Source organism: Populus trichocarpa, chromosome 18, assembly GCF_000002775.5.
Source record: "Populus trichocarpa isolate Nisqually-1 chromosome 18, P.trichocarpa_v4.1, whole genome shotgun sequence".
Lineage (NCBI taxonomy): Eukaryota > Viridiplantae > Streptophyta > Magnoliopsida > Malpighiales > Salicaceae > Populus > Populus trichocarpa.
The window spans coordinates 12419887-12481274 of record NC_037302.2 but is presented as its reverse complement, the minus strand read 5'-3'; the positions used below and the strand labels follow the sequence as shown (position 1 = coordinate 12481274).

Below are 61388 nucleotides of genomic sequence, written 5' to 3'. Positions count from 1 at the left end.
TCACTGGACAGTCAGCATTAACAACCCTAAATCACAACCTACAGTTACAGCTAAAGTTTTGACATTTACAACAAGATTACATGCAATTAGTTCAAGGAATCTCAGCATTAACACCATGATTACACAACCTCCAATCCCAGCAAGATCATATACAATTCTAGCAATTACTTACAGTTTCAGATCCAGGAAGAAGCATTGTCATGGCAGGTTCCAGCAATATGAAGGTTGTTATCCTCCAAATTAATTACATGATATCATAACTACAACTTTAAGTAAATCACAACATCATGTCATGAATATCACTGCTATATGTGTGTGTGTGTGTGTTGAAGATTCAAAAATATTTCAAAGAAAACTTAAGGCAAGAGTGTGTTGTTTCTCTTATATTTCTATTCCATGTTCTTAAAAGAATATATTTAGAAAAACTATTAGGTTGCATTTGATTATTTTCTTAAAATTAAAGAGGCGAGGTAATATAGATAGAAGATACATGTTTTCTTGTATTTTCTATTTTGAAATGAAAATTTACTTTAAAATTATTTATAAAACAAATTTATTTTAATAATACTTTTTTAATCAAATATATTTCTAAATTTTTTATATTTATCTCTTCCATGAGTAACACTAACAAAATACATCTATGAATTACATATTAAAATACAGACTGGCCTCGAGTTTTGTTTTTTTTTTTTTGGTCCCAATTAATACCCGTTTTCTTAATAAATGAAAGATAACAAATAAGATAATAATGAGCTCTAGTTGTTCGGTGCAAGTACTGTGTACAGCTCAGACAGAGAGAGAGGGACTTGTGATGCATTAATGATCCCTCCTGTGGGTGGTTCCTAATTAACCAAGCTCTGATCTAGGTCCATCTTTCCCTTCCACACACCCACCTCTTTCTCTCTGTCTCTTTCTCTCTAAAATCTCATGAGAGAGAGAGGAGAGAGAGGTCCACTTAATTAATTAGCTCTGCAACCTGCACTACTAGTGTGGTAAAGCAGCAACATTAACTTGAAGTTCTATCAATACCTTCACTCAGTTCTATGTATAATATCTCACAGTATCTATAGTTCACAGCAACAGTATCTACTACTATTCCATAGTTTCTTGAAAGACAGAGGGAACCCTTCTGATCATTTTGTGGAGGTTGCAATGGCAGTTCAAAGCAAAACCACCCATCTCTTGATCTTGTGCCTACTTCTCATTTCGTCACTCACCACAGCCCTTCTTGCTTTGACTGAACAGCAAGAACTGGATCGAATCTCGTCTCTCCTTGGTCAACCACCAGTCACATTTTCACAGTTTTCTGGCTATGTTACTGTCAATGAGAAACATGGGCGTGCACTCTTTTACTGGTTGACAGAAGCTACAACGACTCCTGACAAGAAACCTCTTGTTCTTTGGCTCAATGGAGGTCAGTTTAGCTAAATTCTTACTATCCCTTGAAAGCACCTTGTATATTTTCTTGGCTATCATCTTGACTTGAACTATTTCAATTGAATTATACAACAAAAATTAAGCTGTGATCGTAGCTAGGAAACGAGGAAGATAATTTTCACAGGATCAAAATCAGTGGTGATTTTACTGCATTTTTTAAACATTTCGATACGCAAATGCATGGTATGGTTGACTTTAAGGTGAATCCATTGGGCCTTGGATTGGCTTCTTTTTTTCATAGAAGTGAGTTCAACAAAAATACAAAAGACGCAAAGAAGTCAAAACCATGAAGGTGGCTTCCCTTAATGATCTGTAATTAGAATCAAACATGAAGTTAGTTAATAACTTGATATATATTAGCTGATCACCATTTATAATTTGGTTTGAGCTAAGCAAAGATCATTATTAATTGTTGAAGTTACATTGTATGATGCCCTAATGATAAGCCAAAATATCTGTGCCTCTCAATAAATGAAGGGAACGTGCGTGCCTATTTATGACGTCTATGGAGCCCCAACTCATGTCTTGCCTCTTGTACATGCTCCAATTAACACATAACACACTCTCTGCCTTGGGCTTTAATGCCCTTTCTAATAGGACAGTACCCTTAAATTCTTGCAGGTGAACAAGGCAGTAAAATCCCAAATTTTCCCACTCTAAAAATTGATAAAGATTATCAAGTCAGAAAGAAAGAAAGTAAAAACGACTAGTTGTCTATTAGGCACAGCCAAAACCCAACAAAATAAGCCACATGAGCTCTCGTGATCTCTCTCTGTCTGCATCTTTTAGGGTTTTATTCCTCTTCTTCCACAAGTGACGTTTATTCCACCTTTAGAACACCTTAAAAGTGCTAAACTCCATGATTTTTCTAGTCACTTTCTTTTGCTTTTGTGATTCATAATGTATGCGAAGGAAAAGGCCACAGAAAAAGAACCAACTTTTTTTTCATGTTTGGTAGCGTGGATAGGTTGGGTGTCATAGTTTTTTGTTTTTAATATACAATTTATTTAATGCAAAGAACACCATTATCAAAAATAAATTTTACATGTTTTTTCTTGTTTTTTTAAATAGATTTCACAGAAAAAAAAACAACCACATTCCACCACACAACACCTCCAAACACACACTGTTCCCTTGGTATCCCAAGGAAAAAGATGCTTCTTTTCTCTTTTGCTCTAGCGTTTCTGTCTTGCTTCTTTGAGTTGACCTAAGAACGAGAAGGAATTAAAAGGAGTGAAAGATAGAAACTTGTGGCAACTACTAGTCTATATAACAGCAGTACAGCACTGCTCACTTCATTCCTCGAAGCACGCGCATCCAGAAGAAGAAAATGGTCATCATGATGATGATTTTTGGTGACCCAGAAATGGAGGGGGAGTTTGAACATCTTCAGATCAAAACGAAGCACAAGGAAGAACAATGATAACGTGGGTCACTCGTGTTTTGATAATGGAAGACATGCGAGAGAACAAAACATAAAATAAAGTAAAAACTAGTACATCTTCTATCAATTGCATAATTAACTAATTACAAACAGTGAAATTTACTTCATAAACAATTTCTCATATAAAAAATGTGGTTGTACTAACTATGAGTGTCCTGTTGCAGATTATTCAAAGTAAATTGAGCTTTGAAGAAAATTATAAATATATTATAATTTTCTGAAATACTGGAATTATATTAAAAAAAATGGAATTTCTCAATTTAAAATCAACACGAAGTAATATTATAATTTTTTCTTTGTAAGCTTTACATTGTTTTCAATTAAAAAAAAGACATGAACAATACAAATGTTTTCTTTTATGTACAAAGATTATTTTTGAATTAAAAGTATAACTTTTATATGATAATTTTTAATTTTAATGAAATATAATTAATATTCTATAATTACGTTATCAAAAACATAAAATATTAAGATCGATCGATGTTATAAAATAAGGTTTTGTTTTTTATAAAAAATTATTTATAATTTTGATGTATTTATTATTTTTCGGTGAAAAAGTTCACCTTTCTCTTAACAAATTAACACATTTTCTATTTTTTTATTAAACAATGAAAATTGAAAATTAAAAAAACTAAAAAGAAAAAAGAAAATTCGTTTTTTCTAAATAAGTTTTTTTTTTTTACAAATTTCTTCCACAATTCTGCGTCACTAGACTGGGGCACAACTTCATCACCTTGCTAGACAGGAAGAGAAGCATGGTAAAGTGGAACAGGTCCAGTTGGGCCTAATTTGTTGTCTTTTTGTTCCTCTTTCTTCTAGACAATTATTTTTATTTCTATTTTTATTTAATTGCTTCATCTTTTTGCTCCATATTGCGCGTAATAAATTTGAGATTGCTTCTGAATATCACTATCAAGCTTAAAATTCCAATCAAGTATTGGCAAAAATAATTAATCACAACTGGTGTAAGATTTAATCATGTGTGTGTGAGAGAGTGCAGGACCAGGTTGTTCATCGGTGGCATATGGAGCATCGGAAGAAATCGGGCCATTTCGGATAAATAGAACTGGTTCATCTCTTTATATGAACAAATATTCTTGGAATAGAGGTAATAAAAAAAAACTATCACGCAATAATTTATTTATTTTTCCCTTCTTAGAGAAAACAACTTCTTACGTACCTACATTGTTTACTTTGTTAAAGTTCTCTCTTAAATTTTTCTAATGCTGAGATTACATCTCCTTTGTATGCTCACAGAAGCAAATATTTTGTTCCTGGAATCACCAGCTGGTGTGGGATTCTCATACACAAACACAAGCTCTAATCTTAAAGATTCTGGAGACAAAAGGACAGGTTTATATATATATATATATTTGTATCATCTAACAATTACATTAATGCCATTGATGATCATGCTCGTGTAATGATAAGATATCCTCTTTTGTGAAACAGCTCAGGATGCTCTAGTTTTTGTCATTAGGTGGATGTCAAGATTTCCTCAATACAAATATAGAGAGCTCTACATTGCTGGTGAAAGTTATGCAGGTATTTAAGCAGCAATATATTAAAGAAAATAAGTAGTAAATGGCTAGTTCTTAAGGATATGGGGATGGTATGATCTTATTTTCATGTACTTATTAGGGCATTATGTCCCCCAGTTGGCAAAGAAAATCCATGATTACAATAAAGCGTATCCACGTCCCATCATCAATCTTAAAGGATTCATTGTGAGTAAAATATATTTGCAAATTTGAGAAATATTGCGAGATACTAATTAAGCTGATATTTAAGATTCAAGAAGATATTAAGTTTCGAGTGAAATATTTTTACAGGTAGGAAATGCAGTCACAGATATCTACTATGACAGCATTGGAACTATTGCATTTTGGTGGACACATTCAATGATATCGGATCAGACTTACCGAGAAATTCTTGATAATTGCAATTTCACAGATGACACAACCTCAAAAAAATGTGATGATGCTGTGAATTATGCAATATACCATGAATTTGGGAATATTGATCCATACAGCATTTATACACCATCTTGCATGCAACTTCCAAATAGTACTATGAGGCTGAAGAATACTCTGTTCCGTAGAAGGGTTTCTGGTTATGATCCATGTACTGAGAATTATGCAGAGAAATACTATAATCGACCTGAAGTGCAAGAGGCAATGCATGCTAATGTTACCGGAATTCCTTACAAATGGACTGCTTGCAGGTAACATCCTACATCTAAAAGAAGGCAAGACGTGATGCTTCCCTCCTTCTTTGATCTGATAGTGTGATAATATTTGTTATTTGGCAGTAATGTGCTGAATAAAAACTGGAAGGATTCTGAATCCTCCATGTTACCCATATACAAGGAGCTGATTGCGGCTGGTTTAAGAATCTGGGTTTTCAGGTAATTTTCTTGTGTGTTCCCGTTGACAAATCTCAGATCATTGGTTAATTATGCCGTTAATAATCACTGTTAAACAGAAATATAAGCAGGTGTTCCAGAGTGGAAAGGTGTCAAATCACATAAATAACTATTGACCGGTCCTCTAATTTCTTTGACTGCAAGCTCTGTTACTGTAAAAGACAGAGTGCTATGCTATAGAGAGGCTGAGTGTTTGACTGTCCATGCGGGAGCTTCTGCTTGGAAGTTTGACTGCTTTTGATTATGAGATTTTTACCATCATTGTTTTTCACAGCCACTTGGAAAAAGCACAGTTTAGAGCGAGCGAGTCGCATGTGTTAGTTACCCTCTCGATCTTTACGCAAATTACAGTGAAAAGAGGAGGGGAAAAAAATAAAAAAGAAAAAGAAAAAAAATCACGTAGAATGTAAAATTTTCAATATCGACACCATTACTGTTGTCATAGAGATATCGACAAAACAATTTCAATTATACCAATGTTACTAACGGTAATCATAGTAGGTGAAATGAGCCGTCATAGGTGATAGATAGCTTGTGTGTTTTTTAGCGGCTCGTGTGGCGAGATCTTTTTTTTTTTTTTTATCTCTTTTCTTTCTCTTCATAAATTATAGTTAAAAGATAGAAGAGAAAAAACAATTCCCAAACTATTGTTACTGTTAAAAATATTTTGATGGAATAAATTTAATAATACTAAAAAAATAATCATTAATAATTAATGACGAGAGTCAATTATAAAAGTTGTCAAAAATGATAAGCGACTCATTTTTTTTTTAAATTGCTCGTGTGATTCAATATAATTAATATTAATAATTTTACTTGATTCATTTCGTTAAAATCTTTTTATAATATTAATGATATTATCATCAGAGTTTAGATGTAATTTTAAGATCTTTTTCTTTATTTTTTCTTTCATCTCTCTCCTCTTTTATTTTATAATTTCTCCTTTTAATGTGTAAAATCATTTTACAATTTGAGAATAGCTAGAGACATATAATTCGTGAATTTATGAATTGTAGGTATTATTTGTGACTTTTTAAATTGTGTTGTTTTCTAAATATTTTCTAGATTATGATATTTTTCTAAATTTTTTTATGCTAAACTCAAAAAAACAAAAAACCAGCCAATTGCCATGTTAGTGTGATAGAGTTCCAGCTATAGAAGTCATCATTCATTCACCATCATGTATTCAATGCATGATTCATTTGAAAACCCCTTTTTTAAAAAATAACTGAGGTAACTTTAATGACTTTGTTTTTCTTTTGATGCAGCGGTGACACAGATTCAGTGGTTCCGGTGACTGCCACTAGGTTTTCCCTTAGTCACCTCGATCTCCCTGTTAAAACTAGGTGGTACCCTTGGTACTCAGGCGACCAGGTAAAGCGCAATGTGTTTTCAGCATGGTTTTTAACTGTTCTTCAAGTTATATTTCAGTAACAAAAGTGAGCTCGAAAAACTACTAACAGTTTAACCTATGATATAGGTTGGAGGATGGACAGAAGTTTACAAGGGGCTGACCTTTGCAACTGTGAGAGGAGCAGGCCATGAAGTTCCATTATTTCAACCAGAAAGAGCTTTCATTCTTTTCAGATCATTCTTGGGTGGGAAAGAACTACCCAAATCTTGACAAAAACTGAGACGATGGCATGAGGGAGAGTAATTGATATGTGGAGCAATCCATAAATCAGTAGAACCCCCATACAAATGATGGGTGAAGCAGCTAGGGTAGGGTCATCCATTCAGAGAAGATACTATATTTTAAGGCAACATGTTCTATTCTGTTTCATAGATGGATTCTAATTGTCATTCCAGATGGTCACTGAATCAAATGCCAAACCATCTACAAAATCTTCTGTGCAAGCAGAAGAATTTGAAGGTTTTTCTGAGAAACAAAATTGCCTATCAGGAACACTAATGCTTACGGTAGCCAAAAATGTCAGTTGACGAAAGATTTTTGCATTCATGTCACCAAATACATGATACTTCAGGCTTTTCTACCAGGTTAATGCATATCCCTTCCCGTCTACTTCATGAATGGCCCAAATGGAAATTTCACAGGTTCTAGCCAATATTGACAAGATAACTTTGAAAGGGAAAATTTCTCAGTGTAAAATAATACAACACTCCCAAAAAAAGAATGAGAAAATGCATTTAAAACATTTGGTAACTCTTACTAAACTCTTAAAAGAAGGGATAGAGAAGCAGAGTTTTACCGAAATGTATCATTACTGCACTGCCTACATTCCCCACTAATTCATGATGTTTTGCTCTTTCCTTTGTGGGGGATGATGTAGAATTTGACTGCCTAGTTGATTCAGTTTAACAACCAATTATTATTGAATGTTATAACAACAACGATCACAAATTTCAAAATACTCTTTCTTTTGAATCTAAACAGTTATTACGATAAACAGATAATAAATTTCCAGTCATGGTACCAAAAGCACTTCTAACCAGTCCAGTTACAAAATTGATGGGCGTGTTGGACACCATCATGAGAGGAATGCACCTTCACTTTAACCCCTCACCGACTCCTGGTGGCATTCCTAGGCTTTGGGCAAGGTCGTTCATCCTTTCTTTCATGGCCTGAGAAAGTTACGAGGTCCAGATTTTAGCTTAACAATAAAAAATGGAAGGGGGTTTTCACTGCTAAAAGAAGCAAAGGTTCTACCTGGACACTCTTTTGGTGAGCATCCTTGTATGCCTCGGTAACTAAAAGTGAAAGTTTCTGCACATAACCATAAACAATTGAATCATACAATGAGAACAGATACACTCATTAACTTCATTGAGAAAGAACTGATAAAATAATTATGAAAGATATCATCATTCTGTGATTTAGCAAAAGAAAATATAAAATCAAGCAACTACTGTACTCACTTCTGCACCTAATTCCATTGCAGCTTCAGTTATTTCTGTCCGTACAGGTTGCTGGTTGCCAGTTAGTGTTACCTAGATCACAGTTCAAAACTTCCATGAAAGCCAATGGAGGTGCAGTTAATGCTTACAAGATTGACAGTTATGTAGCCTTCACTCCAACCATTAAAACACAAATCGTAGGCTTTCTCAAAAGCAACAACATGGAAAGGTCACTCCTGAGATAAGAGCAACAAGCATACAACACCACATTTGGCAGTTCCTGTATCTGGCAAATGTAGAATAACTACCTTTTGTTCTCATTGAACTACATTTCTTTGTATACTTGACATTTTATATGATGAATCACCCAAGGGGGACCAAATGGTGCTTTTAAATCTCTTCATCCCACCATAACTAAAATAGTAAGACCACACACACACGCTTCAGACATGTGCGTAGAGAGAATAGCATACCTTGATTAGCTCACCTTCACAGTAACCATCAAACTCTGCTCTGCAAACAATAAAACAAAAGGAAGTTAATTGAGGATTCACAGAGGCATCAAAATTAAAGATTCAGATAAGATTGATTTAATATGTAATCCATACGAAGCAAGTTCTTTCTGCACCCGAACTGCCTCAACTTGGACAACCATTTGTGCCTTTTTTACAGTCTCGTATAAGTTCTGCATGTTTCCAAATATTCCTGCCTAAAGCCAAACAGAGAACTGGTGTCAAATAGAAGGATCACAGTCTATCTTTCCAAGCCAAAAATATCACAATAGAAAAGGTTGTTCTTGCCAAGAAAGTAGCATTGGCAATTTCACATAGCACTTTTGATTGAAAAATCAATCTGATTTATTTTCCCTTTTTCTTCCTGTTTCGATATTTGTTCTCAGAAGTCTTCATTTCCTATCCCCCAAAAAAAAAACAACTTGGAACCTAATGAGAAGAGAGTTCAGTCTAAGAACTTGTCATCTATTTTTAGGAAATGTTTGGAACAGTGAATGCACAATAATACAAGGCCATATTCATAATCCAATCTGGATAATTAGATCTTATATGTGGATTTATTTATATTTATTCTTGCGGTTTGGTTTGTAAATTTTTTTTAAAAAAAAAAGGATTTTTTTTTTTGTTTCCTAAAATTAGTGCAAATTGAACAAAAAAGAGTTTGATTACTAAATGCAAAAATTTCTTACAAGGCACTGCTATGGAATCGTTCAAGATTTTTTTCTGATTTGTTGCTTTTAAAAAGATAATTGAGAACCTAGATGATGACTGAGCACAGATGCAAAGATGCAAACTCCAAATCCCTCAGGTCAAGAAAAAACTCCTCAAGGAAGACAGAATTGCAATCCCTAACAGAAGCACCATGTATCTATTATAACATCCTGCATATTATGTGTCAAAATAATGTCTTAAATTTTAAGCCGATAATGGCAAGATTCTGACAAAATGATACCATTGGACACTTGCTTTAAGATCTTTATGCAGATACAAAGATAGCTCTCTTATATGATTGGTAATTTGGCCAAATTCTCACCTTCTCAGCTATTAGAACCAATTAACAAGCTCCCAGATATTTCTGATGGGGAGCTGCCATCAACATAAAGGATATGTATGACACAGTAAAGTACAATGTTAACTCGACTTCTCAAACACAGTATGGGTGGGCCACAAAAGAACTTAGCATTAGTACACAAGCTTTCCTTTACACATTATAATTATTTTTATATACCACCCCTAGACTTCAACAAATAAAATGTTAAACCTAGAGAACTGTAATAAAAAACAGTAAGAAGTATTTTTTTTTCTTTTTTGATAAAAAAAAATAGGGAAATATTAGAGTATAAATAAAGAGAAAATATCATCTCCATAAGCACAATGTAAGCACAGCAAACTCAGTCAGATTGGGGCAATTATCATCTAATTATATAGAAGACACTTAAGTTCAACACGACACAGACTAGAAGAAGAAGGTTCACAGGTTACCTTTGAAGGTGCATCATCGCTCTTCTCGCTATTCTCCTTTTTCCCTCCAAATAAACCAATCACACGGAAAGATCTGTAATTTCGCTCAGATTTCTGCTTGCCAGACCAAGACAACAGCTGCTTGCCAACAACATTTGCATTTAAATTCAGGTTACCTGAAAGCAGTGGTAGAAGACAGTCACAAGAAATCCAACATTAGATATAAAGCATGGACAAGCATCCAGCCAAACATTCACAGAGAAACCAGAATATGCCAAGTAAAAGGGACATAATTTTGAAAGGATGATCTCCAACCCATAATGTCTTCCTGCAACTTCAATCCGCAAGGCAGAAAATGCTATTAAGCAAGGAAGCAAGCATAAACAATCAATTAGTTACTAACCACCTAGATAAGAAAATTTGAACAATCTTAACACTTAAAATGACATGGTGGCAATAAGTTGTTGATAGTAATTTTAATTATATTCCAAAATCACCAATAGCCAACAACATTCCCAATACAACGTGTCTAGACAGCCATAAAATATGATAAATGATACACTTAAGACCTTTTTTTCTTTTTAGTTTCTCCGTAAGCAACATGGTATTAAAGACAGAAGCAGGAGAGAGTGCAATGGAGATGTATACTTGAGAAGCACATAAACATAATGACATCAACACAAAGAACTAGATAGTAAACTCCTTTAAGAGCCAACTACTACAATCATAAGCAGGTAACTCATAGTTCAAAAGGTCCATATAATTTTTACATCGAAAATTTCCATAACTATGCAATTATATATCCAATGAACTTGAAAGCCAAACAGGAGGGGAAAAGAGTAAACCCACATATTTGATGATTAGCACAAGCATAAGCAGAAGAAGTGCAAGCAAACAAAGTTTTGAAAGGAAACAAACTAACATGGATCTTTGGTTCCCGGAAAGCAACAGGCATAATAAGAAAATACTAGCAGAGTTTGATCCGTAACTCTCTGTAAAAAAAGAAATTGGTGAAGAAACCAAGACACTTGATGGCTTAAACAATAATGATGCATTAAACAAGTCCCTTTTTCATTTCCTTTTTCCTTTTCTTATCCTTCTCTTCTGGGTTATTCTGTTTCCTCTCAATCTTATTTAACAACAGTTTGAACGGCTATTTCATATCATATCCATAACCAAATCTCAACTAATAGACAGATATATTGAGTTACTTCCACCGGTTACAAATACATTTGCCTAATCATAGATTAAATCTTTTAGTAAAGTCAATTTCTGCGACAAAAAAAAGTGAATAAAAATAAAAACCTCTTTTTTCTGTTATAAGGGTTAGCTTTATCATCCCACAACAACAACAACAAAATAGCATCTCAAAAGCCACCTTTCTATAAACTATAAAGTAAAAACGAGGGCATAAACCTTAACATGTACAAGTAGCCACTCTAAAAATCCATTATAGAATTATCCAACTCTGATTCAATGCCCCATTCTTTGAGCTAATTCAATCACTTCAACAATTGCAATTAAAATTGGCAAAGTACCAACAACATTTAAAGTCAATAACACTTAAAATTTGACATATTTATCATAAATACCAAAACCCTAAATTAACAAAAAAAAAAGCTGATGAACAGTCTCACTTAGTGGAAACTAAAGAGAGGAAGGTCCAAGCTTTTCTCTTAAAAATGCTCCATTTGTTATTCAGGAACCAAACAAATGGCAATTGAAGACAGAGAGGAAGTGAAGTTACCTAAAGGAAGTGATGCAGGGAAAGGCCTTTTCCAGTCGCCTAGCCCGTTAAGGTTTGTGACCTGAGCAGTTACAGCAGTAGTCGAAGCCATCTTTACAGAGAGAGAGTGAGAGAGAGGTTTTGAGAGGATAAAGTAGGGGGGAGGGGGGGGTTTTGAGTTCTGATATTGTTTTGATGTTCTTCACAGGATTTGCTTTGCCATGGATTTTATCTTACCTGTTGGTCATATATCATTGGACACAAACCAATGATCAGAGGACACGCCTCCCATCCTATTCCATTTCAGTTTTGAATGTACCTAAAAATATCTCGAGTTTTGTTGAATGAAACATGTTTTTTTTTTTTTAGTTTAATATGGGTGTTCGAGTTAATTTACGCGCACTTTGACTAATCCCACGAGCCCTGAAGTTAACGATCATGTAAGCCTCCAGTGGCCATTATATGAGCAATTATAGGGCTCGAACCTGAGACCACAGAGGGAGCAAACCTCTTGGTTCCAAGCTCTTACCACTGGGTCACCACCTAGATGGTTCAGTTTAGTTTGAATTTAGAGTTGGTTTGTTTTTATGTTCTAAAAGGTATTTTTTAAAAAAATAATTTTTTTAATTTTTTTGTTTTAAATTAATTTTTTGATATTTTTATATTATTTTAGTGTGTTAATATTAAAAATAAATTTTAAAAAAAATATTATTTTAATATATTTATAAATAAAAAATACATTAAAAAATTATTCGCTACCAAAATAATAAAAGAGCTTTAAAAAACTTCAACATAATCAGCTTTTTAAAAAATTAAATTGAATCATCTATTCAAATCAAATAGTTTGATTTGGTAGATTTTTTTTATTTAAAATAAACCTAAATTATTTCATAGATGTTTTAGTTGGGCTTTTTTGACAGGTTTTGATGTAATAGTTTTGGGTTTTTTCAGTTTTTTATTTAAAACAAAAAAAATCCTAATTTGGTTTTATTTTTTGTTTTTTTAAACTTGAAATCTGTTCCAATGAACATCTCGATGAACAAAAGATAAAAGTAAAAAAACAAAAAACAAAAAAAAAATTGTCATTTAATTTTATAGCAACTACAAACCCTAATTGGTCTTCAAATATTGTAGATAAATGACTAGTTATATAATAAAAAAGATAAAATAAAATCATTATATGCATCATACCTAAGATTTGTATTATTGTTTGTTAGGAAAACAAAGAGAGTTGGTTATACACAAAAGTGACATGTTTTGTTTTAAAATCTAAACTAAGATAGTGGTTTTGGTTGTAGAACTCGGAACGACTTGATACCCACTTTAACAATAGTTCGGCGTTGAACCATCAAAGATGGTTAGTTATTGATAAGCGTTGTTGTACAGATTGGAATGGATCTGAAAGCAACTACTCACTCTTAATAGCTTCATGTTAGAACATGTTGATCCAACCTAACTTGCTCGCAACATCAAATAAAATATTCCCAAAACAACACACATCAACATAATTATCAACATAATTACAGACATTTGACACCTTGAACTTTTTTATACAATTCTTAACTTTCCCCATAAACATGCATGTGTAAAATAGAGTTTTCTTTTTCCTCAAACATACCATTCAATTCATAATCATGGACTATATCCATCCTCCATATATTAGCACCATTATAGATTATATTGTTTTACGAGATGAAGGCAATTAAGTTTGCACACACACGGAATGAAACCCTAAATACTTAATAAAGAGTTTTTAAGCTACATAGTTTACCTATGGTAGATGGAATTCTATAAATTTAGACTTACATTATATATAAAACCTTTTAAATGTATTTATGTTTATTTTTAAATGTACTATAAGAAAAACATAAAGGGTTGATTTCATATCAGTGGATGTTTAATAGTATGTAAAAAAAGATTATGATATGATTACACAGTGTATATATATATATATATTCACTAATTTAAATACTGGATGGTCGATATCCAAGAATAGAAAACGAGAATGAGTCATCTAATTATAAATCAAGTTTTCAAAATAAGTGACAACTCATACACCACATACTAAACAAAACAACAATGAATGCCAAAAAAATGTATTCACCAATTCTTACACCTGATAGTCAACGTCCAATGATAAGAGCTAGAAACAGATCATCTAATCTTATGTTGGGTTCTCAAATAAAAGACAACTTATGCATCACATGTAAATATAAAAGTACAAAGTGGTTGACAAAAATGTATATTTGTCAATTCAAATATTTGATAGTCAATATCCAATAATATGAGTCAATAATAGGTCATCTAATCCCGGATTGAGTTTTTGAATAAAAGATAGTTTTATACTCACATTAAGGATAAAAACAACATGGAAATAACATAATAAAATACATAAACGAGTACTAATCAATTTTATCACTAGATAGTTAACATCCAATTATAGGAGCAGACAATGGGTCATCCGATTCTAAATTGAGTTATCGAATAAAGGACAAATATAATTATGTGTGTATCAGATTTCTACACTAAGATCAGACCATTATGCCTTGGATAACCCAAATTTGAACTTAGTCCTCCCAACCCTGTAGCGGGGTATTAATATTCATCCTTATTTCACCTCAATAAATAAATCTTTGATGGCTTTATAACATGTGTCAAAATAGAAATTATTCTTGACACGACTAAATATGTGTTAAAATAATCCATACTTTATTATTATTTAAGTCCTTAGTAACAAGTTTTACTTTATATTTGCCAATGGTTCCAATAGTTTTCATCTTTCTTTTGAAGATTAACTTATGGTCTAATGGTTTATTTCCAGGTAAAAGATTTACTAATTCTCATATATGATTATTTATAATGAATTTAATTTCACTATTAATTCTCTTCTTCTAATAAAAAGTTTCAGGAAAAGACATTACCTCATAGTATGTTCTAGGTTCAATTTATAACAAGTATGTTAAAAAGTTCAAAGTAATTGTTTTGGTCTTTTTTGTCTTTTTACTCCTAAACTAAACTTCATCATCTTTTGATTGATAATGATCACTTGAACTAGTCTTATTCATTCTTTTAAATGAATTATTTACTTATGCTTCTTTAAATGGAAACACATCTCAAAGAATATAGCATCAATTGATTCCATTATAGTATTAGGATGAATATCTTTAATACTTGACTCGTGTACAAGAAATTGATATGCATTATTATTATAAATATATCTAATAAATACATAATCCATAGTTATAAGTCATATCTTGACTTTTTAGGATCAAGTATTGCATTTTAAAAAAAAACCCTTCTACTTAGAGGTAAATATATGAAGGTCTTATACCTTTCACAATTCAAATGATATCTTCTCTAGCTTTTTGTATGGTATTTTATTAAGTATATAATCGATAGTTAGGATTGTCTTCCTCTACAAATTCTTGGGAGCTCCCAAACTTGTCAACATGACATTCATCATTTCTTTTAAATTAGATTCTTATGTTCTACGTTACCATTCTATTAAGGTGAATAAAGAGCGGTAGTTTGGTAGATAATACTATTTTAGAGACAGAATTCACCAAATGGTGATTCATAATCTCTTCGTTATTACTTCTTGTTGCCTTTATTTTCTTATTGTTTTCAACTTTATTCTTATTAGCAATATGAAGCACATTGTTGAGGGTCAAAAGTTTTTCATAAGCCATCTTCGTTATGACTTTCCCAATACCTGGTACTTTGAAGGTTGATGAATTTCCAATGTATAAATATTTATTATCCGCTTCTTTATAAGTGGAGAACAATATTTTCTTGATGCATACATATCTTGATTTACTTTTATCAATTCATCATTTCTCAAGATTTTTTATCAGGTTGATTTTAAAAAAAAATAGATATGTTCATTTCTGAACCTTTGTTAGTGAGGTTAATCTTAACTTCAACAATCATTATCTATTTTGGGTTACTTTGTTGAGCTTTATTTTTGCAACCTTTAACTAGGCAACCTATTTTGTTGCAGATAAAACAATTATCATTAAACTTTTTATCAATATTTTTTCCCTTCTCATCAATCTTTTCCTTTTGATTTTTATTATGGAACTTCAACACTTATTCTGCAATGTTTGCTTTAATGGTTATACCATAAGATTTAACTTTTTTTTAGACAACTTATTGTCCTCTTCTACCTTTAGTCTAAAAAAAAGTCTTCAACTCTCATTTCCTTGCTTTTATGCTTAAGATAATTATTTAATTCTTTCCAAGATGGTGGTAATTCTTTAATAATTGCAACCATTTCTCAAGTTCAAGGTGTTCAAATAAAAAAACATGTTCTGTTATCATTTCTCAAAATTCAATCTATTAAACTTTTCAGGTTTCTTATTATGCATTATAAAAGGTGATGGTTGAGTCCTCGCAACCAAGGTAATACTTGCCAAAGAAAAATTGGTTAGAATAACCAACTCTTGAGTTGAAGGCATTATAAAATATTTTTGTAAAATAATGGCCAAAATATATATAATAAGCTTGGCTTCTCAACAAATAGAAAATATAAATACATCACAATAGTCAAAATTATACAAATAAAATTGGCTTCTTTAACAAGTATAAAAAAAAATGTAAACCAAAACTAAAATTTTAACAAACCAAAGTTTGATAATAAAAAACTATGACAAGTATAAGAAGCTAAAAAAATAAAAAAAATTCTCAACTATGAGAGATTATATTAAAATATTATCCTAATGACATGCATCATACAATATGTTTGTTTAAATAAATTAAACAATTAGCATACCTTGTTTGATTGCATTACCTTGAGTTATAATTGTTATATCAAACAAAGCAAATAACTAACAAATATTATACGATAGACATAAACAAGTTTCTATTGTTTAGTTCATAAGGACATGTTACATGCATTTAATTAAAAGCATGATAATAAACAATTAGATAAAATTTAAATTATAACACAAAGACTCTAATATTCTTTTAACTAATAATCAAGTTATAACAAGGACTATAAACTAAAAAAAAAGACTAATAGAAATAAAGCATTAAGATTGTTGTTCAAAAATCACAAAATAATTAGACAAGCGAGCATATTTGTTTAGTGTTTAATCATGCAATATAATAAGAAGATAGTAAACTTGCAATCATACAAAGGATAACATACTTAATTACTAAACAAATATATATATATATATATATATATATATATATATATATATGAAAGATTAAAACAAAATTTGAATATGCATACTAAAAAAGTATATAGTATATATTTAAACAAAACTAATTGAGGGTACTTGTTGAAAATCTTAGAACATAACCAAGTTCTTATTGTCAATAATTAATTATTTGTCATTAAAGCTTTATTGCTTCTCACTTTGTGCAAAACAACTTTTTTCAATAAGCATCTCAAGATTGATTCACTCCTAAACAAGGTCTAACAAATCAAAGGAATACTGACTAAAAAATCTCTCCTTAAAAAACTAATTTTAAGCACTAGATTAAGAAGAAAAGAAAGATCAAAACAAGAGCTTAAAATAGAGGAGGAAAAATAGAAAAGTCATGTAGGAAAGAAGTCAAAAATTCTGCAACGATATTGTACTAAACAATGCAGGAAAACCAACCCCAAAACACTCTTCTTTAGCCCCTTTTATAAATGATTTTAGGAACAAAAACCAATGGAATTCCCCTTATTATCATCTTTTATTACCCTCTATAAACCATAATTAAACCTAATTTTTTTATTTAAATTAAATATCTTTTAAGCTAAAAACAATTGTTCATGTTCTGTAAGAACAATTCTGAAAAAAATTGATCAGCTCCTTACATTGATGGGTTAGACAAAATAGAAGGCTAGGTTGGAAGGAATAAATATCTATACTTTATAGACCAAACGTAAGCTCAAATTTAAATTGGCAAAAAATTATTTTTTATAGTCTTGAAAGTTATTTTACAATAAATCTAACCCAAGTCTAGGTCGACCCAAAGCATGGGCTGACCCTCGCTTGCGTAAAATTTAGCTCAAAGTCAACTTTGCTTAAGACCTTTTATCTTTAGAAACTTGAGGTTCTTTTAAGTTCAATTAACTTCTCAGCTTTTTACTATATAAATACTAAGAAGTTTTTTTTTTCTTTGTGGAATAGAGTTCTTTTATAGGTTTTGGGTTTCACTAAAGCATGTCAACCAAGGATTTTTTAGGATAATTTTTTTATTCATCTATAATTTATTTAAATCATGTTAATATTCCATGTTAAAGAACTTATGTTTAAGATTAAATTTCAATAAAATTTTAACTCTAAAAGTGAATGGTTTAGCTTCAAATATGTCAATTAACCATGAATTAAATAAATTTTCTAAAAAGGACTGACTTTTAAGATTGGAAGAGACTCGGGTGCATGCAGAAAGCTCACCTCAAAACTGCCTTTATAACATCATTCCCTCTCCAGGGGCCCAAAACAATGATGATTAGAATTTATTTGTATTGTGAATGCATTATCAACTTGGTAGAGATCGATAATTAATGTTCAAAAGTGTTTGATTGAATTGATAAATTGAGTAAGTTTGATATCCAAAATGCCTTTGCGACATTAAAATTTGTGAAACCATGAACTCAAAGGTGGATAATTGTTTTTTTAGATGTATCAATTTATTACCAAGTCTATCAAGAAATTTAAATGTCCTTGTGCAAGAATCTAAGTTTGTCTCCGAGCCAAATCTATAATGCAGAAATCCATTAGCTATAATCATTTTCAGAAAAAGAAGAAGAAGAAGAAGAAGACTAAAACAAATTCTGAACTATTTGGTATATTCATTAGAAAAAATGGTAAGTGTATGCACATACAAGGTGCAATTGTAAATCTATTATATTTTCATTTATAAAAGCATTTTGGATACCAAGTCAATTAGAATAGTATTTTTGTAATATTTTTAAACTTTTTTAATTTATTAGATTTATGCGTGTTTAACTCAATATTATCAATTAGATTTATAAGAAAATGTGATTTATAAGAAAATAAAAGCAAAGTGTTATCACATAAAAAATTGAAGAAAATCAAGTATATTACATATGCATTTCGATTCGTTCGTGTCACGTCAATTAGATTCAAGATTTAGAGTCAATGAAATTACTCTAACAAATTAAACCATATTTTGAGTGATTTATAAAATAAACTCAAGTTAACTTGTCAAGTCCACAATTTAGATCATGAGATTAAGATAATTCAATTAAAAAAATTATGAAACTCAATCCGCAATAAATTTAATATTAAATAATATAATTAAAATTAAAAAATCAATAATTTTTTTTAAAAAATTACTAGAATCAACCTAGATTAATTAGTAAATAGTATTTTTATTGAAAATTTATCATAATAGTAATAGTAAAGAAGGATAAATTTACCATTAAAACAAAAAAATAATAATAATTTCTCTGTCATCTTTTTTCACGAGATGACCATCACAATTCGTATGTTGAAAAAAAAAAAAAAAGGGTTTTCGAATAACATGACACGTCTCACCATTTATTGCCAACAGAATTTGTATCATCTTACAACCAGATATTCAATACAAATACAATCGCCGAGAGCAAAATAAACGTCCAAAAGCCACACAAAAAAAAACTCACTGAAATTCTAGAATTGCTATAACGTGCATAGCTCACGGGGGACCATGGATTCTATCGCCTAGAAATCGTACAGGCACTTTTCAAAGAGTGGCATGTGTTGCGCCTCTAAGCAAATAAACAGGGATAAGCTCCCATCATTGACCGGACTCCTTAGTATATATGCATTTCCTTCACAGAAGACTCTGGCTGGCCCCATGAAAACGGGTCTTCCCCACCCAAAATCTGCATCGTGTACAGGCAACCTGATCCAGCTCACAATATTGAGATTCGGGCTTGCATATGTGTGAGGCCCTCTCTTGAGAGCATTGAGATCTGGCTGAGCTTCGATATAATCTAGGGCTGATCTCAGGTACTCATCATCCATCCTCACCAGTGCTTCATGGATCCTCTCCATTGTGCGGGCTAATGGTTTTGACTGTATTTCACCGGATAAACCCATCACCGTAGTTGTAAAAAGAACATTACCTAAGTAACCTGGTGGCAATTGAGGGTTCAATCTAGACCTTCCATCTGTTGAGATATATAACTTACTCGCTTGATCATCAGAGAGACCGCGTGCCTTACACATGGAACGCCAAATATGTGCAGTGATGGTTTCATACGTGCTATGCCTGACTGCACCATCTTCTGTTCTGACCTTGGCTTTCAAGCTGCCAAGTTGTTCCGGTGTGATCTTGAGAATCTTAGTGCAAGTGGTTTTGGGTTGCGATTGGGGAGGAGTGTTCATGGTCGGAGGAGGGTCATATTCAACGTGATGGAAGGTAGGGTTTGGTGGGTCCCGAGCACGAAGTAGGGTTCTGTCGATGAATGGTGGAGTGCTAACCGGCAGGCCGCGAGCCACGTCAGACCATGAGTTGATAAAATGCAGAGCAGATGTACCATCTGCTAAGATATGATGCAAGCCAACTCCAAGAGAGACTGCTCCACATTTGAAGTGGGTCACCTGCAGTCGCACAAACAAAGACCAAAAAAAGAAACCTAGGTTATCAAGAAGGCTTCCTTACTTGTTTTGTTGTTACTATAGTTCATAAAAGGAAATAGGAAACAGATCACCGATAGTACGCAAACTCATCTTCACTAATTCGGCGAGTTGATACATGAAACTAAATCAGGTTTTAAAATAAAAATAGGAGATAGTAAATTTAATTTAAAAGTTTAAGTTAATAGGTGATATTTTAAGATATAATTTATATTATTTTTTAATATATTTTTTTAAAATAAAAGTTCTTTAAACTTGAAACTTGTAAAAATTTATATTATTTTATACTTAATTTTTATCAAATAAATAAAAATGATAAGATTCGAAGTGGTGATTGCTTGGACATTAAGACTTTAATATTATATTAAAGAATTAATTCAACTTAAAAGTTTAAGTTATCAGGTAAGATTTTAGAATATAATTTATATTATTTTTTAATAATTTCTAATTTTAAATTAGTTAAAACCTAATATTTTTTTAAAAATTAAATCAATATTATTTTAATTAATTTTCATTAATTGAACAGAGTGGGGAGATCTCAGTAATGAGAAAAGTGGTTGGGGGCGTGGGGAAATCTTGGTGTATTTACTAAAAGTGTTATCAAGTACAGGGAAGGATAGAAAACGAAAGAAAGGATTCGTGAAGTGCTGAGATTTTCAGTCAATGTTAACACATGTCCACTCATCTTTGGTGTCTGGTCTCGGAATTGGAAACTATTTTTAAAAAAAATTAAATAGTATAAAGAGGTGGTTGGGATGGTAAATGATGATGTTTTACGAGTATTTTTTATTTGAAAAATAAGTTGAAATAATATGTTTTTTATTTTTTTTAAATTTATTTTTAATAAAATAATTTAAAATAAAAAACTCAAAGATATAAAAAGTTCTCGTTGAAATGCAGGCCAAATACCCCAAAATAATTTAAAGAATTGGTCGCGTACAAATTTCTAGGTAAAGTGTTGTAATTTCCAAGTACATATGGCACTAATATTTGGGAATTAGATAGTGGGATGTAGCTAATATTTAAAATTATTGTTTACGATAATTTAAATTTTAGAAATGTTAATTATTCAAGCAAGGGTCTACCCTTCTAGAAGGAAAGATACAGAGGAGGAACATTCACCAAGAAAATCAAGATGGCTCGATTTTTTTTCCTCAAAATTTCCGCAAGTGTACAGAAAAAAAGGGGACCACTTCATTTATGGTACGAAAAGAAGATAATTCTACGATTATAGATTATTTCTATAATAATGTAAATATATTTAGGTTCCTAAGATTATAGATTATTTCTACGAAAATGCAAGATTAATATGATTAACTCATAACAAATTAACAAGTTTATGAAATGTAACTAGATGCCATGCCCGCGTGATACCATATGCTTGTGGCATGCTTGTGCATTATTGTGGGTTTGTGAAAAAAAATTATATGGAAAAAAATTGTTGTAATTCATAATATTTTCAAGGAAAAAGTGCAAAACTAAATTCTCAACCAGCTTAATATTAAAAAAATAAAATTGATAAAGATAATTTTGAAAAAAATCATAACAAAAAAAATCATGTGGGGAAACATTGTAGCAATCAATGGTGTTTTAAAGAAAAAAAAACTATAAAGCTACATTTTCGACCAGCTCAGTATGAAAAAAAATAAATTCGATAAAAGCAATTTTGAAAAAAAATCGATAAAAAAGGCATATGAAAAAACACTGTAGCAAGGAAAAAATCATGTGGGGAAACACTATAGCAATCCACAGTGTTTTAAAGAACTACAAAGTTAAATTCTCAATCAGCTCAATATAAAAAAAAATCAATAAAGATAATTTTAAAAAAAACAAAAAAAATCATTAAAAAAACCATGCGGAGGAACATTATAGCAATCCAGAATGTTTTAAAGAAAAAACTAAGAAGCTAAACTTTCAATCAGCTTAATATAAAAATATAAAATCGACAAAAACAATTCTGAAAAAAAAAATAGAAAAGAAAACATGTGGGGAAAGCTAAAATTAAATTCTCAACCAGCTCAATATTAAAAAAATAAATTCAACAAAGATAATTTTAAAAAATAAATACGTGAATAAACACTGCAGCAAAATAAAAACCATATGGAGAAACTACTATAGCAATTCACAGTGATTTTTTTTAAATTATAAAACTAAATTCTTAATCAGTTTAATATTTAAAAAAATTAGCAAAGATAATTTAAAAAAAAAATGTTAATTTTGACAAAAAAAAAAAAGAGACAAAAAATGTAAGACAAAAAAAAAAAAAGGAAAATAAGAAAAAAAAATATACGAGGAAAGCTAACCTTTATCAAGCATATCACCTTGATCTAATACACAACCAACATTCACTTTTCGACATCCGTAACAGATATAATATAATAATAACTATGTGGAAAAAACCAAAAAGGTCATGTGGGGGAATGGAAAAAAAACAAAAGGTTGCGTGGGGAAAGCTACGGTGGTTCCCCCACCCGTTACAGAGTTCTTTTAATAATAGTTCTTTTAAAAAGTTTTTAAAAAAAATATATTAAGTTTTTTAAAAGAAGTCATTTTTAATACCAAAAGCTGAAAAAAAAATTAAAATATAAAGAAATAATAATTTTAATAAAAAATAAACAATGTTTAGAACAAGTTGCCAAACGGCGTCTCGAAAGGTGAAAGTACCTGTAACACCACTAGTGGAAAAGAAGAGATCCCGCCCGAATAGTCGACCTCCGGAACAAGGGGCAGCAGCTTCGAGCTATCAGTGAAGTCACCCAAATCATCTATAAAACAACTTGTTTCAGCTTCAACAAACAAAATTCCTTCTCCATTACAGTGAATTTCAGTTCTGCCAGATTCGTGCTTTCCCATTCTCCCTGCTGCAGGGTAGAACGGCACAAGAACATCACTTAGAGCATCCTTAAGCACTTGGGTTTCGAAAAATCTGGAAGAACCATTTGGCTTGTAGAAGTAGACAGTTTGGACGTGAAACATTGGTACCAAGAGGTCCAAATTTGAGCTCCATAGGCTCCTGTTGGGTGTCTCTCTAGAAGGGCGAACCATAGTTGACTGTTTCACATCAACTTTCATCTTTTCAACACCTGCGATGATCATATATAAACTGTAATAACTTAAAAGATTTGTGTTGATTGATCCAAGCCCGATCGATATTATTATTGTTATTAGAAATTGCAATATTAATTATAATTGTTCTTATTCTTCATATTAGTTCATTCTCCTTGTTAAACAAAATGGATTAGCCTTGTCCAGACGATCTCAAAAGCTAGTATCAAAGAGTATAGTTATGTAAAGCTCTGCAAAAACAAAAGAAAGACTTTGAACGAGATAAAAAATTCGACTTCACTATTGCTCAAATTACAATCGGCAACGTACGTGCTCAGTTTTTATTGATGAACAAGCATTGCAAACACAGCTACCTGTCAAGATGCAAGAACAAGACCAAGCAGAACAGGGATCACTCACCTCGCTAAAGAGACCCGATGAAGAAGTACAGATGGAGGGAGAGAATCGGACAGAAATGGAGAGAAGATTGCGGTGTGGAAGAGTGCCTGGTTTGTTGAAATGAAATGGCAGTGACGCCCTTTATAACAACAATTATGAGCAATTATTATAAAAGTACAAGCCAAATTAATTCTATTCTAGTTACCACTAGGTTTTTTTCACCGTGTGTCGATTAACATTTTTTAAAAAAAATTAACATGCAAGCTTTTCAAATATATTTTTTTAAATAAAATAAATTAAAAAATTTATATAAATATTTAATTAAATAAATTAAAATTATTTATATCAATAAATATAAAAAAAATATTAACAAGTCTAGTTGACTAGCCCAATTACAAGTCGAATATTTTTTTTTCTAATACAAGATAATTAATATATAAATGTTAATAAAATGTTTTTTTATATCGAGTAAAAATTATAACCTTAAATCAAAAAATTGATGCTTACATATAATAAAATAAAATAAAAATTATGTTTGTTAATAAAAACATATGAAATCTCAAACTAATTTTTAAAGTATTGTTAAAAAAACAATATTATTATTGCTACAATTAAACATTATTTCATTAGTTTTTGTATAATAATTTTTCAAATAAAACAAAAGTGTCAAGAAAAAAAAATAAATTACAAAAGAATGAAGTTAAGAACAAAAGGAATGGAATAGATAAACAAAATATAAAGTAATAAATACTCAAAGTATAAAAAATAAAAAATAATACGTTTTTAAAAGGAAAAAACAAAAAAATAAAGATAAAAAATAAAGATAAAAAAATAGTGATAAATAAGCTAAATATAAAATAATAAAAAACAAAGAATAAAAATAAAAAATAAAAAAAACTTGTTTTCTAAAAAAACTAAAAATTACAAATTTATCACTATTACCGTACCCATAGAAGTAACAAATTTAGAAAAAAAAAATTAAATTGTGTCATTTCTACAAAGTGGGTTTCTAAAAACACCAAAATTTACAAATATGTCAGAACTATTAAAAAAAAAATTCAATTATGTCATTTCTATAGTGAAAGCAAGTTTCTTTTTAGTATTTGTATAATTAGGTAATGTAGACTAGAATGTACAAAATTAAAAATAGTTTGATTTATTACATCAATAATCATTGCAATGTTGGTTTTAAAAAATATAAAAATAAAATTTTAATTATGTTTAGTGTGTTATAAATTGAAGGGTAAATTATTAATGAAAAGGGAGAAAAATATTTAAATATTAGTAATGATTAGAGAAAAACAATAAAAATTTATTTTCATTTGTATTTTGAAATAAAAGATAAAGAGAAATAATAAGAGTAAATTGAAAGAATCGAGGGATTAAATTTCACCTTGCAGGGAGGCTGAAATTTACCCCCACTTTTGCCCCTCACAGGATAATTTTACAATCCCTCGAAAAGTATTTAGTTGAAAAAAGAAATTATAATTGTGATTCAAAGCAATTAGTTGAAAACATTTTCTCCTTTTTTTATATATTTTCAAATTAATTTAAATATTTTTATTTTTATTTTTATTTATACATGTGATCAGATGAATTTAATATGCGTGTTTAATTTTTTTTAAAGAGTATTAAATATTTTTCAACATTCAAACATGAACATGGCCTGGTCGTAAATGTGCCAGTCAAGATACACGACAAGGAAAGGCGACGACGTTAGAAAAATCAAGCATCCATCGCAGAGACTTGGTGTCTGGCCTTAAAGAAACCACGTGGGCCTTAAAGAGACAGGTGGAAGTGGTATCAGCTATGGCTTTTAATTAGAATTATAATTTAAGTATTTAAAAGAAACAGCAACATTCCAGATTATAAACAAGTGCCTAGCAAATTAGATGAATTTTTTTTATTTTATATATTATAAAATCATATAAAATATATATCTTAAATAAATTAAAGTTTATAATACAAGTTCTTTATTGTTTTAAGAAAAAGATTCATAACTGGTCCATAAGAGTCTGTTATTTTTGTGTTTCAAAAATATTTTTGAAATAATTTAAAATTAAAATTTTTTTTACTTTAAATTAATATTTTTTTAGTGTTTTCTGATCATTTTAATGTGTTGATAACAAAAATGATTTAAAAAAAAAAATTATTTTGATACATTTCTAAGTGAAAAAGTACTTTAAAAAATAATCACAATCACAACCACGCTTCTAAACATGCTAAATTAATTGTGATTTAGAATATTTAGTTGAAAGTTTCCCGTCATATTTTTCTTGTTTTTTCAACTTAATGTTAATATTTTTAATTTTTTTTATATACATGGTAAGATTAAGATAAATCTAATATGTGTTATTAGATAAATATTAAAAAATTGTGATTACTTTTATGATAAATAAATAAATAAATGGCTGGGTGTTCATTGCGTTGCGCTCTTTTCAACGTAATAAATGAAAGAATGCCTGCCAGATAAGATCCGTAAATACTTGCATTGAAACTTCACGAAGAAAGAAATTTTTTATATTAGATTCTTGTCCTTTGGCCTCAAAGATACCACGTAGTATTTGCGATGGCTTTGAATTTTAAAAGAAAATTTTATTTTCCGAGGTAGTTCCATCGGACGGCCTAGATTAGCGGGTGTGTATTTGTTGACTATGTTTTAGTTCGAGAGAGCTCCAGCCACATTAAAAAAAATCAAAACTCTTTTAAAAAAACTCCAGATTTGAAAGAAAAAAAATATTTATATACTAATGATTTTCATTTAATTTTTTTAAAAATAAAGATAAAAAAGTAACCATAAATAATATATATATATATTTTTTTTTTCCTCTTTCGATTATCCCCTCGTCTTGCTTGGCATTGATTGGTGCGAATATAATCCAATCTGTCTGGAGCAAGAGGCGTCGGGGCTCGTCCTTATTAGCTGTGTGAAGGATTAGACTATTCCTTTAATCGAATATTGTTATGATCTTGCAAAAACACCGTTATCTTGACACGGGTCTGCTGGATGCTGCGGTTTTTTTTTCTCCTAAAAGATATAACGTTGAAGTGATGAGAATGTATTTAAAAAAATAACAGAAATTAATAATTTAGTTTTATTTTAATTAGATGATAAAAAAAATACAATAATAGTATTTGAATTTTTCTAAAAATCACAATACCTTGGAAAAAATATAGGAGCATGAAATTGGATAAAAAAATGGACCGAGACAATAAATATTGAAAAACATAACGGGAAAAAAATTAATTCTAAAAAAAAAATTTAATTTTTTTTAATTAAAATAATAAGGGTTGAAATTAAAATAAAAAATAAATTAAAGAGAACTAATTTTTTTCTATTGGAAAGTTAAATTAAAAAAAAAAACTCAAACATAAAAAAAAAAAGAATGAGGATAAGATAAAAAAAAAACATATTATAAACTTGGATTGAAAAATAAAATTAAAAATCAATAAAACTTGTATAAAAGAGTTAATAAAAAAATAAAAATATATGAAAAATTAACATTAATGAATAAAATAAATAAAATTTATGTAAAAAAAAATAAAAGAATAAATTAAAGTAATAATTGTGATTGATTTAATACTCTATCAATTAATTCCACTTGTTATTTGAATGAAAAGCAAAAAAACAAAACAAGTAATTTTATTACTGTAATCCAAGACAAAATATGTCTGAATTTTATGCACAGGCCACAACCACATATATCCCTGTATTCTTATTTTCAAATAAAAAAAACAAGGGGGGGAAAAGTGTGGATTATTATTAATTTTTAATTTCCATACATTAGTACTGTCCTTTTCAATTCTTTTTATTCTAAATAGAAGAAATATTTCATTTTATTCTAGTTCAAGATTCGTGTAGATTAATGCAGCCGTCGACTCTTCATGGGCCGACTGATAGGCCTAGGTTAATCTGCAGAAGCAATGGCTCTTGGGTATGCTTTAGCCATTGGACCACATCACTGAGAGCCCGTTCGCCTTGCGTTATCAAACAAGATTACATGAGTCAAGGCCTGAGCCCGGCAGAAATAACCCAGCCCATTGAAATAATGGGCAATAACATCATTGGCCGACTGCCGTAGGCCTGTTTGGGAACGCGATGCAAACCGCATTCCATTAAATTTTAAATTTTTTTGCTAAAAATTTTTGTTTTATATTTTTCAGATTTTTTTGATGTGCTAATATCAAAAATAATTTTTAAAAAATAAAAAAGACATTATTTTGATGTATTTTGAAACGAAAAAATACTTTAAATCGCAATCACTATCAAAATTCCAAACAAGCCTGTAGTTTTGATTGGTTCCTGTTTGGATTTGGATTCAATCAAATTTGATTTTTTTAAATTAATTTTTTAATATATTTAAATAATTTTAATATAATGATATTTAAAATAATTTTAACTTCTCAATCTAAAATCTAATCTATCTTATATTTTCAAAAAAAACCCTTTAATAACACGGTATATTAATTTAATAAAAAATATTTTATAATATATTTTATTTTAAATATTAATATATCAAAACTATAAAAATATATCAATAAATATTAATTCAATAAAAAATAATCTAAAAATACAACTTTTAAAAAAGAGCACAAGTAAACACTACCGTATTCAACAATGCCAAACAACTTGTATCTACCAGGAAAAAAACCCGCAGACACTGACACATGATAAGACATGAAGCGGCTACTTTGCCCTTTCAGTTCATGGGACTTTCCCTTTGTAACTTGTGCTTCTTTGCTGGGCACATCTTTTACAAGAGGGCTGTGCAACCTAGGAGGCAGAACCCAATTTCTGGGCAGGCAACTTGACAATCTAGTGGCTTTGGCTTATAATTTGCCACCACGCTGTGTTATCTACTGGCTACCTTTTGTTCCTTCCGAGCCGACACTAATCTGGGATCACTGGTTCTGTGATGGTCTAGCAAGAACTGGGTAATTATTTCTGCCATGGAGGTGTGGTCAGTAGCTCTCGAAGGAGAAATGACAGGCAACGAAGGAGACAAGCACCTGCAAAGACATAAAGACGGGTTAGTAGGTGTATGTCACAACTCCAGTTCTTTCTATTTTCTTCTTTCCCAATCAATATTTTCAATCTCAATCCACAATTCCAGCAAATTTATTTATTCTCCATAATTCCCTCCATTAAGATAAGAAAAAGAAAGGAATTCAGAACCATTACTGCTTCCTTATGGCTTCCCAAATAGAGATACGAATCACAAGGTTCAAAACATCGCCATGAACACACGATTTTTTTTTTTTTTTTGAGCTGGGAAATGGGAAATGGGAAATGTCAACAATAAAATAGTATATTAGCCTCAATGTATTTTGATTTTTAGGCCCTTTGAATCGATTCAAGTAAAATATATCATATTCACATGTCTATATCACATAGGAAGTTCACTCAACAACCTCGCCAGGGAATTAAATTAACACGGGCCGATAGAAAAGACAAAGGAAAAAGGCAACAGCGATGGATGATGGACCTCACCCCCCTGTCAAAAATCTCTCTGTGGATCGAAATTTTTTTTATTGGAAAAGAAAAGGTTATCTGGTCACCGACAAAATTGTAGCAGAAGGGAGGGAGCTAAGCTAACCACAGCTCAGATGCAGCTTTTCTCGCTTTCTTTTCACCCCTGCTAATAAAACTAGGTTATCTATCTACAGCAACCAAAGCAGGCACGTGACCTCTGCATGTTTACCTGCTCTTCTATTATGGTGGGTGGCGTTCAAGCTTCTAACGGGTACACATTTATGGGAAAGAAAAGGATGTGGTCATCATTTGTTTTTGGGTGGTAAATCACATGATTGTTGATTCAATAAAGAGAAAAAAACTTGTGTGAAAGTGGGAATATGGTGCAGCATCATTTCAACCATGGAGGCTCTAGCTGGTGGAAATTACCAAAGGCCATGAAGGTTTTTCCATGCCAAATGTAGTCGGCTTAGGCAGGTGGGATAATGGGTGGGTGAGCAGTATTCGAGTTTATCCAAAAAACTGAATCTAACCGAGGTCAAAATGAGCAATTTCATTTATGCTGGAATTAAATTTGGATAATAAGAAAAGGATTTTTCAGAATTGCCACAGGAACCCATTTATAACACAGTTCGTGTTGGAGGGCTAGAGAATTGATAAAGCGATCGACTTGGAAGACAAATTTGGGGCTTTGTTCCATCTTTTACTTTTTAACACAACAAGGTTCTGGCAGGCTGTGGGGGAAGAAAAACAGGAGGAAGGGAGAGAAGGAGGGGGAATCCTCGACAACAGAGGAGCCTTCAAGGGGCATGTGAGTAAATGCGCTAGGAATAGACATGGTGCTTGTGATATTAATAATGGGGGAAATGAAAAGCATCTCTCACATTGAAAGAGAAAGAGAGAGAGAGAGAGAGAGGATGGCCACAATCCAAAGCCAAAAATAAGGTACTAGCAACAACTGCAACAACACGAAACAACAGCAGCAGCAGCACATCAGAAAAACAGCATCATCTCATTTATCTCTTTGCTTTGCCTTTTCAGCCCAACCCCCACCAATTCTCATTGATCTCACCCTCTCTCTCGCACACCCTTCTCTCTCTCTCTCTCTCTCTCTCTCTCTCTCTCACTGCGAGGGAAGGAAAAGAAGAAAAAACTCGCAAGGACCCTTTCACTGTCTCTCTATACAGAAGCTAAAGAAACACAAGTCATCCAAATAAGAAAGAAGAGCCATGGAAACTCCACGCACCCCATACTCAAAAACAATGAAGAGTCCACACCACCCAACTCTCTCTCTCTCTTTCTTCAATGGCCCAGCTGGACCAAAATTTATGTTAAGAAGAAAAACAAAAAAGAAAAGAGAAGATATCATAGGAAGATTAGTAGTGGTAGTAGTAGATGTCTTCAAATGTTGTCCTCCAACCAAACCCACCTTACCTCACAAACCCATTATTCAGTATGCCTGAAATACCCTTCTGCAACCCCCCAAAAAAATCCAATCTTCATCACTGTCTCAAGTCTCAACTCTCTAAAGAAAACATTTTTCTCACCGAATTATGTGGGCTTCTTTGGGTTTTCTTTGTCTTGGTCAGAGTTTCACAGAGAGAACAGGAAAGCAAGAACCTTCCCATCTCTCTCTCTCATCTTTCTTTATCACCCTCCTCGATCTCATCTTGTCCATCACTCTCTCTTTCTTTCTTCTCATTATAATTCTCTCTTAGCCTTCTTCCTACCTATATTTCCTCTCCCTTGCCCTTCTTTCTCCTTCCCATTCCTCTCCTCCTGTCCATAAAACACACAAAGCTCTTTGTTTTCAGTTTCGGGCACTAGTTTTTTTTCCTATCACACCATGAAGAAGATGAAAGGGGTTGCTGCTGCTGCGGACTCTCCTCCTCCTTCATATGCTACCATGTATGAAGATCCAAGGATCATGTTCAAGCATCAGAGTCTTATGCAGGACTACGAGGAATTATACAAGGTAATAGCTTTTCTGGGGTTTCAAAGAATTCTTATTTCTTTGTGGGTTTCTAGATCTGGTGTTTTGTTAGATCTCCTTTGTTGGGCTTTGCTCATATGCTTTTTGGGTTTCTGGGGAAAACAAGAACACCAAGAGACAGGAACTTACTTCGTTGATTCTTTGATTTGTTCCAGTGTTTATGTGAAATTTGTCTTACCTAAGCTAGAAATTGGGAAGTCTTAAAACCTTCTCTTTCCTTTGGTTTATACTCTCTGTTTGGCTATAGAGGATAAGTAGGCAGCTCAATGAAGCCAAATACTTGTTTAAGGCCTCCCTGAGGGTGGATTTGTGGCATTTTGGGATCTTTTCATGATCTCGAATGCTTCTTGCCATTTATCAGCTTCCATACAGATCAGTTGACTTATTATGCGGCAACTGTTCCTGAGTTTAATTCATGAATTCTTGGTGTCTGTGGTTTTATCTCTTTTCTTTGCTTGTATGCGTTTTGGCTTTCACACTGATAATTTGTGTGGTTTATTGGAACATGCTTTTACCCCAGTTTATGTCTGGTAGGATAATTCCCATCTTATGGGTTCCTTACCTTTCCTTTTGATGTTGAATAGAAAAACCTTTTTGGATCCCTTTGTTTCTCTTTTAGTTACTTCATGTGTTGAAACCCTTAGGTTTCAACATAGAACTGTTAATGATAGATGGATTCATACTTTTAAGCATTTCTCAGGAAACAGAAGCGAAGAAAAGGAAATTGCAGATGGTGAGACAGAAAAAATTAACCTTAATGGCTGAAGTCAGGTATAGCACACACTATCGTGCCTTTAAATGCTTTTAGATTTGTATAGACTTGTAATCAGATTTTAAAGTTGAAATTTGGGTCGTGTTTATCTTGTGAACTGTAGGTTTTTGAGACGACGATACAAATACTTGACACAAAACAAGCCTAAGAAAGCCCCTATGGAGCGAAGTTTTGTGCAACCACAGAACTTAGTACCTGCTAGTAAAAATTTAAAGAAGGAAAAGAGCTATAGTGGAAATAATGCTGCTCTGAGACCACCAGTTCCTCGTTTTGATTTAAACCAGAAGGGAAAGCTTTACATTGAAAGGGAAGCCACTTTGCGAAATTCCACTCCAATTTTTGACTTAAACCAGAAGCAAATGACTCACATTGGAAAGGAGGCTGCTTTGCGAAAGACAGCACCAATCCCTGACCTGAACCAGAAGGAAAGGATTTACAGAGGAAAGGAAGCCACAGTTCGAAATAATACTCCAATTTTTGACTTGAATGAAATCTCGGTATTTGTTTAGCAAATGTCATCAACTACAGTGCTTTGAAACCGTGCATTTCCTTTCTGTCTTGGGCTAATGGCGTAATTTAACTTCATTGCAGAGGGAGGATGAAAGGTTAATGGTGACATGTTGAGAACAGAGGAGCTAAAGATTAGTTCAATGAGAGGTGGTAGTGCTGAGCTACATAATGATATGAAGTTATCAGCTTGTAGGAATGTCGGGAATGGATCAGGCTGGGCAGGGATGAGGAAGATTATATGGCAGGATCAGGTAGCGTTGAGGGTTTGAGTCCATTCTTATTATTGCAGTTGTAGGTACCTATATTTTCGCTAGTCTGAAAAGTATCCCTTGCCTCAACTTGTAATGGTTAATTCTCGTTTTCCTGGTTCTCGTTGTAAAGAAAAAAAATAGCCCCATATATTATGATTATAGATGAAATGAAGAAATTGGTGTCAATTGCACAGAAATCAAAACTTGTGCTCGTTCAACGTCCCTTAATTAGATTTAATAAGCATTTCTCTCAGTTGCCCTCAAGGAAAACTAGCAGTCTGTTTGGAATCTTGCATAAAGTTGCTTTTAGTTTTGGTTGCTTGACTTGAGGTTCCCAATTTTTGTTTCTTTGCCTCTTGTATTTGGTTGTGGAACAGGCTTGTACAATTTCATCGTTTTAGTCTTTCTTGGCCGGCAGCGGCATCCATATTTAAATGAAGAAACGTGGACTAGTAATCATGGTGTTTGCAACAGCCAATAGTTTGAAATAGGACAAGATATGGTAGGCCTGTAATCTGCTAGAGTAGATGTTACCTTTCACCTACGTTATCCGGCCTGGTGGCCAGGAAGGGAAATGCCTTCAGAGATAGAATTGATGGGGCCTGCTCTGTTGTTTGATTTGGGAAGTTCTTTGGGGGTTAGACTAAAGACCAACGCCACAAGTCATGCATAATGATAATGGGTGGAGAATGGAGATGGAGAGAGCAAGCAATACGCTTATCATTGTCGCTTTCGGTGGAAGAACAATGGCCATTGAACATGTCAAAGTTTTAATGTAGTGGCGAACTTATCGCGTGAGCCCTTTCAACTATTCTGCGGTGTTTGATGTTTTTTTTTTCTTTTTCTTGTAGAAGATGATAACATAAAAGGTATAATTAGCGAACGTAAAATAAAATGGCATTACTCGCATTAAGTTGGGAGTTGGATATTTTTTTAGATGTTAAAAAAATTATTCAATAATTTTTTTAATAGAAAAAAAATTAAATCATGTATAATTGACTTGATATGATTTGATTGACTTTGCGGCTTTAAAAATAATCCGGACGACTAGTAAAAATATAAATTGCTTATTTTTTTCAAGATAACATCTTTTTTAATATTAAGATAATAACATATTGGATTGATTTGAGTAACCGTACTAGACTTGTAACTCGGGTCATGAGACCGAGATAACTCCATGAAAAGAAAATCAAAACAAATTATAAAGTTCAATTCCCTATCAGTCTAATGTTGAAGGATGAGACTAAAAAAAACCGATTAAAAAAACATAAAAAATGACCAAAGTCAATCCGTTAGGCCCATAACATGGTTTATGAGACTAAGATAACCATATAAAAAGAAAATCAAAATAAATTATGAAACTCAATTCTCAGTCGATCATGTTGGACCTAATGTTGAACGATAAAATTTGTAAAAAAAAAAAATTGAGTCAATTGAGTTATCTTGCTAAATCCACAACCCAAGTCATGAGACAAAGACAACCTAATAAAAAACAAATATAATGTTGAAGGACATGAGACCGAGATAACCTTTTAAAAAAAATAAAAAAAAATAACTTGATTTAACATGGGTTAAAATACCAAAACCCGTGACCCTGATCATTATACCAAGATATTCCCATAGAAAACAAATCAAAACAGATTATAAAGCTTAATTTTTAACCGACCCAATATTGAATGATAAAATTAAAAAAAAATTCAATTAAAAAAACATAAAAAACAACCTAAGTCAACTCGAGTTAAATTGTTAAGTACTATTCCAGGTCATGAGATTAGAATAACTTAATAGAAAGCAAATAAAACAAATAATGGAGTCTAATTTCTAATTAATCAAATACTAAAGGATGAAATTGAAAAAAAAAGTTAAATAAGAAAAAAAACCTAGCCAACCGGGTTAATTCGCTACACCTGCGATCCGTGTCATGAGCATATTCATTAAATCCACCCCGAGGGTTGACATGGACAAGGGGTCGGGTCACATGGGTTGACCCGAGAAAATTAAAAAAATATATTTAAGGTTTTAATATTTTACATGAAAAAGTTAAGAACCAATTTATATGGATGTAGACTATATATGTTGTAAATAATAAAGTTTAAGAGATTATTTGAAATTGTTTTTTTATCTCATATTTGAAAGATATTATTTTATTCTTTTAAATTGAAGTATTTAAACCAAGTTTTTTTATCCCACATTAAAAAACATAACTTTCTTCTTGTGAATATAGAATATATATACTAATGGACTTCCCATCTCACATTAAAAAAATAAATTTTTTTTCTAGTATTTATATAATAAACTTTGATATAAACTAGTAACTAAAAAATAAAAAATGATATGCTCACACTCATAAGATTGAGTCAAACAATAGAAAAATCCTTGATTATCCACATATTATCTTCAATAATAATTTATTTTTTATTCTTAAAATAAAACCACTATGCTTTGTACATTAATTTTTGTTTAGCTGGCAAAAAAAAAATTACTTTATCTTGTCATACATTAATTTTTTTGGCTTGCTAGGCCAAAAAAATTAGTTTATCTAGTCTTGCGTTTTGCAAATTATTTTATTTGTTTTGGAAACAATCACTCAAAAAAATTTATCCCACCTCTTCACTCTTAACCATAGGTATTTAAAAATTATTATTTTTTTATTTATTTCAAAATAAATCATGCAGATAGTTGATCGACAAGTCACCCGGTCCTCCCTGAGCTAACTACAACCCCTGTTTTCTTCTTCAGACCTGGTTAGGACCCTGGATCTCACGAGTTTCAGGTCAACCCGCTAGGGTTTTAATAACTATGATTATAAAAGTGAAATAACCTGACAAAATACAAATTTAATATTCAAGGACTAAATTGAAAAAATAAAAACATTGATTGATAAAAAATCAAAGAATTTTTTTTTTTTATAGGCCCGCACCAAATTAGAAAGAAAATATGCTACAATACTTTTCCCCACATGTATGTTTAGTGTATTGTTAGTAATTAATTAATTAATTAATGTGAAAGCGCAACAGCAAAACAGGATTTCAATGAAGCGTCAAGGCAATCTGTGAGACATTGGCTGTATCATACAACTTAAAAGCATAATATGCAACAAAAACAAAATATGCTGGAGAAGCCATGCTTGGCCTAGACAGAACTCTTTGAATAGGTACTGGCAGAATTCTCATTGGCAGTGAAAAGCAAAAAAAAGAAAGAAAGTGGGGGGGCAAAATGATCAGAGTTGAAGGAGCAAAATGTTTCAGCTTGTATAAATTCTGTCAATCCTCTGCAAGTTGTTTTTGTTTTCCCTTGCCTGCGCACTTACTGGATGGAGAGCAAGTTTCCTGGAAAATTAAAAGGTTGCATTGACAATGTCAAATCTTGTGAAGAGCTATTGGTGATGCAAACGGAGGAGGGAAAAAAAGCAACCTGATTTTTAAACAGCCAAGCAATTCATAGATGAGTTGTAGCAGCAAAAAGAGTTAAAAAATGTTGTTTATAATATCTGGAAATATAAGATGAAAAGGAGTGAAAGGAGCTTATTTTTACATGCGTTGTTATAAGATTAGATGCAAGAAAAATGAATGAAGACCAATGGACAGCACTGCAATGCTAACAAAAAGGCTAATTTTTAAATGCGCCGTGCTGTTCAGTTTTTACTTCGAAAAACATCTAAAAATTACTTAAGAGAGCATGCTGCCGGGATTCGATTTTGTAATGGAGCTAGTCTGCAGACAATGGACATGAGAATAATAAGTGAATCGCCATAAACTTAGGCATATTTTCTAGCAACTTTATGCAGTATTGATATTGCTGGTTCAGTGTTTACCGAGAGAAGGCATTAGATAAGGCAGTCCTTTAATTTTAACAAACTTCTCCAGTCTTAGGCATTAAAAATAAACTTCTAACAGCTTAATCATGCAATAAAATTGATAGCACTGATACATATTTAATTTTCAATACACAAAAAATCCAAAAGGGTAAATAAAACTAACCACAACAAGTCAAAGTTCTCATCTTGTATCTCACACCAAATTTTCTCAGCAACCAAACAGAATTGCCCCCTTTTAATCTCAACACTACAAAAAATTGAAACTTTTAGAAAAAGATCTGACCTTTCCAGAGATATTCGGACAGCAATCCTCGGTTTTCTTGTGCTTGGCAATCTCATCAAATAAGTAAACCTTCGGAGGAGCCATATCTTTCACAAATACTGATCACAAAAAACATTCAAAACCCTTCAGATTTACACTCAAAAGAATGATTTATATAAATAAATAAAAATGACCCCTTATTATTCATGAAAAACCATCACTAATGTGCTTAAGTTGTTGAAACGAATAGTTATGATTCAAATTATGCCAATCTTGAGCCTAATTGAATATGCAAAGAAACACGATTTCATAAAAAATGAAAGAATTGGGAGTTGGCATCGAACAGGGGAGAGGTCGGCCATGATCTAGCCCTCCATGAAAATCTGAAAAAAAGGAAATATGAACTCGAGTAACACTAACACTATGTAGAGGAGGAGATAAAAGATTGGAAGTGAGAGGAAGCCAAAGCTCTGCAAAGTATAGGGGCTGTCAAAGGGGACGAACAACCCAGGAAAACCAAGAACCTAACCCTAATTCTCAGAAGCTAACAATTAAAATTAAAAAGGATGGCAACAAAAAAAAAAAGCATGCACCATATCTAACAGGGAATCGAAAAAGACCATAAAAGAAAGAGGGTTTCAAAGGATCCACCTTTTTCTTTCCTGTTTTTTTCACGGCCTCCACCCTATCCTAAAAGCGCCACCTTCAGTAACAATCTTCACCATGACCGACGCGATGGCAAGGAGCTCCCTCTGCGGCTTCCTCTTCTCCAACGTCGCCTCTCTCACGTGTGGAGTGAAAGAATGTAACTCCTGGAAGAAGTCAAAAGGTCAAAAGAGAAATATGGTTGCCACGCAGCCACGTCGCCCAACAAAAGAGAGAAAAAATAGGATTGTTTTTTCTCAACTGTTGAAAACTTGAAATTTAAGCAAAAAACCAAAAACGACCTCCAAAGCAGAGCTCAGCATTCTAATGATCAACGGCAAAACCGACATTACGCTTAAAAAGTTTGTGTCCACGAATTTTTTTTTTTTTTCTGACGGTGATACAGTTTTCCTTGAATTCCCAGATAACCCACCACAAATTTATGAGGCCCCCCATCTTTGTTTGCTTCTTCATTAGGAGCCCAACAGTCAACTACAACTGTTAGATTAGAATCATCAGCCTTTGCAAATATTGCCGAGAGAAAATGCCAAGTCGTTGTGAGATCTGCTGCGAGATCATCATCGCCATCTTGCTCCCTCCTCTCGGTGTTTGCTTCAGGCATGGCTGCTGCAGTGTACGCCTCTCCATTTTTCTTCTTCTTCTTTTTAGAGATCTGAAAATTTGGATATACTTGATGGATAATTTTAATGGGTTCTTATCAATACTTTTTTTTTTCAGGTGGAATTTTGGATTTGCTTGTTACTCACTATTTTAGGCTACGTTCCTGGAATAATTTATGCTCTCTATGCAATTGTGTTTATCGACCGGGATGAGTATTTTGATGAAGGCAGGCGTCCTCTTTATGCCCCGGCGTATCAGTGAATTACCATACCAGTCCCTTTGGTTTTATCGAACTCCATTTCATCTATGAGATTTGTGTCTTGTGTTTAAACAACGTCAAAATCAACGGAATTACTGCTTAATTGTGGGTTGATAATTATACTTTTGCTGGTATTTTCACCTCTTTTCAGCTACAAATGGATGAGACGACGTTCTAAATCTTACTCAATTGCATCTTAATTTTTATTACTTCTCTTGCAAAATAATGGACTAGGTTGTGGCAGGCTCTTGTGGTTTGCTATTTTCTTATTTGCAATTGGATTTATTGAGTCAGACTTCGAACTAGTTTGCTCGAAATTCTACCCGCACATTACTTCTCCCATGTTTATGGATTTTTGTTCAGCTTTACAAACATAAATCGTTGCCAAGAATGTGTTGCCTCAATTGGGAGCCGTGGGAAAATTATATTGTTGAGCCTTCTTAAAAGTACTGCAGTGCTGCAACCATAGTATAAGTGAATGTGCCTATCGAATGATCTACATAATCATGCAGTAGGCGTTCAGAGCATATCATCTTGGCATAGAACAAAATTTATTGAATGATCTACAAGATCACCTTGAATGCTTGCCTAAGAAAGTGGTTTCGATTTCTGTTAATGAAATAAACTTCAGCTTGCTGTTATCCTGTTTTTGTAAGTGGTCAATGCAGGAGAGGTAATTGCCAATTCTTCCCTCCCAGGTTTCCTAGTAGTAGTTGATACTGATTTCTGGCTTGCTGTGGCAGCCTTGTACCTATCCTCTCATTATTCATGCTTTCCCATAACCGTGTGTTATGTTGCTGAATAACAGTAACAAACGAGTAGGTTTTGCTTATGGTATTTGCTTGCGAGGAAGATTGTTTTTCCCAAATTTGTGATGAAATAATCGTATGATTTGAGATACCTTCGGAACATTTTCTTGGTAATATGGACAAAGCTAGGTTTGGAAAGCCTTTATGGAGGCCTGATGAAGGGGACATCGTACCTGAGCTATGGTTTATATGTTCGTATGATTTAGATGATGGATGATAATCTAATCCTTGTGTTATTGGATTTTATTTAGGTTTATTTATTAGATTTAATTTAGTTATTATTGGATCTTTTATTTAGTGGATTATAAACTTAATTGTTTGTTCTAGTTAGGATTTAAGAATATATATGTTTTTTTGTTTTAATGTTGGATAGTTTTTGATAAAATTTGAATAAAATTTGCGTGTTCATCTTCTAACACAGACCTAGCACCCCTAAACTCTAGACGTAGTACTTTCTAAGCCAAACATCCACCATCCACCAGCTGCAACCAACACAGACAGGTCTACTGCTATGAGAGCCATCGAAGGTCATCCACTAATCGCAGAGGACGTTGCCCTTGTGCAACCATTAGAGAGTAGATCAGGTTTCTCCAATAGCGCTACCACAAGAGTTGTTCAGCTAACGCCTCCAACACTTTAGATCTTCTCAGGCCAGCGACAACTACTACAACACACCAGCAACCTTTCCCCTTTTGTTTCGGCAACAAACAACAGTCTCCCTTAGATATGTTGATGTCGGTCACAACAATAGTAACACAACAGTTGAGGGAGATCAAAATCTGCTCGCTCTTGACTTCGCAATAATGCTCGATTGATGGTTCCATCATGGTATAGAAGGACTGCTTTTCCCTTATCTCCATGCGCAACCAAGCAAACTTCATCTTTTACAATGATATGATATTAGACAGCATCGTTATGTAGCATCCATGTTGAGCTTCCTATTTGGTACACCTTTCCTGTTCAATTAAAGGGGTGATATAATCTTTAATATAACCAGATACGCTAGTTCACATGTTTCCAAACAGACCCTAATTGAAAATGAAAGATAGTGTGCACTAGCTTTCGATCCGCACTTCAATGAAAGTATAATATTTATTTGTTTTGAGAAAATAAATAAATATATAGGCTTTTACAACATGTTTTTTTTAAAAACAAAAACATCCTAATTATAAATCGAAAATCCTATATATGCATTTAATTAAATAAATTAAGAATTATTTATATTAATAAATGAGATAAAAAATGTAACACTTCTATTAAACTCGTCTTGCTGTGGGTCGAACAATTATTTTCTAACGCAAAAGAATAAATGTGTAGGAATTATTAACGTGCCTTTTGACATCGAGTATAAATATAATTGTGAATCAAAAAGCTGATACTTATATGTAATAAAATAAGGTAAATATTATATGTGTTAATAAAGACGTGTAAGATCTCAAATTAATTTTTAACATAATGGAAAAATGAAAAATTATTGCAATTGTTATAGTGAAACAACATTTACCTTTAGTTTTGTATAATATTTTTTCAAAAAAAAAAGGAGAAAAAATTACAAAAGAATGAAGATAAGAATGAAAAAAATGATATAAATAGGCCAATTATAGATTGATAAATAGGCCTAGTATAGAGTGATAAATATTCAAAGTGTAAAGAATAAAATAATAATATTTTATTCAAAAAAAGTGTGAAGAAAAAAAAGGAAAAAATAAAAAATATTAAAAAAATAAAGATAAGAAAATAATAGTTATAAATAAATCAAGTGTAAAGTGATAAATTTACCAAGTACAAAGAAAAAAAAGAAAAAATTCTAAGAAATTTCTCTAAAAAAACCCAAAAAATTACAAAATTTTCATTACCAGCTACAGTAAAAAAATGGATAAAACTTCAATCGTGCTATTTCAGCAATGAAAGAGGGTTTCGTATAAGGTAAGCACAAACTCATTCTATTACAATAGTAGTTCAACTTTACTTCAACTATACATAAACATACATACTTTTACTAGTACACAAAATAGTTTTTTTTAGTAAAGTATGATGGAGGTGGTATCTAATTGGACAATGATAACACATAAAACACTAAAATTTTAATGTGCGAAATAGATTGTAAATATAAATTTTAAATTTTAAATTTTATTATTTAAAAATAAATATATAGTGGTTGTTTCCGGCTTTACAAGATTTTTAAATAAGCCAGAAAATCCTATATTTATTAGAAAACAACTAAAAATCTAAAAGCATAAAGAAAATAAAACAAAAATCCAAATTAAAAAAAACTAAGAAAAATAACAAAATTAACCCAAACATTAACTTTTAGAAGAGATCCAATAGTCCAATAAACTATTAAGTGTTTTTTCACATTAAAACAACATAAAAAATCACCTAAAAAATTTTGAGTTCGATTCAACGACTGGATCTCCATTATTATAGTTTTAAGGTGCTAACCTAGTCTGGTGTGACCATACTTTCTCTTGGATCTAAACATATCTCAATAGTCCATATAAGCATTTGTTGTACCATTCATTTAGTTTGTTTGTATCAAATCTCATCTAGTTATATCAAATTCTCATCCAAATGTTCATAACCTTCAGTTTCTATAAGTTTGGCTATATAAAAACACTAGAGCATTGTTATGAGGTATTTTGTTTTTGAATTATTTTTTATTTAGTTATACCATAAAAAAATAGATATTCATTTAAAATACAATAAATAAAATTACAAGAAAAATATATTTTTTAATATAGCAAATGACATGCTAACCTAATTTTTTTTTTCTGATAGTACGATTGACTCTAGATAAAAAGTCCAAGCATGCCAAGCCTGACCTTTTCTTTTCTTTTCAACAAGTGTATGATTCATTGTCTTTCCTAAAATTTTTAATATAGCAAATGACACATCCATCTGTGTAAATGACACATCGTTTTCTAGTGGAAATTCTGGGCATCTGTGGTGGCAAGAAAATCAAGATACATGTTTTAGGACTCTAAAAAGTTAATTTTGAACTGAAAACACCAAAAAAAAAACCCTAGAATATCAATAAAACCATTTCAAATTCTAAAACACCCTCTAATCACTCCAAATATCCAACCAAATTGAAAACAAATATAGATCCCGATCTACTTTTTACAACAAGTTCAAAAAGCAACACCACCTCTATTGAAACCTCTATTTCCAAGACAAACTTATTGACACCATGATTATTGTTTTTGTGGCCGACCTACCATTGTCTTTTTTATCTATCTTTTCTTGATAATTTTCTCTTTCCTCTCTCAACATTTGAAGACGGAATAAAAAAAAAATAAAGTTTAGAATTAAAATATAAAATTCTAAAATAACAAGAACCAAACATAAAAAGTGAAAACTTTAAGGGTCAAATTGTAGTTTTCTATGTTCTATGAACAATAAAAGCCAGAAAGGGTTGAGATTTTTAGTGTTAACTTGTTTTAATTTTTTAAAAAACTATAAATTTAAATTCTATTTTGTATTATTGATTTTTATAATAATTGGTTGGGATGTTTATAGCCCCTACCAATATTCTAGAGCACATAAATAAAAATAAATTATAAAATTTAAATTATTTAAACATGATATGATATGAGGGGATGGAATTAAAAAAGAAAAAGCTATTTTCTTATGATTCGGATCAAATGACGACTTTTGGCCCCTTAAAGTAAGAAATGGCTAAACAAGCCTCCATTCAAACATGGCTATTATTATAACAATTTATATTATTTATAAATCTAGCCGTCTATCTAGTATTTTCCACGTGGCAGAGACGACTGATCTTTTTGCGTTGATGAGTGTCTTTTAAGAGGGTAGACATGTCCAGTACGCCTCTCCTGGCCCTACCAGCATGTGACACCCGATTCCAGGGAATGAATGGCAACCGTCTATTTTCCACGTGGCTAACAAAAAAAGCTATATCTTTCCAAACATCAAAATGACATTTTTATCCACTTGTTCTCTTTATAAGACCCTGCAAATGGAATCAAATCAAAGCAAGACTCCATAAAAAAAAATGAGACGTAACGAAGATACAGACGTGGTAGAGACGGATGCCGAGTCAGGACTCATCGCCGACTGGGCCGAGTTAACTTACGAGTGCTTAATCATCATCCTCTCTCGACTCACCTTTGAGCACCGATGGCGCGGTCCCATGCTCGTGTGCAAAGGTTGGCTTATCGCCTGCAAGGATCCATCTCTCAACACACTATTCGATCTGGACACTCAATTCGACTCGGTCATTGAATCACCTCGGTGGTGGACCCCTGATTTCGAGAGAAAAATCGATTCAATGCTCGTTTCCGTCATCACTTTTAGTGACGGATCCCTGACCGAGATCCGCACCCAGCACTGCTCCGATCTCTCAGTCACTTTCGCCGCCGAAAGGTAAAAAAACAAAAGAAAATTCTTCTCAAAATACAATAACTTAGTCTTTATGAATTTTATTTTTTATTCTAGGTGCTCAAATCTTCAAGTGCTTTCAATAAAAAGCTGCCGGAATGTGACTGATGCATCAATGGCTCAAATTGCTTACAAGTGCGCAAAGCTTAAAGAGCTTGATATAAGTTATTGCTTTGAAATATCACACGAATCTTTGGTTATGATGGGTAGAAACTGCCCGAATCTTAGGGTTTTAAAGCGGAACCAAATGAATTGGTTAGATGCCTCCGAACACGTAGGGATTGTGCCCGATAGTTATTTAAATACTTGCCCTCAAGATGGAGATTGCGAGGCTGGTGCAATTGGGAAATACATGCCCAATTTGGTGCACCTTGAGTTGAGGTTTTCGAAAATGTCTGCAAAAGGATTGGTGTCGATTTGTGAAGGGTGTTTGAATCTTGAGTATTTGGATTTGTCTGGGTGTGCCAATTTGACGAGTCGGGATATTGTTAAGGCGACTTTGGGGTTGAAGAATTTGAAGGAGATTAAGAAACCGAATTTTTATATTCCGAGGTCGGTTTTCCACACTGAAAGATATGGACATTGGAGGTTGTATGATGAGCGGTTTCAGACGGATATCTTCCGCATTTGACCAGGTGAATTGAATTAATCATTAGCTACATGAGAAAGTATGTAGCTAATTTGATGCATGTTCTTTTGTTTTCCGTATTCGGAGGATGTTCAGTGCAATTGGTGTTTAGGTAGATACATGGCTCTATGTTGTGCTGTAAAAACTAAAAAGTCATTTGTGCCCGTCTCTGTTATGCGTTTGTGAGCTTACTCTGTTTTCTAAAGTTTGGAACCTGGGAATTGGAGTGAATCGTTATTCCTGAAAACCCTAATTGATTTGTGTAATCTCATTTTAGGAATACATGGGATGGCATCCTTCTATTGTGCTGGTTTATGAAATTTTCTTAGAGGTTTATGTAGCTAATCGCTGCTAGTGTGTTTTATGTGTTTGAAACCATGTGTAATGCTATTACAAGTCTTGCCTTCCATGATTGTGGTTCGTTCGTGCTGCATGTCTTGGAATGTTATTGGCACTTGGCACTGCGCATACTGTCTTCGTGTTTGTCTTTTCCATGGGTCGGCCATTGGTGAATGGTGATGATAGCTACATTCTAGAGTATTCTTGTGTTATTATACTCTGTAAGATTTGAAGAAAAGAAGATAAAACAATTTCAGGGAACAAGCTCTGTACTGGTTATCATGTCATTAACCTCACCAAAAGATCTGTAATAGTTTGGGAAGTTTTTTAAGTTCTGAGAGCTCGCCACCATCCATGAAATGCAGAAAGAAATAAAATTAGGAATTGTGATTTATTTATTAAATCCTGTGCCGCTTTCGGATTCGTGCTTTAATTTGTAAGCCTCTAAATAACAACAATCAATAAACATACATTAAGAGAAGGAATACGACAAAGGTCAGAAATAGAATACAAGGTCAGATGTTTTGGTGGATTTAGACAAGTAAAGATGAAAGGTTAATTATGATGAAATTTGGGCTCATTTAAGTTCTCGAGCATAAATAAAAAATTAATCCGCAGATTTTTTATCACTGAAAAAAATATATATATAATTACAAGAATTCATATGTTGTATATAATGCGAGGATTTTTCTGTGTTACACCTTGTTATGATAATAAAACTGTCATTGATTTCCTTGGTAAATCCTACTTAATTTAGTGGTGGTTGCATTTTGGGTTGTAATGAATGATTTTCTTAGATAGTTGCCTTACTTATTTGATGTTTTTAACCTCTCTCTCTCTCTCTATATATATATATTTGATGCAAGCAAAAGCTAAAAACAATAATTAAATAAAGAACACAATATTTTAAATGGATGAATGATCCTCAAATTCATAAGTTTATTCTTTTTAAAAATAATAATAATTAAATTTGCCTCACTGAAAGGTTTAAAAAGCCTTAAACCTTAAATAGGTTAGAAAGGTAGAAAACAAAAACAAAAATTTTAAATTACAAAGAAAAGAAGTATAAAATATGAAACAAGTAAAAAATCCAAAAATAATATGGAAAAACATAAAAACTATCAAAATCGAGGGTCTCAACGATATTTTTTATATTTAAAGATTTGAAAGTCCGCGTAGTGACGTATTGGATATTATAGGAAAAACAACTTCCAGAAAATTCTGTAAAATTTTGAGCGCGATCTAACGGTCGAATAAAAAATTATAGTTTTTTTGAGTTGTTATTCTAGTAAGATGCAATTAGACCTCCTCTAAAAAGCCTTAAACCTTAAATAGGTTAGAAAGGTACAAACAAAAACAAAAATTTTAAATTACAAAGAAAAGAAGTATAAAATATGCTAAAAAGCCTTAAACCTTAAATAGGTTAGAAAGGTAGAAAACAAAAACAAAAACTTTAAATTACAAAGAAAAGAAGTATAAAATATGAAATAAGTAAAAAAACCAAAAATAATATGGAAAAACATAAAAGCTATCAAAATCGAGGGTCTCAACGATATTTTTGATATCTAAAGATTTGAAAGTCCACGTAGTGACGTAGTGGATATTATAGGGAAAACAGCTTCCAGAAACTTCTTTAAAATTTTGAGCATGATCTAACGGTTGGATAAAAAATTATAGCTTTTTTGAGTTGTTATTCTAGTAAGGAGCGATTAGACCTCCTCTTCGGCCATGACTTGTCCCACTAATCTATAAATACATTTGCTGGGTCATCCACATAATTTTTCTAAGGCAAATCCTGATCTAGTTGTGACAGACTCATACCTAATGGCTTAAAATCACCCGTTATCGCAGATCTGACTATATATATATATAATGATCTAACAACTAATATTCTATAAGCCTAACTTGATGGCATGTTTTAATGGAGGATGAAAATGTTGGGATGTTGCCATTTAATGGGCAACAACAGTTGCAGCCTACCCTCAGAAAGAGGGAAGCCATTGTCAAAAGGCTACAATGATAGTTGCACTAACCATTGACAAAATGATGCAACCCATGTGCTGCCACCATTAATGAAACCACCATTCTTGCCTATAAATAGGCACCAAAAGAGCAGAACAAAGAGAGAGAACAAAAGAGAGAGAAGAGAACAAGAGAGAAATATATGAGGAGAGAAAGAGGGAGTAGCTGCCAAGGGCAGCAGCCCTGCTGCCTTGTGCAACAGTGTGTGAGAGTAATAAGAGTTGAGTTTGAGTGAAGTGAGCCTCCTCCTCCATGTGTGTTGTAACCCTTTCTCTATCTATCTCTAATAATATGGACTTCTTCCGTGGATGTAAGCGATTTGCTGAATCACGTTAAATATTATGTCTCAGTGTGCTTAGCCTCCAATGGGGGAGTCAGAATCCCCAACAGAAAAATGAAAGAAACATAAGCCAACATGATTAATAAAGAAAGGAAAGCTCGATTATTTGGAAGGTAAAAGTTCCATAGCAGATTTCGTCCTAAATATAACAAATAACGTTTATTTTAAACATTTATTCCCATGCAATCTCAATTCATGACATATAAACTCATGAATTCAAACACAATCTTGTCATATAGAAGCAAATAAAAAAATCAAACACTCTAATAATGGAAAATGATACTATCATTCCATAATTTATAATAACACTCCCCTCAATATTAAAATCGTTACTAAATTAAATAGAATAACGGAGCATCGCGTCCTAAAAAATTTAGAATTCCATCGTCGTCGGCCATAAATTTTATTATTGGTATTGATACAAATTTAGAAAAGCTGAACTTGGAACTTAAGAATCTATGAATTTATTGGTACAGGAACGGTTCCCCTAGTGGAGCATAGCCTCCCAAGAAAACAAGTCACGAAAATTCTTGAATCTTGAACCATCAACAAATTGAACTTCCTCACGAACATTACAGGCAGCTCCGTTTATGGTACTCATAAAATAACTTTTGGAAGGATTGCAAGTGATCCGTCTCTAAGAATATGGTCAATGACAAGGTTCCATCATTTGTTGGGCTTGGTTGTATGTATCCTTTTCCTACAAATGCAGATGCTGGCCGCATATACACTGGCTTGCCCCATCCAAAATCAGCATCGTAAAAGGGCAAACGCACCCAATTAACAATATGGAGGTTTGGGCTCCTATAAGTTTCGGAGCTTCTCATGACAGTAGTTAAGTCATCTACTTTTTCCAAGTAGTCAACAGCCGATCTCAAATACTCATCATCCATTCGTTTTATTGCTTTGTGAATTCTCTCCGCGGTGTGTGCTAATGGCTCTGATAAGAGGGCACCAGAGAGAGCAATTGGTGTTGCTAGGAAGGTTACATTTCCAAAATAGCCAGGTTGAAGTGGAGGACGAAATCTATCCCTGCCATTCGTGGGTATGCTTAACTTGGTTGCTTGATCATTAGACAAGCCTCGCGCTTTGCATGCACAACGCCATATATGTGCTGTAAGGATCACATAAGTGCTGTACTCGGTCTTGCTTGCAATATCATTCTTTGCCATAGCTTTCAAAGTGTTAAGTAAATCACTTGTGATCTTAAGGTTGGCTACAGAAATGTCTTTAGAGCCTGACTCGGGAATGGGGTTTTGGAAAGGGGTGTTGATGGTAGGGTATGGATCATATTCGATGTGATGGAAGGTAGGGTTGGGTGGGACTCTGCCACGAAGAATGGTTCGATCGATGAATGGTGGGGTTTTAACAGGGAGGCCTCGGGCTATATCAGACCATGTGTTGATGAAATGAAGACATTCGGTCCCATCTGCCAGAGTATGCTGCCATCCAACTCCAAGGCACACTCCACCGCATGTGAATCTGGTTACCTATCACGGATGAAAATCCTCAAAGCGAGCTTCTTGCTCGTTACATATCTACATTTTTATTGATATGCTAACAGCTTTAACAAAGAATTTTGGGATTTGAGATGAGGCAATTCCCAATTTAAGTTGCCCAAATTTTCGCTGGATCATCTGATAATTATGCTATATTTACTGGCTGAAAATATCGTCAGTTATCACTGCATGGAAAAGAAATTAAGCTTGCCAATCTCTATATCTCATATATATATAAACTTCTTGGCTGTTTTACTGTGTCATTTTACTGTTTATCCTCTCATGTTCAGCTATAAATTGTAATAGTTATGCTATAAATTGTAATATTTATACAAATGAAAGGCATGCCAGATCTAAATTGCTCGGATTTTTTTATATTTTTAATAATTTTATTTTGATATTAAACTTAATTTTCATCAATTTTTAATTTTTAATAAATAAAAATAGAGAGAGAGGATAGCTAGATTCCAACCATTAAAATATTAGATTTTTATTTTAAATGATTATATATGATAAAAAAAGTTTGATTTGGATGTTTTTTCATTTTGAAAATATCTAAAAAAATCAGATTTGAGATTTGAAAGAAATTGATTTCAGATTGATTTTGAACTTGAATCTTTGTTAGCTATTCAAAGTTAAAGATTGATTTAAACATTTATTAAGGTGATTTTTAGGTATTTTAAATTAGAAATGAGTTTTTCGAGGATAAAACTAACTACCTAGATTTTTCAATCATTATAATTGCTGGAATCTAGTTATGATGAACGACACGTCATTTGACATGTTTTTTTAATTTAAATTCAGCTGACCTAAACAACTTGAATCTAACATACACACTAAACTCAATAGTGTGTGTCTATATAGATAAAAGATTTAGTGGAAGAATTATTCTTTATTTTGCTTCCTTTATATATATATATAGCTTCCTTTATATATATATATATATATATATAAAAGAAAACTCAACATGAAACTCTTCTTAGTACTCCAAATATCAATTACTTTCTAATAGATACTGATACCTGTAAAACAAGGAGCGGGTAAGAAGAGATGTCACTGTAGTCAACGGTAGGAATAAGCTGTCGAAGTTCGTCGCTGGGCTTGAAACCAACAAAGTCACCCATAGCAGAATCTGTTTCAGCCTCAACGAATAACACCCCTTCTCCATTACAATTTATCTCAATTCTACCCTTCGCATCCCTTGCCAATCTCCCAGCTACAGGATAAAATGACTCAAGAACTTTGCTCAGTGCCTCCTTGAGCACTTTACCTTCAAAGAAATTGGAAGATCCATTTGGCTTGTATATGAACAGCAAAGGGACATGATATTTTGCATGAAACAGGTCTAGGTTAGTGACCTCTAGCCGGTGGTTTGGTGTATCCTGGGTCGGCACCACCATGGATGATTCCTTTATGGTAATCTGCATCTTGTAACTTTGGCTCGGTATTCAAGTTGAGAGAGAGAGAGAGAGAGAGAGAGATGAGGACCCAGGCACTAGCGATGATGTTCTGGCTAAAAATGGCACTGGCTGGGATGTACTGGCCACATATTATTTGAGGATATATTTATTTTTTTTTAAAAAAATACATTATTTATTTACCTCTAAAGTAAAAAAAAAATAGATTATTTTATAGTGATTTTTTTTTCTTATTAAAATACAATTAAAACATGTTTTTGCCCTTAAAAAACACAAAAACTAAGTCTAGCATATAGAAATATTTTTGCCCTTTCACGCAAAAAATTTTTGCGTGTGAAAGTTTTAGAGTCAAGAGACACATTTTGATACTTTTACATTGAATAATTTATTTTTTATTTAAAAAAATTATTAGCACGTATTTATTATATGCTAGCGAGTAGGTGATATTCATACCATTTGAACAGTATGTAAGACATTGCTCGGTGGCCAAACTTGCCTTTCTATTATGCATTTGAAAGCGTCACCGTGTCCTCTTCTCCTAGTAAGACGCATGATGATGGATGATGGGCAGTTTGTTGCCTGTTGTCATTTTTTTTCTTTTTTTTTTCTCTCACCTACATGAAAAAATACATGGTTGTTCTCTTTGTTTTTAGTTTTTTTAATTTTAGTTCTTATTTTTTTATTTTTTATTTATATTCTTATCTATTTTATAAGAGTTTTGTTTGCTTTCAATTTTGTTCTTTAATTGTAATATGTCGTATTTATTATTCTTTTTATTTTGGTTCTTATTTTTTTTTTTATAATTTTTCTTACTTGACTTTTTTATTAAAGTTTTATTTGTTTTCAATTTCATTATTCAATCGAGGTTTATGGTATTTTATTTTTTCCAATTTGACCCTTATTTTTTTTGTTGAAGTTATTTTTCTTTTTAATTTAACCCTTCAATTGAACATTTTTTCTATGATGTCAGGCACCGTTATTTTAACATTGTGGCGTAACAATAGAAGAAAAAGTGAAATTCTTATAATAAAGAAATAGAATAATTTGACACAATAATTAAGGGATTAAACTGTAATTTTAAAGTCGATGAAAAAAAAAACCATTGTAATCACACTATTACAATGCAATAACTCATGGGTCACAATAGCATAGTAACTAGCTATTTAATTCGTGTTTTGTATGTCATTATTATTTTTGAAAAAAATAGATATATAAGTTATTTTGATATGTTTTTTTTGTATACAAAATTAAAATATTATTGAAAAACTTGTGTAAATATTTAATTAAATAAATGGATAATCATTTAAAATTAAATTGATAGAGAAATGCAATTTATTTATCTTGTTATCTATCCAGCAAACAATATCAAATTTAACATCAAGTCATGTAAAGGATTTTAATAGTGTAAAACATTGATATAAATGGTGGTGTGAAGCTTATGCTATATTTATTATCAAATTTAACAGTTTTATTAATGAAAAATTTTATCAGTGTTTATATTAACATTTTATCTGTGATTATTTTACCAACAGAATTATGGACTGAACCCAGCCATTAAAAAATTACTCATCAATAAGTTATAATTTATTATTAATAAATTTATCAATAACTTTATAGATTACTATACACACCAAAAATAAATTGCCCATTTCATTCCTACAGCAATTCTAAAACCCAAGAACCCAAGGGGGAAAAATGAAGGACCACTTGGATTGTACTATCACAATCCACACTGATAATTTTTTTTGTTTTTTTGTTAATTTTGGATGTTCAGATCGGCTTGCGTCTACTTTGACTAATCCCACGAATCCTCTGAAGTTAACGACCATATAAACCTCTAGTGGTCCTGAAGTTTGTGGGACTCGAACTGATGACCTCTAGAAAATAAACCTAAGACCTGACTAGTTGAGTTGCAACCCTCAAAGCTACGAGCAGATAAATTTATAACATTCAACTAACATCTCTTTGTCCTTGATCATGTGCCGGCAGGACAACATGAATATCTGCATCACAAATTTTTGGCCAGTATATCATCGCTGGTGCTCGGGGTCCTCATCTTTCCGTCTCTCTTATCTTAAATCGTAAAAAAAGAAAATGAAAAAAAAAAAAACATTCTTTAATAAGTTTCACACCATTATAATATTGTCTTGTTTAGATGCATTTTTGAATAATATTTAACATGCTAAACTCTTTAAAAACTGATTCGAAGTTGTAGATAATTAAGAAAAGAATGTGGAAAAGAAGAAGAGTTGAAAATTTTGTGTCATTATAGTCCAAAACAGTACAAAAAATTAACCCCAAATACTCTTTTTTGGTCCCTTTTTCTAGAGAAATATAGGAATCCAAAACTTATAAAATCCCCTCTATTATCAACTTTAATTACCTTCTATAAAACCTGGAATTTTCTAGATTTAAATCAGTTGTCTTTTGAGTTGAAAAAACTGTTAAAGTTTTTGTAAAAATAATTCTGGAAAAAATTGATCACTTCCTTACATTCAAGGGTTAGATAAAATAATAGGTTAGGTTGGAAAAAATAATTTTTCATGGACAAAACTCAAACTCCAATTTAAGTTAGCAAAAAATAATCATTATTGACCCAAAAAATTATTTTACAATAAACTCAAACTCATACCTGATCCGGAGCCCGAGCACAAGTTGGGGAGGGCTGCGCTTACATTTTCCCTTTAGAAGCTCGAGTGCTATTTGGATTCAATTTTAACTTCTCAACTTTTCATTATATAAACACCAAGAAAATTTTGTTTTGTTTTTACATGGGATAAAAGGTTTTTAAAAGAGTTTTAGATTTCACTAAAATATATCAATTAAGAGTTTTTTAATATTAATTTTTTTTCATTCACTCATAATTTATTTAAATTATGCGAATCTTTTATGTTAAAGATTTTATTTTAAAGATTAACTTTTAATTTGACTTTAAATACATGATTATTATTGTGTTTTAAACAAATTTTCCGTTAACAATAACTCTTGATTGTCAATTTATAATTATTAATAATTGTTTCTGTTAACTGTTACTCTTAATTGTCAATCAATAATTGTTGATTTAATTTGAATCGCTAATAGGCAAACGACGTTGCTTTTGCCAGTTCTTTTTTAATTGTCAACCGCCAATATGCCGAGGCCGAGCATAGTTATTAATCCTGAATCGGCTCGACAGATTTATCTAGTGGCTGGACTAGTTTGGGTTAGGAGAAAGACCGGTAAATGTAAAAAACCAGCAAGACCCAGTCGACCCAGCGGGTCGACCCATGACCCGGACGACCTGGGCAAATTCGGACGAGACCCGGTGTTTGTAATACATAAACTGCCATTTACGAAATCAAAACTCGATCCATGAACACCAATCAACCTAACATTTAAATCATGCAAAAACTAACATATCTGAGTGAAACTCGGGAACAAAACACATAAAACCTAAATAACAAGATTTGCGAGTTACGACTGACTCATGGGAGTACACCTGAGTCAAAACGAAACAAAACAGAGCAAATAGGGTTTGATCCATCAAATCTTCCATTTACCCTGTGATCTACGTCGAAGGCAAGAGCAGGAGAGAGGAGATGGAGGGAAATAAAGGCGAGGAGAAGAAGGGATCGAGCAGTGGTTGCTGAGGACATGGCGATCGCTCTATTAAAATCATGTATGTTATATGTTGACAAATCAAGATAACAATGCATAACTATTGAGTTTTTCAAATTAAGATTCCAGAGATACTTACAATTGAAATCTTGAAGTAGATGACATCATAATAAGGATATCTCATGGAGTGATTTTCATGAACATCTTTCCTACAATAAAAAAAAGTAAGTAGTTGATGTTTCTGGTACTGTATTTAGTCACCTAAAAGTTAGAACATATATAAAGATCAATAAAAAAAGGCATTATACAAAAGCAGTGATTTCTAAACACATAAAGATCAATAAAGTTGACCAAACACCTCTCCATGTTTTGCTTCAGCCTTATAAAAAGAAATGATAATTCATAATAAAAGAAGCACGACCATTGCTAACCTTCTCAGGCTGTGTCAATCCATCTATGTTCTTTGGAATGACCAAAACATAAATGAGAGCCTGAGGGTTGATGTCCCTGAAAAGTAAAGGAAAAACTGTATGAGAAATACATAATAATCTTTTAGAACCATCACCCCAACATGTTAGATAAAAGAGACTTTCTATATAAACATTTTCGATGAACGTTGCATAAAGTTATCCACTTGACATGGGATGATTTTATAACTTATTAACTATAGTAGCATGAGTTTCCACCACCGAAGAAACAATGATGGATAACTATAAGACATCAAAGTAATGTTGGTGGCGCCAAATATTGCCATTAGAGCATAAAAGGATTGTATAATTCTAGTATTTATAAGAAAACAATAGTGTTGGTTCGACCACATTCACAAACGTTAACACATGACATAGTAAAGGGTGTTTTCAACATACAACTTTTACTAAATATATAACATGCTCGAAACATACAACTTTGAAGTAGACAAACAATTATATAATGAAAAAATAAGAATCAGAATAAGTAGGGACCAAGTATAAGTAATGACAAAACATGTATATACCTGGTAGGTAATCCCACTCACCAGTTAGTTAACTATCAATACCATTTATATATTAGAAAGATGACGAAGGGAGTGATTATACACAACTTCTAGTTATTTAGATAACACTAACCTTCATTTTAAGACAAAATATATTTCTTTTTTTTTCTCCATGCAAAACTTCTCCTATGCATTTTTTTTTCTTTTTCACCTCATATCCATGTATAATTAGTGTACTTGCAACAAGAGAAGAGAAGAAAATAATTGCACATAAACCAATAACGATGTTAAAAAATACCAATCCATCTATAATATTTATTTTATTTGACCCAAGTCAACCCGTCAAGTTAAATAACATGGATATTACAGATGATACTGAGTCAAAAAACTTAAAAAAAGATATCACATGTTAGGTGGCAGGTCAGGATTTTTTTAACCAAGTCAACCCAAATATCTTATATAGCCCACTAATAGTGTAACCCTATATTTTAGAAAGTCTTTTGTATAAAAACTCTTTCTCTTTGTTCATTCTTTTCTCTTGTTGCTCAACCTCTCATTGTTTTATCTCTTCCTTATCTTATTGATGATGGTAAACTAAAACCACCAATCCCTTCCTTTCATCTTTATAACCAAAAGCTTCAACTTGATTTCGATAAACCTCTACCATACCCATGTCAATTGAACCTTAAAAAAAAAAAAAAATTCAAACTCCTAATTATAAAGTCTAAAACCAAAATCAATCAATTCTTTACAGAAGACGAGAGTTAAAAGTGTGGTAGGATTCATATGTCTCACCTTTGATGCTATATCCTCAACTATCCAGTTTTAAATTCTTAACACTGAACATCAAGTAAGACTATAAGAGCATATATCTTCCCTCAATTTCATAAATTAATTTGATCCTGTAAAACATAAGTTATGAGATGGAACTTCTGTGATTTTCATGTTATTTGTAGTTCGAATGTTTCATCTTTGAGACATTTCTTATAAAATTGATATGATGATATTTATGTATTATTTCATCATAATTTTTTGTTATTATATTTTTTTTTATAGAGAAAGGGCCAGTGCTAAGTCTCATATAGATGTGGGGTGACATATCATTTCAATTATCCAACAATTGAGCATATTGACTCTTTGTTAATGCAAGATTATGAGTTTGTTTTGGAAGTGATTTGTCATGGGATCCACCATACATGTTAGGAAAAAAAACAAAGCTTTCACACAACACATGCTCCTTCATTACTTGGAGTTATATTGTCGAAACACTTTTTTTTAATTCATTTTAATATCTTTTTTCTTTATTTTTTGGTAGCTTAATTTACAATAAGAACATTTTTATATGACTATCATGTTCAAATGTCATTCAAATAGTTGTTTGTGTGTTTTTAATGTCTTAGAATGCCACTTAGATGTCTTATAATGAATGGTTAAGAAGCTTAAAGAAAGACACCTGGTAGAATGATTATTTGTGATGAGTGTTCTTTTAAGCACTTGGTTTAAGATTTAAACATTTTTGTCAAGCCAAGCAACCTAGCTTTTTTACCCTTCACGAATCACTATCACAAGGGGTTGCCTAAACCTTTTTTTCCAAAGAGAAGAAAAGGTTCAAGAAAACCATTAAGAATAAGTATGTGTCTTACAAGTGAAACTTGGATTTCTTTCCAAAACATCAATTACATGCATGTCATAGCTCATTAGGTAGATATTGATTGGAACTTGTATAAAAGGATTTTAAACTATATATTATTAAGTTCATAATCACAAGGGTAGGACCATTGGAAAAGCATTAAAAAGTTGCTTGATTGATTGGGGCATTGATAGAATCTTAAAAATTATATTAGATGATGCAAGTTTTAATAAGAATGTCATTACTTATTTGAAAAGAAGGACTAAGTGTTGTAACCTAATTTTGGCCAATTGATTTTTAATTTAATTTTTATGGGGTTTAAAATGTAAAATAAAAAAAAATGTGATTTGTCAGCTTGTATGGAAACTAGGGACTACAATGTATTTTTTTCATTCTATTCTTATCTTCAAGATAATTCTTACCTTCAAGATATATAATGATAGTTGTCTGTTTTCGAATTTGATTATAATTCAAACTTAAAAAAAAAAATTAATTAAGATTTTACTTCTCGCAAGCGATAAGATTCATGTACTATAAATATTGATATCAGTACATGCACAAAAAGAGAAGGACGATAAGGACGATCAGAGAAAACCTAGAGAGGGTCATTACAATAAACCCCAGAAGAAAAACGTTAGAGGAAAAAAAAAAAAACACATCACTAAAAAAAAAAAAGGGGGCGGCAAACCCTATACCAGCCGCCGCCCCCTTCAGCCTTTTTGGCTTTTCTTCTCCGGTCTCAATCTCTCCCCCATCAAACACTTTTCATTCCTCAATCTCAACCCCCAGGAGCTGCAACTCCTCATAAAAAAAGAGCATATCACACGGGAGAACAGCATTGTGCACAGCCACCTCATCCTCGTAAAAAAGGAAGCTTGGTGTTTCGCCTTCTCCTTCCTGCCGTCTTCCCCTTCAGACCAAGCTCAAGCTAGCAACTCCTCTCAGCAGCAGCAGCAGAGTTGGTTGCCCCCAGTCACGGTAACAGTAGAGTTTCACCATCATAGTCGGAGCAGCAGCAGCATGGTTTCCTTTTCTGCAACCCAGCAACGGCGTGCATGTCCTTTTAGCTACAATCCAGCAGTGCGACCAGCCTCGTTTCTGCACCAGCAGCTCCCCGGCAGCCCCCAGTTAATATTCATCCCAGCAACATCGTTGCAAGGATATTTTTTCTTCTCAGCCGTGAACTGCAAAGAAAACAAGATTAATTCCCCTAGCAACAGCAACAAGCTTCCTCCTTCTGCACCGGCAACGACCGCACTATTGAATCAGCGGTGCAACTTCTTCTTCTCCAACACATCATCTTTCTTTATGCAATACTCTGAGACGTCCAGCATGCGCTCTTCCAAGAGAAAAGCAGGTTTTCAAAGCATGAACAGTAGCTTTGTCTTCAACCGTGGAAGGCTTTCAGTTCAAACCCAGTACCTGGAGTTTTTTCTCTTCTCCATTGAAGCAGTGACAGCGGGTGCTCCTTAACCACCATTTCCTCCTTCTGCAGCAGCTCATTCCAGCAATAGCAGCGACTACTGTCTTTCTCCAATGGAGACATAGGACAAACAAAAGTATAGGAGAAAGACAGACAAGGGATAACAAAGGGAACAGAGGGAGAAAACCAGAAAGAGAAAAGAATAAAAAAAACACGCAGGAGGGGAACAAACACGGGGGGCAGAAAAGCTGGGAAAACAGGAAAAAAAAAAAAACAGAGAGACAGAGAGGGAGACACAAGGAGCTAAATATAAAAGAACAAAAAAAAGGGAGCAGAACAGAGGAGAAGCCAAATGCAGGGAGTGGAATCCCAGCTTCTCCCCAGAATTCCAGCAAGGAGCTCGGGAAGAGGCTTCGCACAGAAGCGCCAGCACCAGGTATGCGTTCTTGTTTCCCCCTGCTTTAATTCACTTGCTGCTGTGCAAGTGAATTTTAATTCACTTGCTACAGCGCCACCCTATTATTTTTTGCTATCCTGGTCACCGGTTACCTGGTCGGGCTGGGTCTAACCCAACCCATATAAGTTGAGCTAGATCCACTCAAATAAATAAATGAACAAAAAATAAGTAAAAATTGTTTCTTCTTCACTTAAATTCAAATTTTACGGATTGATTCACTAGCGCCAGAGTCAAGAATACCGTACTTTGTGAATTTCACAATATTTACCAACGCCAGAGTTAAAAATATTCATAGGTGAATTTTCACCGACGTCAAAGTTGGGAATATCATAGAATGACCATAAGAACGGAATACAAACAAACCTTTAGCAATTTAAAACGAAACCAGCAATAGAGCCTTAAGGGGTACGTTATCTTCCTTTTCAAATACGAAAAGATTCTATCGGACATTTTTTTTCTTTTTTCTTTTTTGTAATGATCTAACGACTAATTAATGATCTATAAGCCTAACTTGATGGCATCTTTTAATGGAGGATGAAAAATGAAATAAACACAAGTTAATTAACTTGATTAATAAAGAAGGGAAAGCTCGATTATTTGGAAAGTAGATTAACTTGATGGCATCCTAATCACTAGATTAATTTGCTACTCGATCGAGAAATTTATTTCTTTAGTTCCAGCTCTAAAATTTATTGCCAAGCAGCATGCAAACCATATAATTTCTAAGAGGAAGTTGGTTGTTAATCCTCATAAACTTTTTCCCCCCTCCTAATTAAATATAACAAATAATGTTTATTTTAAACATTTATTCCCATGCAATGCAATCTCAATTCACATATAAACTCAATTCAAGCACAAGCAAATAAAAATAAAATAAAAATCAAACACTCTAATAATGGAAGATGATACTATCATTCCATAATTTATAATAACACTCCCCTCAATATTACAATCGTTACAAAATTAAATAGAATAACGGAGCATCGCGTCCTAAAAAGTTTAGAATTCCATCGTCAGCCATAAATTTTATTGGTATTGATACAAGTTTAGAAAAGCTGGGCTTGGAACTTAAGAATTTATGAATTTATTGGTACAGGAAAGGTTCCCCCGGTGGAGCATAGCCTCCCAAGAAAACAATTCATGAAAATTCTTGAATCTTGAACCATCAACAAATTGAACTTAATTCCTCACGAACATTACAGGCAGCTCCGTTTATGGTACTCATAAAATAACTTTTGGAAGGATTGCAAGTGATCCGTCTCTAAGCATATGGTCAATGACAAGGTTCCATCATCTGTTGGACTTGGTAGTATGTATCCTTTTCCTACAAATGCAAATGCAGGCCGCATATACACTGGCTTGCCCCATCCAAAATCAGCATCGTAAAAGGGCAAACGCACCCAACTAGCAATAGTGAGGTTTGGGCTCCTATAAGTTTCGGAGCTTCTCATGACAGTAGTAAAGTCATCTACTCTTTCCAAGTAGTCAACAGCTGATCTCAAATACTCATCATCCATTCGTTTTATTGCTTTGTGAATTCTCTCCGCTGTGTGCGCCAATGGCTCTGATAAGAGGGCACCAGAGAGAGCAATGGGTGTAGCTTGGAAGATTACATTTCCAAAATAGCCAGGTGGAATTGGAGGACGAAATCTATTCCTGCCATCGGTGGATATGTTTATCTTGGTTGCTTGATCATTAGACAAGCCTCGCGCTTTGCATGCACAACGCCATATATGTGCTGTAAGGATCACATAAGTGCTGTACTCGGTCTTGCTTGCAATATCATTCTTCGCCATAGCTTTCAAAGTGTTGAGTAAATCACTTGGGATCTTAAGGTTGGCTACAGAAATGTCTTTAGAACCTGACTCGGGAATGGGGTTTTGGAAATGGGTGTTGATGGTAGGGAATGGATCATATTCGATGTGATGGAAGGTAGGGTTGGGTGGGACTCTGCCACGAAGAATGGTTCGATCGATGAATGGTGGGGTTTTAACAGGGAGGCCTCGGGCTATATCAGACCATGTGTTGATGAAATGAAGACATTCGGTCCCATCCGCCAGAGTATGATGCCATCCAACTCCAAGGCACACTCCACCGCATGTGAATCTGGTTACCTATCAGGGATGAAAATCATCGAAGTGAGCCCCTTGCTGGTTATATATCTACATTTTTATTGATAATCGAACAGCTTTTGAGTTCCAATTAAGAAAGAATTTTGAACCACGCCAAGTCGCTTGGGTCTAGAGAGTAAAAGGTACTTTGTATGTTTAACAATTTCATTTTGATACTAAATTATTTTTCATCAATTCTCACCTCTGGGTAAGTGAAAAAAAAGAAAGGATGTCTGGAATCTAGTCTAGAAAGATAAAATTGTTATTTTTTCGATTCCGACCAACGACATATTAGATTTTTATTTCGAAATTCATATGATGAGAGAAGTTTGACTTTGAATGTTTTTTTTTACCTTGAAAGTGTCTAAAAAATCAGATCTGACACCTAGAAAAAATCAGATCTGATATATATATATAAAGAAAACTCAACACGAAACTCTTTTTAGTATTCCAAATATTAATTACTTTCTAATAGATCCAAATACTGATACCTGTAAAACAAGGAGCGGGTAAGAAGAGATGTCACTGTAGTCAACGGTAGGAATAAGCTGTCGAAGTTCGTCGCTGGGCTTGAAATCAACAAAGTCTCCCATAGCAGAATCTGTTTCAGCCTCAATGAATAAAACCCCTTCTCCGTTACAATTTATCTCAATTCTACCATTCGCATCCCTTGCCAATCTCCCAGCTACAGGATAAAATGACTCAAGAACTTTGCTCAGTGCCTCCTTGAGCACTTTAACTTCAAAGAAATTGGAAGATCCATTTGGCTTGTATAGGTACAGCAAAGGGACATGATATTTTGCATGAAACAGGTCTAGGTTAGTGACCTCTAGCCGGTGGTCTGGTGTATCCTGGGTCGGCAGCACCATCGATGATTCCTTTACGGTAATCTGCATCTTGTAACTTTGGCTCGGTATTCAAGTTGAGAGAGAGAGAGAGAGAGAGAGATGAGGACCCAGGCACTAGCGATGATGTTCTGGCTAAAAAAGGCACTGGCTGGGATGTACTGGCCAAATATATATGATGCCATTATTCACTTTGTACTGCCGGTTCATGATGGAGGGGGAAGAGAGGTTCGTCGTTTGTTTTAAATTTATCTGCTCGTGTAATGTAGATTGCTATAGTAAAATTATATTTTTACCTTTCAGTTTAAAAAATATAAGTCTCGGTATGGGGCAGTTTTGTTTTTTCAAATGGTTTATTAGTTATAAATATTATTTGAGGATATATTTATTTTTCAAAAAA

At 32.6% G+C, this 61388-nt stretch overlaps 8 protein-coding genes and 2 long non-coding RNA genes across 11 annotated transcripts; 4 read left to right on the top strand and 6 right to left on the bottom strand.

Moving 5' to 3' along the window:
• Positions 1-855: 855 nt before the first annotated feature.
• On the top strand, positions 856-7252 carry LOC7489440 (serine carboxypeptidase 24). The gene is made up of 9 exons (XM_024590606.2): positions 856-1414; positions 3882-3989; positions 4139-4234; positions 4334-4426; positions 4523-4608; positions 4714-5105; positions 5193-5288; positions 6575-6680; positions 6787-7252. Exons 1-9 carry the CDS (start codon positions 1153-1155, stop codon positions 6928-6930), a joined length of 1383 nt encoding a protein of 460 aa, XP_024446374.1. The 5' UTR covers positions 856-1152; the 3' UTR covers positions 6931-7252.
• Positions 7253-7616: 364 nt separating this feature from the next.
• On the bottom strand, positions 7617-12050 carry LOC7489439 (nucleoid-associated protein At2g24020, chloroplastic). The gene is made up of 7 exons (XM_024590607.2): positions 11883-12050; positions 10157-10311; positions 8771-8871; positions 8636-8675; positions 8184-8255; positions 7975-8031; positions 7617-7889 (listed from the first exon to the last, which is right to left on the bottom strand). Exons 1-7 carry the CDS (start codon positions 11971-11973, stop codon positions 7815-7817), a joined length of 591 nt encoding a protein of 196 aa, XP_024446375.1. The 5' UTR covers positions 11974-12050; the 3' UTR covers positions 7617-7814.
• Positions 12051-19337: 7287 nt separating this feature from the next.
• On the bottom strand, positions 19338-24044 carry LOC112324975 (shikimate O-hydroxycinnamoyltransferase). 2 transcript variants are annotated; one of them, XM_024589978.2, is made up of 3 exons: positions 23915-24044; positions 23114-23532; positions 19338-20413 (listed from the first exon to the last, which is right to left on the bottom strand). In XM_024589978.2, exons 2-3 carry the CDS (start codon positions 23519-23521, stop codon positions 19529-19531), a joined length of 1293 nt encoding a protein of 430 aa, XP_024445746.2. In that variant the 5' UTR covers positions 23522-23532; positions 23915-24044; the 3' UTR covers positions 19338-19528. The 2 variants fall into 2 exon arrangements, with proteins under 2 accessions (XP_024445746.2, XP_024445716.2); XM_024589948.2 differs by having other exon boundaries at positions 23114-23552; positions 23915-24027.
• Positions 24045-28426: 4382 nt separating this feature from the next.
• Positions 28427-30118, bottom strand: LOC112325023 (uncharacterized). The gene is made up of 2 exons (XR_002979035.2): positions 29076-30118; positions 28427-28903 (listed from the first exon to the last, which is right to left on the bottom strand). It is a non-coding gene; the product is annotated as an uncharacterized LOC112325023 (long non-coding RNA).
• Positions 30119-30280: 162 nt separating this feature from the next.
• On the top strand, positions 30281-33095 carry LOC7489438 (uncharacterized). Its single transcript, XM_024590272.2, has 4 exons — positions 30281-31341; positions 32060-32130; positions 32235-32628; positions 32723-33095. The coding sequence occupies exons 1-4, from the start codon at positions 31213-31215 to the stop codon at positions 32753-32755; spliced, it is 627 nt and encodes a 208-aa protein (XP_024446040.1). The 5' UTR covers positions 30281-31212; the 3' UTR covers positions 32756-33095.
• Positions 33096-35919: 2824 nt separating this feature from the next.
• On the bottom strand, positions 35920-37826 carry LOC7493387 (uncharacterized). Its single transcript, XR_002979132.2, has 3 exons — positions 37623-37826; positions 36993-37090; positions 35920-36221 (listed from the first exon to the last, which is right to left on the bottom strand). It is a non-coding gene; the product is annotated as an uncharacterized LOC7493387 (long non-coding RNA).
• Positions 37827-37970: 144 nt separating this feature from the next.
• LOC18107787 (UPF0057 membrane protein At4g30660) lies at positions 37971-38705 on the top strand. Its single transcript, XM_024590658.2, has 2 exons — positions 37971-38250; positions 38355-38705. Exons 1-2 carry the CDS (start codon positions 38161-38163, stop codon positions 38496-38498), a joined length of 234 nt encoding a protein of 77 aa, XP_024446426.1. The 5' UTR covers positions 37971-38160; the 3' UTR covers positions 38499-38705.
• A 4576-nt stretch (positions 38706-43281) lies between these two features.
• On the top strand, positions 43282-44654 carry LOC7489437 (F-box protein SKIP1). Its single transcript, XM_002325088.3, has 2 exons — positions 43282-43691; positions 43764-44654. Exons 1-2 carry the CDS (start codon positions 43321-43323, stop codon positions 44335-44337), a joined length of 945 nt encoding a protein of 314 aa, XP_002325124.1. The 5' UTR covers positions 43282-43320; the 3' UTR covers positions 44338-44654.
• Positions 44655-47302: 2648 nt separating this feature from the next.
• On the bottom strand, positions 47303-50074 carry LOC7489436 (shikimate O-hydroxycinnamoyltransferase). The gene is made up of 2 exons (XM_002324496.4): positions 49557-50074; positions 47303-48525 (listed from the first exon to the last, which is right to left on the bottom strand). Exons 1-2 carry the CDS (start codon positions 49959-49961, stop codon positions 47608-47610), a joined length of 1323 nt encoding a protein of 440 aa, XP_002324532.1. The 5' UTR covers positions 49962-50074; the 3' UTR covers positions 47303-47607.
• An 8846-nt stretch (positions 50075-58920) lies between these two features.
• Positions 58921-61194, bottom strand: LOC7489434 (shikimate O-hydroxycinnamoyltransferase). Its single transcript, XM_002324494.4, has 2 exons — positions 60635-61194; positions 58921-60146 (listed from the first exon to the last, which is right to left on the bottom strand). Exons 1-2 carry the CDS (start codon positions 61037-61039, stop codon positions 59229-59231), a joined length of 1323 nt encoding a protein of 440 aa, XP_002324530.3. The 5' UTR covers positions 61040-61194; the 3' UTR covers positions 58921-59228.
• Positions 61195-61388: the final 194 nt, after the last annotated feature.

Bases quoted from the DNA above. Each gene is read 5' to 3' on its own strand.
- LOC7489440 (XM_024590606.2), top strand. From the start codon at position 1,153: ATGGCAGTTCAAAGCAAAACCACCCATCTCTTGATCTTGTGCCTACTT. The intron at 4,427-4,522 runs GTATTTAAGCAG...TGTACTTATTAG, and splicing joins TGCTGGTGAAAGTTATGCAG to GGCATTATGTCCCCCAGTTG. The intron at 4,609-4,713 runs GTGAGTAAAATA...ATATTTTTACAG, and splicing joins TCAATCTTAAAGGATTCATT to GTAGGAAATGCAGTCACAGA.
- LOC7489439 (XM_024590607.2), bottom strand. From the start codon at position 11,973: ATGGCTTCGACTACTGCTGTAACTGCTCAGGTCACAAACCTTAACGGG. The intron at 8,872-10,156 runs GTAACCTGTGAA...GTTTGGCTTTAG, and splicing joins GCGATGATGCACCTTCAAAG to GCAGGAATATTTGGAAACAT. The intron at 7,890-7,974 runs GTAGAACCTTTG...TAACTTTCTCAG, and splicing joins CTCACCAAAAGAGTGTCCAG to GCCATGAAAGAAAGGATGAA.
- LOC112324975 (XM_024589948.2), bottom strand. From the start codon at position 23,545: ATGATCATCGCAGGTGTTGAAAAGATGAAAGTTGATGTGAAACAGTCA. The intron at 20,414-23,113 runs GTACTTTCACCT...GTGCGACTGCAG, and splicing joins TTCCACTAGTGGTGTTACAG to GTGACCCACTTCAAATGTGG.
- LOC7489438 (XM_024590272.2), top strand. From the start codon at position 31,213: ATGAAGAAGATGAAAGGGGTTGCTGCTGCTGCGGACTCTCCTCCTCCT. The intron at 31,342-32,059 runs GTAATAGCTTTT...AGCATTTCTCAG, and splicing joins ACTACGAGGAATTATACAAG to GAAACAGAAGCGAAGAAAAG. The intron at 32,629-32,722 runs GTATTTGTTTAG...ACTTCATTGCAG, and splicing joins TTGACTTGAATGAAATCTCG to AGGGAGGATGAAAGGTTAAT.
- LOC18107787 (XM_024590658.2), top strand. From the start codon at position 38,161: ATGCCAAGTCGTTGTGAGATCTGCTGCGAGATCATCATCGCCATCTTG. The intron at 38,251-38,354 runs GTACGCCTCTCC...TTTTTTTTTCAG, and splicing joins TCAGGCATGGCTGCTGCAGT to GTGGAATTTTGGATTTGCTT.
- LOC7489437 (XM_002325088.3), top strand. From the start codon at position 43,321: ATGAGACGTAACGAAGATACAGACGTGGTAGAGACGGATGCCGAGTCA. The intron at 43,692-43,763 runs GTAAAAAAACAA...TTTTTATTCTAG, and splicing joins GTCACTTTCGCCGCCGAAAG to GTGCTCAAATCTTCAAGTGC.
- LOC7489436 (XM_002324496.4), bottom strand. From the start codon at position 49,961: ATGCAGATTACCATAAAGGAATCATCCATGGTGGTGCCGACCCAGGAT. The intron at 48,526-49,556 runs GTATCAGTATCT...CATCCGTGATAG, and splicing joins ACCCGCTCCTTGTTTTACAG to GTAACCAGATTCACATGCGG.
- LOC7489434 (XM_002324494.4), bottom strand. From the start codon at position 61,039: ATGCAGATTACCGTAAAGGAATCATCGATGGTGCTGCCGACCCAGGAT. The intron at 60,147-60,634 runs GTATCAGTATTT...CATCCCTGATAG, and splicing joins ACCCGCTCCTTGTTTTACAG to GTAACCAGATTCACATGCGG.